The following is a 72,089-nucleotide window of genomic DNA, read 5'->3' as shown; positions in this document are numbered from 1 at the left end:
CAACGAGCGGCTCCGGCGGCGAGGTCGGGCGACACGGTGGCTCCTGCGGGGCGGCGGCAAGCGGCTCCGGCGGCGGCGCGGCGGCGCGTGGCGGCGGCGGCAGGATTGGGGCTAGGGTTTGGGATGGGGTGGGCTGGCGGGGCCTCGGCTTATAAGGGCCGCCCGGGCGCAGTGTCCAGGTCAGACACGGCCCGGTAAGTCAGTTGACATTATTTTTAAATAATTCCGTGCAGAAAAACAAAGAAAAGAAATACTAAACGGACTCGAAAAATCCTGAAATAATTTTTCCCCGTCCTCTAAAAATTTAACGGACAGGGTGAACATTTATTTGGGCCTCTAATGCAATTTTGAGAAATGCATTTTCTTTCCTAATTCAAATAAAATAGCGATAAAAACTCCGAATAAAGTCTTATTTGATTTTAATATTAAATCTCCAATATTTCTTTATTTTGGGGAAGGCATTTTATACCCTCTCTTTTATTTTCATAAAAGAAATATTCGAAGAGAAAATAATTAAAGTCAAATGATCCTCTTTTCAAAATTTGAGAAAACTCAAATATGAAAATAAAGAAATCCCCAACTCTCTCCGTGGGTCCTTGAGTCACGTAGAATTTCTAGGATCAAACCAAAATGCAATAAAATATTATATGCAATGATGATCTAATTTATAACATTCCAAATTGAAAATTTGGGATGTTACAGGGCCGTTGGTGTCTTTGGTAGACACGGGGCCACCCAGGACTAGCCCAGTGGGGAGTGAGTCGGAGTGGCCGGGAGAGTGTCATGGCAGTAGATCGGTTTTGTCGGAACGCCATTAGTCCACCCGAATGGGAGTGCGAGGCCATGGGTTCCGTGGTGTGGGTAAAGTGCGCTACCTCTGCAGAGTGTGTTTGTTTAAACTATCGATAGCCGCGTCCTCGGTCATGGGCATGGGTTCGTACTAGGTCACACCGTTCGATCAACACTCACATGATGGAATGACTTATAGGTGATTTATATGTTGATATTTTGAGCTGTACAGATTGGCAGGATGTTGATGATGATGTTGGAGACCAAGTGTTGGTCATGGTAGTGATCGCCGGAAAGATCACTGTTTGAGACCAAGTGATGGTCATGGTAGTGATCGCCGGAAAGATCACCGTCTGGGACCAAGTGTTGGTCATGGTTGTGATCGCCGAAAAGATCGCCGTTTGGTTTTGATCACGAGGTGATCGAGATGGTATATTGCTTGCCCAGTTAGCCAAGGGAGATATGGTTATGGAGATCTGAGGTGGTGATTTATTAGTATTGTGTTAGTTTCATACCATGCTTAGTAGTTGTTTCATCATGGTAGTTGTTAATTAATTAACCAGTTAATGCTATGTTATTGTCTTGCCTTGATGTTTATGGTTGTTGTGAGATTGCAAGTACATTCAATGTACTGACCTGGCGTGTCATGCCAGATTGCAGGTGATGCCATGATTGCTTGCTTGCTTGTCGAGGTTGCTGTGCGTGCGCGCTAGTTTGTGTCCCAGCCAGAGTCCCTGCGGAGTGGAGTTCACCACCTTCGTCATTGTTCCGCTGCTAGAAGTATTCCGCTGCTAGCATAGAGCAAGTGTAGTATCGCAGGCATAGTGTCGCTGTGCTTATGTGCTTCTTTGTAACATCAGACCCTTATATTACTATTCTGGTAACAAGAGCTGATTTGTTCTATGTCAAGCAGTTCTGTATTCCAAAGACTTTTCCTTGATCTCTTGGCTGGAATACGGGGCATTCCGGTTTCTCTGAGCCGGGGTGCTACATCGTAGACTTGGGACCCACTAGTGAGTGAGTCAATGGTCATGCACGTGTTGACGAGCCACTGCCTCTACTCTACTCTACTCAACGTAATATTGTATAAAATCAAGTTATGGGACAAAGCCAACGACCATAGTTGTTTCAGGCTATCGACTTATGCTTTGTAGTCCATGTTGCAAGTTCGAATCTAGTCTTTCAGATTTGTTAGTTTTAGGTCCAAATTTGATCAATGACAAGTGGGACCCCCGTGTGTTGTTCCGATATTTCAGTGTAGGATGGTTTTTTTGAACAAACATATTGCGCGGTTAAACAAGTAATGGCACGAGTTACACGTATTTTGCAACTTTACTAACAAAAATGACAGCGGCATAGAATATCACATCCACCCCGCAGCTTAGATGCTATGGTGATACGAGTTTTTACATCGTTGGAACTGAGATCCAATGGCTTGGGAGTAGTCTTTGTAATTATGCGCAATTTCCAAACTCTCCAAGGGTTTTTTGCAAATAAAACATTCAGGCCTTGTGTGTGCCACTTCATCTTGGATCCAACGGCTCCCCATTGTTCATATTAGGTGCTCCCCGTAGCTTAATTAGCCGATACGGTGATACGAGCATCTAGGTCGTATGATCGGTGATCAGATGCCACATGCATAAGACTTGTACTTTCTGCGCAATTCCCAAACTCTCTCGGGCGTATATTGCAAAAACATTCAAACCCCCTACTGTGAGCTGTTAGATCTCCGTGAAATCGTACCACCATAGAATCTATGGTGCAGGGGCACCTCATATTCTCCCGTGCGAGAAAACATCAGGTGCTCTCACATCTTGGACGCTACGGTGATACGGGCTTCGAGGTCGTTTGATCTGAGATCCAATGACATCTGAACAGTCTTTATGCTTGTAAGAGTGGCCAAACTCTTTGGGGGCTTTTCTATAATAAAACATTCGAACCACCGAGGAGTTGTTGGGTCACAAATCCAATGGCTCTGAAGAGCTTGTATCACCAAAGCATCTAAGGTGTGGTAGCACATGATATTCTTACATACAGGAGAACATGATGTCCTCCTTCATCTTAGATGCTACGGTGATACGAGCTTCGAGGTCGTTCGATATGGGATCCAAGGGCATCTAAGTAGTTTTTGTACAAATTGTGTGCAATTCTCAAACTCATCAATGTTTCCTGTAAAAATATTAAAATATCCTATGAGCTGCTATATCTCAGATCTACAAGCTCCAAGGAACTTGTATCAATATATAGCATCTAAGGTGTGGGGGCACATGATATTCTCCCAGGGAGGAGGGGGCTGCAGAACCGATCGGTGTTTCGGAGGGTGGGGACAAATATAATCTAAACAATCCTAAACATAGCTTCACAATTTTATATAAGGTCGAGGGGTTAACCCCCGACAATCAACATAGCTCCACCTAAACACAACATTTGCATGTACTGTAGCACTAGACTTAATATTGAATTGAGGACCATGCATGTCGTACATTTTACTCCCTTCGTTCCTAAATATTAGTCTTTTTAGAGATTTCAAATGGACTACCACATACGGATGTATATAGACATATTTTAGAGTGTAGATTCACTCATTTTGCTCCGTATGTAGTCACTTGTTGAAATCTCTAAAAGACTAGTATTTAGGAACAGAAGAAGTACTTTTGAATTCGTGTCATACATGCATGGTTTGGAAAAATAGATGCATTATACTTATTGGATTGTTGTTGTGCTCGTGTGTGTGTGTGCATGTGTGGTCATATGCTTGATACATACAAAGTTTTCTCACCACCATACCATTCATCTTTTAAATTTGAATTTGCAATGAAAAACTTACTAGAGATACCATGAAATGTCAAATCCACGTTGAGATCACTATATCACAAACTCACTCTAATTCAAGAACTCGTCATAAATCAATTACCACATTGAGATTACTATTTGCAAGGAAAATTCGGGCGTTGTAATACACATAGATTCGTTCGACAATTTAAAAGATTCATTTCGTATACTCGAACGGTAGGACCCAACGGCGTACCAGCCAGACCTTGGCTCGTGTTGATCCTAAAAAAACGGGCTCATGTTGATCCTCAAAAAACCGGGCTCGTGTCCTTCTGGTGGTGTGCGTGGTACGCACATTAGCCAACCCCAACCATTCGAGCCTCCGCGTTTCGAGTCGAAATATCTGGTGGCCAGAATTCCACCCTAGGAAATTCCCCTCATGTCCCCAGTCCATTGTGACTACCGATGAAGAATGGAGGGATGCTTTAGTAACTAGACAACGTTACGTACCGTGCAGAGCATGGTTCAATTCCCTCGGTCGCCGGTACCCAAGGTCACTCATCAACTGCATTGCCTAGTACTAATAGGAGTACTACACTAGGATGAGTACAGAATTTAGCCCGTTTGTTCGTGCCTAGTACTTGACTTAATATATCAGGCAATGCACCGTTACGGAGGGATTATCCTTTTACTCTCCATATATAACTTGTCTGAAGTCTAACTAAGCAAAATGTTTGACCAAATCCTTTCTTGAGAAATACAACAAGAAAGATGTATCGCTTGAAAATTTATTGCATGATGCAGGTTATGATATTGTTTCGAATCCTGGATTTTAAATTTCAGAAAATCCAAAAGTGACCATAAATTCATGAAATTGAGCATGGCCACGTGATATGGCACAAATATTCTTACATAATTTTTTTCTTCAATTTGAGACAGGCTTCTTATGTGAAGTTGAACAAATGAAGAGCCAAGGTATTTTGGAACAAAGACCTGTCACGTTAAGGCCAACGCTTTCACTATTGAATCCATGGGCGTTTACGTGCCACCATGAGTCCCGCTTCTCATCGGCAGGTGTCATACGAGCAAGCGTGTGAGTCGACGGGAGGCGTGCGAGCAGACCACTGCGCCGGCTGACAGGAGGCGTGCGAGCAGACTGTTGCTCAGGCTCACCAGGAGGCAAGCCCTTTGACCAGGCTCTGCCGCCCACCTTCGTCCCAACTGCTCCCACTTTTAATGTTGCCAGCGCCGCAGTTTAAAATCAACCCCGCACTGCATGGCATTGCTACAATCTTCTCTCTTCCTCTCCAATTCTCCTATCATCTACCTCCAACCATCCTGACCTAACCGTACGCCATGTCGCATCACGATGGTCTACCCCTTAGTCTTCCAGTTTACTAAGGAAGATACCTAGCCGGAGTCTCAAGAACATAAGGCGCTTTGGGATGAGCTTGAACTGGTCTTGCGGGAAGACATCATGTCTGTCCCCGCTCCCGTTCCGGCTCCCGTTGCCTCAACTGCACCAGCGCCCATCCCCGTGGCATTGATGGGCTGGGAGCCGCACATTGTCGCCGAGCTTGATGCCACGGCGTTCCACGAGGTCCCCGCCGACTTTCACACGCCCGTGCACCTGCCAGTGCATGCGTGTGCACTGACGTGCGCGCCCGTGTCAGTGCCCGTGCACACGAATGTCTCCACCGCGCCATTGCCAAAGCATGTCCCCACGTGGGTACCAGTGCCCCCCTCAGCGGCATGGAAGGCCGCCGTCGACTGCTTCCTTGCACCAACACCAGTCGCCTCCTCCCGCCAGTTGACTCGCTCCTGGAGACCGAAGTCCAGAACATTGTGGCCTTCCTTGATGCTACGGCCAACGTGCAGGAGTATGCCAACAACGGCGCAAGACTCCGCTGTCACCATCGGTCAGTGGCCCGACGACACACAGAGCACGGCAGAGGAGCCGCTTCCCACCGCAAGACGCCACCGCCGCCGCGTAATCTAAATTTGCCTTGAAAAACATTCGGATTGCCATGCTTAAAATCCGAACGTTTATCATTTCCATTTATTTTAGATCGATCATCGTATGAATGTAAAGTCAGAGTCAGCCTAAATTAAATCTATGTTTAGATCGAATGAACGTTCTTCTAGAGCCGTATGAAATTAAATGTAAAACGTCATCAAGCCACATGTATTCCTTCTCATCCAACGACCTAGACTACTTCAATGTCGAGCGCTCAACACGTTTAGCATGTAGTTAATTTCATGCCAAAAATAGTGCTAATCACATAATAACACGCAAATAATATCCTACTTAATATTCGCATGCACATAATATACTTCCAAATTAACGTGCATTGCACATACACATTGACTAGTACTACTAGTACATGAAACTGGTGTCGTAACTTGTGAACGCGTCCAGATATGGTTAACGGCAACATCGCCCGCTAGTTCTTTGTGTTTACCCGTGCGTCTAAACGCAAAAGGGGAGGAGAGAGAGAGCACAGATGGAACCCACCAGTAAGTGAAGGCAAATACTACTACGTGCTAACGAGCCGGTCCCACCAATGTACTAAAAATAATATTACATGGTATCAATTAAATGGGATGTGTTAATATAAAAACATTATAGGAACAAAGGGGGGTACAACAAACATTGTTGTTCTACGTATGTTGCCTATTGACGTGCGGCTTGATGGCCCTGGTCGCATGTTCGATCCTCGTCCTTTATTTTTTAATTTGTATATGGGTCCAAATTTGTTTCATGACAGGTGGGCCCCTCGGTTTGTAGTTTGTAGCACTTTAATTTGTGGGTCGAAATTTGTTCCATTCCAGGTGGACTATCGGTGTGTAGTTTTGTAGCTTATTTGTAATAATTAAAGTGAACAACATAGTTTTTTTGCAATAATACCATGGTGCGACGTTGAAGGAAAGAAAGGACGTGCGAGAGAGTGATGACCGAGCCAGAGGGAAATCAATTGGGGGAGGTGCGGGGTTTGCAACGGTGTTCGGAGTAGTTGTGGGCAGAATGCTATGAAAATATAATCTAAACCCACCGGAATAAATGCTTACACAAATTAATCCAAGGTTGGAGTCCCCTCGCAATGTAAATAGCTCCGGCTTTGCGAGGGATCAAGAGGTAGCTTCAATATGTGGAAGATACGGCGTGAGAAAGAGAGGTCAACCGAGAGACATATAGATAGACAGACAAAGTGAGTGTGCTCCGGCATTCATTGAAAAGATATATATGCTCTGGAGAGATATTGTCGGATTGAGCTTTTGCGAAGGATGAGGGTTGTAAAATAGATCTTGAGAGATGATCCAACCACAGACATGTAGATATATTTTGTGCGTTGGAGGAAGCAAGGTCAATCGATTACATATATAAAGGGAGAGAGATTGAGCGAGTGTGGGTCCTCGTGCGATCGAAAGAATGAGACGGATTGGAGAGAGTGACCTAGATAGACAATGTGCATGAGAGACTATACAATATGAATATGTCGATTTGGGCTCAAACATGGAGATATATCGTTTGTGTCCGAGAAAGAGCCGGGTCAATCGAGACATACAAACAGAGAGAGAGAGAGAGACAAACAGAGAGAGAGATAGAGATTGAGTGAGCGTAGCCTGCCATGAGGTCGAAAGAGTGGGGTGGCTTGGATGGACTGACGTAGATAGACAATCTACATGAGAGAGTATAGAGTGTGTCAATCGAGGCCTGAACAGGGAAACATATCATTTGTGTGTGAAAGAAAACGAGGTTAATCGAGACTCGGATAAAGAGAGTGAGATTGAGCGAGTGTGGCCCGCCGTGCGGAAGAAAGAGTGAGACAGTCTCGAGGTAGTGACCTAGATAGACAACATGTGTGTGTGCGCACGAGAGGTTGGGGGGCTAGATAGGCAATGCATGTATCTAGCGAGAGAGGGTGGGAGGGAGAGATAGAGAGGGAGAGCTCGGCATGGTGTGCAATGGCGGGTGTGTGAGGTAAATACATTTGGTAACAGAGTGGAAAAAAGGGTGTTGCATAGTTGAGAGAGTTAGAGATCGAAACTTGGAGAGAAAGAATGAACGTGTGTCAAAAACCGATAGCTTCCTAAGGTGGTTTGCAGAGGAAGATTGACCGATACAGGAAGTATGTAGCATGTGTGCCGAGGGGGGCTAAAAACAACATTTGAATGTAGATAGTAGGAGACTAAATATCGATGTTTCAATCCTGTGTACATTGTAAGATTTGAACTGAGGACCATGCATATGAGTAATTATTTCGAATTCATTCAATATTAAGTTTTGAAAACTTGACATTGACTCTATTGTTGTGCTATTTTGTAGGTCATATGTTTGAATCCATCCAAAGTTTTCTCACTACCATGGTGCTCATCATATACATATGAATTTGTATTTAAAAAGTAGCATGGATATCGTGACATGCGAAATCCATGTTAGAATTGGAGATTGCTATGTGACACACACTCTAATTCAAATAACTAAGCATGTGACACACACTCTAATCCACGTTAGCATGGATACCGTGGATACCGTTTCGAATTTTTTTCAAATAACTCCTCATTAATTAACTTATAGTATCTTGTTTCGAATGACTAATTATTTGAAAGGAAAACACAGGCATGGTAATACATACAGATTCTTTACAAATGAAAGAAGATTCGTTTGCATTCTCAAATGTAGGCGCACCAGGCAGACCAGGGTCATGTCGTGGTGGTCGCGTGTGTCGTACAGACGCTTAGCACCCAGCCACCAACCCCCCCCCCCCCATCCCTCCCTCCCCACTCCCCCAAAAGAACGACGACAAAATAAGTTCGCACTTCCATGTTTCGAATTGAAATATCTGGTGGCCCCAATTCCAGCCATGCAAAATCTCCCTTCTCCACCGTCCCCTTCCGCGCCCTGATTGCTCAAATCCCTAATTCGCCGCCAACCCAAGCAAAGTTCAAATCGCCCCTCGCCTCGTCTCTTTCCCCACCTCTGTGTCGGACGATGATGACGAAGACGACGGTCGCGCTTCACCACCGCACCGGAGCTACCTCATCTATGCCCTCGTCCACCACACCGGGTGGTCCACCGACAACGTCGGCCGCCGCAACCCACTAACACCAACTTCCACCACATCAGGTGCGCTTCACCGACGCCATCTCCCACCTCACCGAGGCTACTTCATCGAGCACATCGTCGCACCTCCGTTCCCCAAGGCCGTTGGGGCTTCACCAACGGTCTCATCCACCGCATCGTAGTGCTCCGTTGCCACTCAAGATCTGCATCCGTGCGTGGCCAGCCAGCGCATCACCCTCAATGGCTCTGAAGTGACCCGCACTCTAGCTAGGCGAGCATGCCCAAACGCCGGCCTGAACTAGGTATCCACACATCACTCCCTTGTGCATTGTCCGGACGATGTTTGGATATCCTTTCACTGCTCTCTTAGCTTACACACCTATGCAACTATGTCTTTAACTCTTGTTTCTTCTAGAGATATCATCTGAAACAAGCAAAACCATTTTTTAGCTAAGCATTACGGTGCTACGGGATCTGGTACACATCCTTCACACCTGTATAACCTTGTAAGTATTTGTCCTCTGGTACAATAGCAAGGTCGATTCCTCTTATTTGATCAACCATTCGCCTAGTCAAAAATGTAGAGGGGGGTGCAAGCAGCACAAGGCCTGCACATCCAAGCAAGTGGTAACATGGACTTGTACATGGAACATCCCAAGCGCAAGCAGAGCTGCAGTGAGCATGTACAATGAGCTAGCGTAAGTCCCTCCATTTCATTTAATTCGTACTGGCCTGCATGTATAATTTTTGTGCAGTGGCGGATCCACGAATTCAAGTTACCAAGGGCGAACATTTAACTTAAAAAATACGAAGGCACTTGCACTCCGGAAATCAACATAACTTGAGAAATGTGAAGCTACATGCACTTTGAAAACTAGCTAATGATCCAAAGTAGTTCAGATATAAAACACTAAATGATGCAAGCACCAAAAAACACAAAAATGCAACATGGTGTACAAGGACTACTAACATGGTCTGTACCTGCTTGAATTGTTCGTTCTCTGGCTGAAAATATCAAAGTGTAATTGCACCTATAACCAGTGCGCAAACTGCATATCAATATATCTATCCTGCACAAGTATGTCAATAGTTTCAAACAACATATTAGAAAAGTATTTACGCTATGTTGTCATGATACGGGGACTTTCTGGTAGATGACCTTGACGTTTCCTGAAGCCATGAAAATGTACTATAATTTGCTTGTCATCAATGCCTGCAAATCTCTATGTCTCTCTCAACATAGTAGATCATCATTAGACACTAAATCCTTCAATGGGAGCTTGAAAAATGCTTGCATTAGATCCCTCGTTAGACACTATATGTTCATCATCAGGAGCATGTAAAATGTTTGCATCAAATCCTTCATTAGCAGTCTGTTCATTAGACACTTCAAGCTCAAGAACAACATGAGCTTGCATGTTTGCACCGGAAACTTGATTAGATACATCAGATTCAGTCAGTTTAGTATTGACTAGGGGAGTTATAAAATAAGCAGAAATTGGTTTCATTTTCTCATAGATTCCCTACATACAAGCAGTTTCACAACACCGTCAGTTTTAACTATTTGCCAAAAATTGAATAGTTGAATTAGATATAATCAGGGATGTGATGTACCTGCTCATTGTGCATGCTTCTCTTGCAAGCTGCGCCTGCCCGTTTGCGCAAGCTCGATGCCATGTCCGTGTTGCCGCCGTTGCCTCCCACACAGGCTACACCCAGGGCTGGATCTTCATCTTCTTGTCCTTACATTCGCTTGAAGCTCGGCGACCGCCCTCCAACGAGGGCGCGAGGAAGTACTGTGTTGGTCTGTCCAGCGGCGGCAAGGTTAGGAGCGAAACAGACTGGAGGCTGGAGGGAACGAATTGGGATTTTTCCTACTACCGATCGATATGGGAGGCGCTCATTTGGGCCGTGAGCCTGCTATAGGGCCTGCCTTTCACTTACGTTATTGGCCCATCCAAATTGAAATGTTTTTCTTCATTTTTTACATTGTCTGCTCGTGTGTTGGGACGAACATAACTAGCCTGGGCCAACCTAGACGACTCAAACTAGGTGCACAGTTTCCAGCCACCCGAGGCGGCCGCCCATACCAGCCCCTATGGTGGCGTCGCCCCTTTTGCGTGTATGATTGGGGTAGTGAAAAATATTCTAGTGGCGCTTTTGATTTACCCACAGAATGGTTGAATTGCTTGTTTCTATGAACTGAGTTCGCCAATAATGTGAAGGATGACAGTCTTTTCATCCTATTGTAGATTGCTTAGATCTCAATATGCCAAATGTAATTGCATGAAATATACAATAAAAGCCAATGTGATGTGTGTGGCTATAACTAGTCCGATTACACGTCCTCATATAACATATCAAGGACGCACCATCTTACCGGATTAACCATTCGACTTACCAATGCAATGTGGAAACAAAGAAGTATTGGGACTGCGTATCCAAGCAATTGATGCCATAGACTCCTTCGTAGAACCTTGTAAGCGAAAAAGAAGTTGAAGTGTGCCTGTACAAAGAGCTAGCGTAAGTTCAGTTACCTGCTTCTCGGAATTTTAGTTAGCCACTTATTGCAAAATTGTTCAATTACGTTGCTTGGCTTAATTTAGTTTGCTACTAATTACATAATGCCATAGCCTGTTAATCCTATTATAGACTGCGCCTATCTATGTGTTTGATACTTACTATTAAGAATTACCTGTTTGCCTAAACTTAAATAGCTACTTAAGCACGTAGATAGCTAGTCATATGTACTTCTAAGGTGTAGTAGAATTCACGTGTAATTTATGTTCTGATACCATGTTTGTTTAAATGGTTTTTTGTTATCACTTGTAGCACTAGTAATGTTTGCATGTTCATAGATAGACAACTGTCAGGTTTATATGAGGGACACCGTCTTTTTAACTTATCTATGTGTTGGAATCATTTTGCTTCCACAAACAAATTTACAGATGTCTGTGCTGCTGATAAACGGTAATGACTTGTTACTTTAATATGTTGCCAAGAACATGTTAGTTTTACTAGTTCATGTGTAATTAAATACATTGCCAAAACTGGTTAGTTTTACTAGTTTGATGTTAGTTTCTTATGCCTCTTGCAGAACTTTATTTATTGATTGCTAACATTCAAGTTTGTAGGATCCAACTAAAACTCCATTGGCACAACATGTATGTTTTTAGAAACTTCCTTGTTTACCTGGTTTACTGTTGTAACTTGTTGCTGTAATCATCTTACCAACTTCAAGTTTTCAGGATCCAATTGGAAGTCCAATTGCATAGCAGGTACATTTTCAAAAATATATTTGTGTAACAGGTTTGCTGTTGTAACTTGTTGCTCTAATCAAGTTACTGACTACTCAACTTTTCAGGATCCAAGAGAAACTCCAATGCCACAATAGGTTCCTTTTGCAAAACTTGTTTGTTTAATTGCTTTGCTACTTCAGCCGGTTGCTCTAATCATGTTACTGGCTACTCAACTTTTGAGGATCTAAGAGAAACTCCAATGCCACAACAAGTACCTTTTGCAAAACTTGTTTGTTTAACTGCTTTGCTACTGCAACAACCGGTTACAATGATGTTAATAACTACTTTTCAGCATCCAATTGAAACTCTTTATTTCCTTGTTTGTTTAACTGGTTTGCTGTTATAACTCCCAGTTGAGATGTTTTGCTAACTTCAACTTTTTTCCAATCGGAACTTTAATGGCAAAACAAGTTAGCCCAAGATCAAAGAGCGAGGTCCCCATGGACGTTGTATCATCCTACAGCAGTGGCACCAGCCCAATCATGCATCATGAATTGCCAACTTCTGATGCTCTAGAGACTAAACTAGTGGTAGAAAGAGATTCTGCTTCTGCACTTAGAGATGAAGTTGACATGTTGAGGAAGCAAACAGCACCATCACAAGTAGTACTCAAGACAACCATTAAATATTTGGTGGATCTCAAAATGAAGCAAGCTGAGACTGACCGCATTGTTAAGGTCCTGAAGGAAAAAAGGAAATTAAATTCCCACTTGGTAAACCATATGTGAAATGTTCTTTCCATTGTTGAATAACCTTTGTGTTGTTTGTTCATGTAATCGATCAAACCATTTGTTTTAGAGATCATGTGATAATTGTTTTTTGTATTTTGGTTTGTAATTTTATTTGAGCACAAGTCTGTATTAATTGATAAGACTCGGAGACATTTCATTTTCATTGTTGTGCCAGACCTACAAATATGCCAATCGGGCTGAATGTGCATTCAGCAATAATAGTAGGATAGATGGACCATAAGTGGCATGCATCGGAAAGGGCCAACATGTTGTACTAGCTTCGCTAAAAAAGGATGCTCTTCTAGCAAAAAAAAGTACAACGGCCTGGGTTATGTATGTTAGTTTATATTATTGATCCATATACTCTATAAGTGTTTATATGTATGTTAGTTTTGTACATTATTGGTTGATTGACTCGGTATTTGAATCTTGATACATCGCTTGTGTACATATCTAAATGGGAGTACACATTATGTTGCGTGTGACATTTGAGTTGGACATAAAGTGTTCCAAATATTTGAATTCACCTTAAACTGGATTCTAGCTTCTGAATTCGAGTATCGGCATTTGTAAATCATATTCATATATGACAGTGGAATATCTTTGTCGTTCTTTTGAAGATATATAAAAACACATAGAATGATTTATAAAGATTCGTATAGGAATACAAAATGGATTCAAATTTAGTTGCCAGGGTAAACGTGGATGCTTATTGTCCCAAAATTCGAAAGAAGCGGTAAAATGTCCACTCCCACGTCAGCTGCCAGAAGCGAGTGTTTGGGAGATGGAAATTACTATCTACCCCTTACAAAGATAATCGATCGGCCCGATTTCCACTGCTCTCAATAGGGGTAGGTTAGTAACTTCAATTAGGCATGACACAACTGCCTCTGAGCCCATTCCGACACGGTGGGCGCCAAACATGGGCGGCAAAACACATTTTATTCAAGCTCGTCCGAAAGACCTCTGTTTCTCCCTCCATTTCCCCATTCATACACGGTGGGCGGCAAGACAAACTCGACTCGGGCGAAATCGATGTAGGCAAATATTTTCAATAGGGGCAGGTTTGTAACTTCACTCAGACGTGACACAACCGCCCTACCTGTCAGCCCCACTCATACACCATGGGCGCCAACCATGGGGGCCAAAACACCCTCTCCTCGCCCGAAATCGCTCTGGGAAAATATTTTTGAGATGCGAGATTATCGTCCTATCCCCAACCGACGAGACGTCCAAATTTTAAACGGGGGCTAAGTTCGTAACTTTCCCATATTTCAGACAGCCGCATCCCAAAAACATGGTTCCCCGTACCTCTCCCTCCATTTTCCCATTCATACACCGTCCGTGCTAGAACTCCATCCCCACACCATCCTCCTCCGTCTGCCACCCCATCCATCGTCGGTGTCCTCCACCCCATCCATCGCTGCTGTCCTCCACCCCATCCATCGCCACCGTCCTCTACCATGCCGGAGCGCCTACCAAGACCGCGTCGTCCACTACTAGAGATGGACGTTTCTCATCCACTGCGACGGACCAAGAACCTTGCATCGCGTCCTCTCGCTTCATCGGCACCATCGTCCTGTTTGCCGGGGCCGCTCTCACGACCTTCTCTTCCACTGCAACGCGACTTATCCCCCGATGCGTCTACCGTCGCAGATCTGCTTCAACACCATCGACAGCCATCGCACCCCCGATGCCTACACGGCTCCGCAAGAGAGGTGGTACTTCATATCTCCACAACTTTTTGATCTCAACCAGAAAATAGATCGTAACTTGGTTACTGTACTTTCTTTTCAGCTCTTAGAATTTAGTTCTTAGTTAGAAGCAAATAATGGGTGCTAAATAGTATTTCCCCGGTTTGCAGCTTTAAATCTGCCATGGCATAGTCATAATAGGGTTTAATTGATCATGCTTAGGGTTTAATTGATCATGTTGGTTCCATGGTGGTTTCTTTAATAGAAATCGGAGGGGAAACCCTCTTTTTCTCAAAAAAAAATGCTTAGGGTTTCCCCCTTTATGATCACTATATGATCAGCATATGTGCTTCGTGTCATAATAGCACTGCTCCACCCATCAAGCTAAACAAGCTTAGTTGTTCAAATACGAATATGATATTATTAAAACATAGTTGTTTAATTGGTCAGCTAAATGTTCCTAATTTAGTTTCGAAAATGCATGTTCGCCGCTCGGGTGTGCATCTCTACAGGGTGCCCATGGTGGGCCGCGGCCCACCTTGGGATATTGGGTCGGCTCAGGCCACGATTCCCCTCTATTCCGCTGCGCGCTTCCGATCTCTACTCGCCCCCGGCCGCCTGCCTCGCTGACGACTTGTTGTCCCCGGACGGCATGACTCTCGGAGGAGACGCTGGACTAACAGGAGGTCAGGAGCCGCTCGCCCAATAGCGTCACCGCTCCCCGGGCACGCCGCCATGCCTACCTTCCTAGTCCGTTCAGGGCTCAGGCGTGCAGCACCCACTAAGCCAACTCGATTTATCCAGAGATACGTCCTCAACACTCAGCAGCCACTCCTAATCAACCATTTTCTAATTGATTCATTAATCATTAGGCAGGACTGTCATTATGGTTTCTTCTGTGATGAGTGCTACCCACACTTAATTGTTCATATGTATTTCAATAATCTTTAGTACATGTAAAGTTCACATGGTTTCAAAATTCCAGCCCTAGGAACAGACACTGGTCATTTTGGATTGTTGGTCATAGTGACATTGACCCAGATTACTACTGCAGGCCAGGTTTGTTGACTATTTTACTTGTCTTTCTTACTCATTCGATATGATATCCAATTATTCACGTCAATTAGTGGCAAATAATAAGTGCTAGACAAACTTCTTGATTCAGATTTTAGACGGTCTCTTACTGCAGTTACAATTCTGCCTACCTGTCCTAGTAAGTTCACAAGTAAATCATTGATTCACTACATCTATGCTTGCCTTGTCATATTTGTTCTCGATATTCTTTTAGGGTGGACCACCCTGTTTCGAAATACTGGAACCGTAGACATGAGTGAATAGTATTTCTCTATGTGATCTCTTCCATCATGTGTGGGAAACGATCACTGCATTGTATAGAAAGAAAGTGTCATTTCTATGTTTTACATAGACTACGATCTTTTACGTGGAATACTGCCAGCATCCTGGGAACGGGGGTACCCAGACCTGCCTGCCTGCAGCCCAGGGCGTGGCTCCACCAACGGCCTGGTACGGCCCATCTTCATCAGCAACCACTCAAGACCCTTGCGAGGGGCCATGCCTCGTGAGGCGGACAACACCAAGACCTCCCCAGGGGCGGCATCGCTAGGCTGTCTCCTGAGGAGTGGAGATATCTATGCAAGGGGCACCTCGCGAGGTCCGCATGACGTGAGCCATGACGACCTAAGCCAGGCAGGCGCCAGCAGACACAGAGTGCCCGTTTCCTCTTTGGTGCTAAGGATGCAGGCGCAGGCGAGGACTCCCGAGGCGTCAAGCAAATGTTTCCATATCGGTGTAACAAGACCAAGACCAGTAGGACGGCAGAGCGGAGCTCACCATGCAGCTCACGACGGCGTCACCATCAGAACCTTTGGTAGGCGAAGACCACCGTTTGTTAGGATAACTTGTACTAGTTGTCCCCCTTTAAAACTGGCCATTGTGGGATCCCTTCCTTCCTAAACATTTGGGAAGAGGACCAGGGCCTCTATAAATAGGACTAGCCACCACTGTAGCAAGGGGACGGATCACTCAGACCATCCTCAGACACACCATCTCATCGAACTCAAGAACACCTCTCCTCAGGAGGCTATTCATCCATTGTACTAGTTCATCTGTAGCCCACGAGGCAATCCACCACACCACACTGGAGTAGGGTATTACACCACAACGGTGGCCCAAACTAGTATAAACTCTCGTGTCACTTGTTCCTTGGGTTCGGCAAGCTAGGCCTTGATATCGTTGCGAGGGCGAGCTAGGGAGAGAGAGATCTTCGTGCGCACCCTAGAGTTCGAACCTCAAGTCTTTGCCGCATCCCGTAATCCGACATTTGGGACACCAGGCAGGGGTGCGCTGAAGCCTTTCTTCCGTTGATCCATGCCCCACTGCTCCACCGCATCCTTGGATGACGCTCGCCGAGCCCGTGCTGAGTGTCGGCCGCCCTCACCGCCCGCATCACTCAGACGATGCTCGTTGGTGGACCTTCGCGCCGTTCTCCATCACCCGCTACCAACGCCGCTACCGGCCCGGCAGCAAACGAGCAGCAAGCTTCATCGCTGCACCCCTCCGTGCGGCGCGACAGACGTACCGCCACCCTCGTCGCTGACTCCGGCCGGCTCGTCGTCCCACACTTGTCACGCAACCACGGACGCGCAGGCCGCGCTGCTCATGGCGCGCGAGCTCCGGCGTTACCACCCGGTCGATGACCTCTACAACGACTGGCTGGACCGCATCGCCGAGCTCATCAACGCTGCCGGGGGCTCTCCCGCACTGTCCCTCTCGTTGCCTTGCCCACCGCCAGCTGCGGGCGACGTAGCTCACGGAGCACCTCCGCCGCCCCCGCATCAAGACGGCGCCCTCGCACCAAGATCCGTGGTCCCGCGGCGTGACCCGCCACGCCGAGCTGCCACACACGAAGAGAGAAGCTGCCAAGAAGTCCCGAGGTTGCAAGCAAACGCTCCTGCGCTCCCAGCACCACTGCGTCGAGACCGTGTGCCGTTTGTGATGGTGGCGCATGGATATCATGATCAGGATCCGCCTCCGCGACGGGCTCCGGTGACCACAGCAGGCTGCCGCGCCTTCACTCCTGAGCTGCGCAGCGTCGTCTGGCCAGGCAAGTTCAAGCAAGACATGCCTCCGCACTACGATGGCACTCCCGACCCCTTAGAGTTCTTGCAGCTCTACGAGCTGAGCATCAAGGCAGCCAACGGAGACGAGAAGTCATGGCAAACTGGTTTCCCATGGCCCTCAAGGATGGCGCGCACTCGTGGCTCCTAAACTTGCTCGGGGGATCGATCTCCTCCTAGGGCGAGATGTGCGAGCGCTTCGTCGCCAAATTCCATGGCACTCGTGACCGCCCGCAGGCGACCTGCGGCGCATCAAGAAGCAACCAGGGGAAACCCTATAGAAGTACATCCAGCGCTTCAACAGTGTTCGCCTCAAGATCCCCAAGGTGACGGACGAGGCCATCATCTCCGCGTTCTCCGATGGCATCCGTGATGTCAACATGAAGGAGGAGCTCGCCATCAACGAGGAGCTATGCACGGCCCTGGAGATGTTCAATATGGCGACCAAGTCCGCAAGGGTAGAGGAAGGGCGCCTTTCCCTCCTCGAGCTCCTAGCTGCGGACCAAGAGGACAAGAAGGCAAAGATCAAGGACGTGAAGCGCAAGGGGGCTGCTGTGCTCGTGGCGGAGCCAGAGGTGAAGTGCGGCCATGACCACCCCCAATCATCCAAGGCCAACCGTCCATTCTGCGCCTTCCACAATGTTCACAGCCACAACACCAACGAGTGTCAGGAGCTCAGGGCCATCCAAGATGGGCGCTTCAGTCGACGCCCCAAACGCAGCTACCGAGGCTATGGCAGAAGAGGAGGACGAAGTGGAGGACGCTGGGATGACCGCGTCCCCCGCCAAGAGTGGCGTGACCGGCCTCGTGAGGACCGCTGGCAGGACCAGCCTCGCGAGGGCGCCTGAAGGGACCAGCCTCGCGAGGGTGCCTGAAGGGACCAGCCTCGTGAGGACCGCCCTCAGGGCAACGCCGGCCTCACTGCATTGTCGCCCCATCAAGTAGGAACGACGACCACCATCAAGATGAGGGGGCTAGGGGCTTCCAAGAGCCACGCGCCATCGCATGTATCTTGGGTGGTGCTCAAGCCCCAGCCTCTCAGCGTGTGTTCAAGTAGTTTGCTCACGAGGTGAACGCGGCCCGTCCCAGGCTCAAGGCCATGCGGCCGCTCAGGTGGTCCAAGTGCGCCATCACCTTCAGCTCGTCAGACCAGCTCAAGTGTGGGGCGACCATCGGCGCCCTCCTGATGCTCTGCTCACCTGTCATCAGCAACGTTCAAGTCACCAAGACCCTCATCAACGGTGGCGCAGGACTCAACGTCCTATCCGTCAAGACATTCGACAGCTGCCAGGTGCCATACGATCAGTTGCAGCCTACCAAGCCTTTCTTAGGAGTGACCGATGGCTCCACCACCCCGATAGGGCAGGTCCACCTCCCTATCACCTTCGGCCAGCGCGACAACTACCGCACCGAGCTCATCGACTACGACGTCGCCCATATCTGCCTGCCGTACAATGCCATCCTTGGGTATCCAGCATTGGCCAAGTTTATCGCAGTGACCCACCACGGCTACAACGTCCTCAAGATGCCAGGGAGCGGCAGCACCATCACAGTCCCCTTTGAAGAAAGAGATGCGGTGTGCTCCCTCGAGCACGCTTACCAAGCTGCAGCGACCGAGGACGCTGACAATGAAGGCAACCCATACCCTCCTAAGGCCAACCCCAAGAAGAAGAAGCAGGTACTCCGCCAAGGACCTTGGGAGGGCGGGGTCTCCAGTGGCACCACCTCAGGAACTGCGCCCCGCAGATGGGGCGCCTCCTTCCCTCGCATAGGAAGGCGCGCCCGACGCCCTCCTCAGGCTGGGCTCGGGGGTTCTCTTCTGGAGGGCCTCAGACCTAGCCATTGTCACGAGGGAGGCGCTTGGGAACCATGTGGAAGTGTGGTTCGCCGCATGTTTCCCTCAGGAGGGCATGAGGCGTGGAGCGCCTAGTGCTCAGGAGTTCATCATCAAGGCGATCCAGGAGCTTCAAGAGGCAAGGACCATGCGCGGCGACCGCCGCCCACCACTTGGCGCAGCTCCCCATCCTGGCAAGGACAGCAGGCAATGCATCTGTGTCGACATTCCAGGGCTCAACAGGGCCGCATCTCAGGGACGTTTCTGGGCTTCGCGCATTGGACAATGCGAGGGTCCCCCTCACAGCTACGTTCGCATGCCTCTCGGCCTTCCGAACGTGGTTGTCACCTTCCAACGCCACCTGCGGAGCATTCTGGCGACTCAGGAGGCCAGGCATCATGTTGTCCTGGCAGAGATCGCAACAGTTCTTTAGGAGCCACCTGGTCCTGCGGAGCCTCCAGAGGCTCAGGACCCTGGCGGCTCGTGAGGAGCAACTTCTCCGGCGCGCATTCTTCAGCTACCCCAACACCACTCGAGCTACGGTATCAGGTGACCCTTTCCAGTTCATTCAGTTAGGGGCGCCCTTTGGGCAGCATTAGCCCCAAGTTGCATGGGCTTGTCCCTACGACATGTATCCCTTTTGCATATTTAGCTTACTTTGTTGGGAGCGCCTCATGGGCTGCATCATCCCCAAGCCGCTCGGGTCCGTCCCAGTGGCATGTATCGTTCTGGCATCTATCTGAACCAGCTTACCCTCTTGCATGAATTGCCTTATGATTATCACCTGCATGTTCGGTACCTCGATACGATGAAGGTTGCACGCCCTTGCAAGCCTGCCCACGACCGCTCCATGATTTAGGACTGGCATGGCATCTGTGCTCGGGTCCGTCCCTGCAGCGTCGCCAAACCCAACAGGATGAGCTCTGGCTCACGGGCCCACTCCCGTGTACGTCACCTCCCATGGCCCTTGGTGCCTTGTTCTCGCATGGGCTAATCGTGGACGGACAAGCCAGGCCCCGCGACCCGGTGCCTCGCCACCACGGGAGTCGTGCGCCGGCCGTCTTTCTTTAGGATTTTCGAATGAGAAGATTAGGCATGGCGTTTGTGCTCGGGTCCGTCCCTGCAGCGTCGATAAACCCAACGACTGACCTCTGTCTGGCGGGCCGGCCCCGTTCACGTCGCCTCCTAGGGTCATTGGTGTTTGGCCTTCTCATGTGACCGCCTTAGGAGATTCGTCCGGCGCAGGTTGCCTAACCATCTCGCAGGGCCACCGCAGCCATCAAGAATCAAGACCAAGTGCAACCCGCCTTGAGGTAGGGCCTCGTGAGTCCCGCGCTGGCTCACGAGTGCCCAGACACACCTCGTCCAACCCTGCCATGCAAGCCACGTGTCAGGGTGGGGCTATACACACCCAGGGGGCTCCACTCAGAGGGAGCCCTCACCCACGCAGCAGTGGAAGCACCATGCTCTGTGCTGGCAGTCGCCATGGTCAAGGAGCGGGTATGCCCATGCAAGTGCGGAAGCGCTATGCTCCGCGCTGGTGATAAACAACTGAGGGCGGCCCCGTGGACACATCAACCTTAGGGAGCCAGCCGGCTCAGTGTCCAGCCTCACCGCAACGCTTTCCCCTCGGGAGGGTCACACGAGGGGGCTGGGCACGGGGGCTACGCTCTGGTCACGCCTAGCGTACGCTGCCCTGCAAGGTCCCTCGGACCTGGTCGTCGCGCGCCCCTCCCGAGCGGGACCTCGGCGAGTACAGGTATGAAGGGTTGTTTGCGCGTCAAGGGGGACTCCTGGGAATCGTGACTCAGGAGCCTAACTGGCCACGTAGCCCCTCACCCCTTGGTCCCGTCCTAGTGATCCATACAGTCCAACGGCGGCTGAGGTATGCGCGGGGTCGGGCTCTGCCGATGTAGAACACTAAGACCTACTTTCACATCTCCTACTCGCAGGCTGTTTGTGCGTCAATGGGGACTCCTGAGTATCGCGACTCGAGAGCCTAACTGGTCACGTAGACCCTCACCCCTTGGTCCCGTCCTAGTGATCCGAACGGTCCAACGGCGGCTGAGCTATGCGCGGGGTCTGGCCCTGCCGACGTAGAACATAAGCAAACGGGAAGGAGGTCGCGGAATCTTAACAAGATATTACTAAACATGTTGTTCCTTAAACACTGAACAAGAGTTTGAATGCCTCCACGAGGCACGTCGCATGTTGCAGGAAAGTTCGCAGGAAAGTAAAAGTATGAAGGAGCACCAGCGAGCCTCCTCTTCAACCATGGGAGCCGTCGTCCGGAAGCGCCCGCTCGTCGGCAGCGAGGACATCACACGGGTCGTCGGCCTTGGTCGAGGGATCAGCGGCACCATCAGATGGAGGTGCGGGGTCGATGGCAAGGAACTTGTTCAGCAAGGCCTCCACCTGGCCCTTGATGGCCTTTGCAACGGCTTCGCAGCGCCCCTCATCCACAGGCTCGAGCAGGACACCAAGGTCGGTGTTGGGGTCGTGAAGGAGAAGGTGGCTGAGGACGCGCGTCAGGGCCGATGAGGAAAGCGCGCACGCTTCCCCCTCCACCATGGGGCCGATTCCGTCAACAACATCCTTGAGCCTTGTGACGAGCTGAGGAAGCAGTTGGGCGGGGCCGTCGTCATCAGTCACCAAAGGCTTCTCCAAACCCTTCTCGTAGAGCCCCTGCAGCGCCTTGCGGGACCTCTCCTCAAGAGACTTGAAGGCCTCGCGATCCTCGGCAAGAACCTTTGCCTTAATTTCCAGTTGGGCCCTCTCCACTTCCACCTCCTTCTCCAGCTTCTTCAGGCATTCGCGTTTCGCGGCTTGCGCCTATGCCAGCTGCTCTAGCTCAGTGTCATGATCGGCCATCGCTTCTTCTTGAGCCTTCAACTTCTCCTCTCGCGTCTCGAGCTGGTGAGCCGCGGCAACTCGTTCCTTGCGCAGGTTCTCCAGCTCAACCTCCGCTGCCGAGTAGCGCTCCTTGGCGGCCTCGGCATCCTTCAGCGCCACCTCGCGGGCGGCCGTGGCCTGGTTTGCGGCCCTCTTGTCCTCCTCGGAAGCTGCCACGACCTGGCCCAGTGCCTCCCTGACAGACTCGTCAGAGCGAAGCCAACCTGACATCAGCTCCAGGCGCCCCGCCACTAGGCGACATTCAGCGCCCTGAAGGTCATCCCGGAGTCGTGTCAACGCAGAAAGAGCCCCCTCCAGGGCGTCGGGCGAAGCAGAAGAATCGTGAGCCGGCGGTGCGGCAGGATGAGGAGACAGCATCGTCACCAAGATCTGCGAGTTGATGGCACCAGAAGAAGAGGCCAGGAACCCATGGGCATGTGGGACCTCAGCCAGCAAGTTGAAAGCGGGAGCCTCCGCAGCTGGCTTGGCTATGGAGCTCGCCTTCTCCTGGGGCTGGTCCTCTGGGCCTCGCGAGGATGACCGGGCCGGAGAAGCGCGGGGGCCGTTGCCGCCCTTCTGCGCCGAAGGAGGCGCGGCCAGACCAGGCTGTTGGGTCCTCGAAGGAGCGGCCGCTCCCTCCCTCTTCTTCTTTGCCGCCAGCGTCGGCCTAGCGGTGCAAGAGGAGAACATCAGGAAGTAGCAACAGGAGCAGGGGCAAGGACAAGATCAGGATGTGGTGCTTACTGGTCCACGGCGGCGTAGTCCCGCGGCCTCTTCAAAAGCATGGAGCCCGGAGACCTCGCGGCCTGGGGCACCGACCGGCGAGTCCTAGGAGCGGACGAGGTCGCGGCAGCCGGCCTTGCGGCAGCACCGATCGGCATCAGGACAGGGGTGCCACCTCGGGAGACCAGCGTTGACCTGCTCTTCGTCGGGACCCCAGCCGACGGCTTCTTTCGGGGGATCCCCCTGGACCTCGTAGTGACTCCATCGGGGGCCCGGGACTCCCTCACCGGATGGTCGCTGGCCTCGTCATAGTCGGGGAGGGCGCGGAGGAGGTCCGACGCAAGGGGAGAAGTCTCCCCTTCCCCCTCCAGAGTCTCCTCTGAGTCAGGCCTCTCCTCCTCGCCGGAATCATCAGAAGACACCAGTACTGGGGTCGCCTCCTCCGTGGCCTTAGAAGGCACTGGCGGCACGAGCCCGCGCCCATCAAAGACAGTCATGGCGGCAGCTACCTTCGCCACATCTGGGCGACGGTACAGAAGAATATGGGAGTCTAGTAGGCAGCCCAGATCATCCCCGACAAAGAGACGGATGGCCGCTCCCAGCTCCTCTTTAGACAAGGCATCCGAGCGCAGACGGAGGTCGTCCCCCTCATCCCCAAGCTTCCACACGGGGCGTAAGCACGCCTGGAGCGGGGCAATGCGCTACGCTAGGAACTCCTTCACGAGCATGGCCCCCATCAGCTTCTCTGCCCTCGGGTCGTCAGGCTTCAGGTCGGCGGTCATCTTCTCCAGCACCTGCTTCGCTCGAGGGTCGGTGAGCGTTGCGCGGAGCCAACTGTCGTGAGGTGAGGGCATCTCCATCGACAGCACCAACCGCGGGTGGACGCACATGGCGTCCATCATTACCCACTTGCTCCTGAATCCCTCGGCCTTCTTCCCAGCCTTTGAGATTGCGTTGGTCCCGTTGGCCGCAACGAAGTTGGCGCACCCTAAGCAATGGCCCTCCTTGAGACTGGGGTAGAAGAAGTGGAGAAGCAATGCAACAGATGGCATCACCCCGACAAATGCCTCACAATAAAAGGAGAAAATCGATAGAAGGAGAACGGAGTTGAGATGGAGATGAAGGGCGTGCAGCTTGTAGTTGCTGTGGACGGCGTAGAAGAAGTCGAAGAAAGGGGGGACCAGTCCCGCGATGACGCTATTCATGAAGAAGGTGTAGAAGGTACTGCCCAAGGGCTCCGCCTCGTCGGAGCTAGCCCGAAGCATGGTCTTTCCCCCCTAATTGGTGTTGTCCGCCATCATCAGGAGCGTGGTGACGAGGTTCTTCTCCGAGACGCTAGGCGCGCTCAAGGCCGGCTCATACCAGGAAGGCGAGGTCACGGCCTTCGCCTTGTCAGACGCCATTGACTGCAGGCTCGAAGAGGGGTTCACATGGATCTGGAGTCTCTCGGGGCGAGAAAGAGAAAGGGGATCTGGAACGAGGCAAAGGAAGGCAATGAAAGCCCTGCGGCGCGCGCCAACCTTTTGTCAGCCGAGGACAGTTGCCGAGGCAGCGTGGGGAAGCAGAGATGCCCACGACCTATCAATCACCACGCGTCAATCAAGGCCGCATGCGGTTGGGGCCTGCAGTGCTCCGCACTTGCCCTTTGGCTTTGCCTTGAGGCCAAGTCTGAGCACGCCTTGGGCTAGGGGTTATTGTTGGAGTCCTGGGAACAGGGGTACCCAGACCTGCCTGCCTGCGGCCCAGGGCATGGCTCCACCAACGGCCTGGTACAACCCATCTTCATCAACAACCACTCAAGACCCTCGCGAGGGGCCATGCCTCGCGAGGTGGATGACACCAAGACCTCCCCAGGGTCGGCCTCGCTAGGCTGACTCCAGAGGAGCGGATATATCTATGTAAGGGGTACCTCGCGAGGTCCGCATGATGTGAGCCATGACGACCGAAGCCAGGCGGGCGCCAGTGGGCGCAGAGTGCCAGTTTCCACTTTGGTGCTAAGGAAGCAGGTGCAGGAGAGGAGTCCCGAGGCGTCAAGCAAAGGTTTCCATATCGGTGCAACAAGACCAAGACCAGTAGGACGGCAGGACGGAAGTCACCACGGATTCCACGGTGGTGTCACCACCAGAACCTTTGGCAGGCGAAGACCACTTTTTGTCGGGATAACATGTACTAGTTGTCCCCCTCCAAAACTGGCCATTGTGGGATCCCTTCCCGCCTAAACATTTGGGAAGAGGACCAGGGCCTCTATAAATAGGACTAGCCACCACCGTAGCAAGGGGACGGATCATTCAGACCATCCTCAGACACACCAGCTCATCGAGCTCATGAACACCTCTCCTCAGGAGGCTATTCATCCATTGTACTAGTTCATCCATAGCCCACGAGGCAATCCACCACACCACACTGGGGTAGGGTATTACACCACAATGGTGGCCCGAACCAGTATAAACTCTCATGTCACTTGTTCCTTGGGTTCGGCGAGTTAGACCTTGAGATCGTTGCGAGGGCGAGCTAGGGAGAGAGAGATCTTCGTGTGCACCCCAGAGTTTGAACCTCAAGGGTTTGCCGGAAACCGTAATCCGACAAATACAATATGCCTACTTGCTTTGTGTCGCACTACTAGCACTCCACCCTTCAAGCTAAACATTATGCCACTGATAATTCCTTAGTTTATTTGTTCAAATACGAATTTCATATGATTCTAATGTTCCTACTTTAATTTTGAAATGTGTGTCTGCCTGTTATAGAGACATAAGAGCTTTGTATTTCTGTGTGTGGTCTGGTCAGCATGGTTGGGGGTGAACTTTCCATATGCAGGGGTTTATAGGGAGACACTCTTCGAGTTGAATCCGCAATGCATTCCATAGATAATCTGACTACTTTTTATGTTTTCATGAATCTCAGATTCTGAACAGCATCATAATGATTATGAGCTTGCGCGCATGAAAAGAATAAAGCAGAACAATGCCATGGTTGTCAAACTTGGCATTAAGGGACTGAAATCAAGTCTAGATGCAATGCAATGCAAATGCTCTCCACCAACAGATTCATGCTCAGAATATGATCCTAACAGTGATTCTGAGCTAGAGGGAGACCTAAGTCAATGTAGCTCCATAGTGGAGGAGTCAGAGGCAAATGCCCTATCTTATTCACCCATCAAGGTGCTTGCTCTAACTTTCCATGGTTATATTGGTCGCACATATCTTACAACGAATGCTTTGCATTGCTTCTACTTTGTTGCACTGCCATTAGCTTAGTTTACACATCGTGTATGTGAATACGCCCTGCCTATCCATTTTCAGTACATATTCCATCTGTCATCATACCATATTTATCCATTCAAATGTTGTTCTTGTGTATCAGACGTTCAAAAGGAATAGGGCGATTGCTGATCGCGAAGGAGCCGAGGAGCATGAGCAAAGTATTTCGAAAAGGTAGTGACACCTGATAAATCAAATAGCCCATTAGGTGTAGTTGCAATATCACCTGACCCACAAAACACCCCAACTCTAGCAGACTCTAGCCCTACTGCACTGGTCATTTATGATGCCCCAACTCAGCAGACCCCAACTGCAGCAAACAGTATGATGATGCCAGTTGACATAGCACCAGCTCTACGATGCAAAACCCCCCATTCCAGCAAAGAGTACATGAAATCTAGTTGCCAAATCCCTTTTCGAACCAGAGAGAGCCCCAACTGCAGAAAATAGGACCCCTGTTCCATTTGTTCCCAGTTTAGAAGATGAAGCTTATATTGTTGTCTGGAACTTTGTGCGCATATTTCCTTCATGGAAAGATTATACCGCAGACATAGAACAATTTCCAGTCTTCCTTCGCAACTTACACGTAAGTAATGTACTAATGTTATTCATGGTAATTACTTCATATGTTTCTACTGACAGAAGACACAAGATTTCATTCTTTTAAATAGGCAAGGGTCAAACTGGATTGTCACGACGAGCAAGGGTTGGTTGCGCTTTTCAAGCACTCATTTATGAAGTACCGTTCCTACCTGAGGCAAGCGCACTTCGATGGCAAGCCTCTAAACGAAATTTCTGTAAAGTCTCTGGTGCTACATTTATCAAACAGTGACTGGAATAATCTTGTTACACATTGGTCCCGTGTGCAGCATAAGGTACTGACTATGATATCACATCACAATTTGAACTACATTTCTGCATTTGCCTTAACGTCTCACTTGTATGAAAACTGTTAGCAGAAGAACATTCATTCTCAAGGGACCATGGAATCTTGCAACTATACTGCACACTGCATTGCTCTGGTGAGTACCTCTTGCCCTGTATGACCATACTTACTTTCATAGCTGTTTGATTATGTAGCATCACTGCACATGTTAGCCTTGGTATCGTCCATTTGGTGGATATTATAAAATTTGTATGGACTCTTACATAAATTTAGAATCAACCCAATGCTTTTGAAGAGATTTAGCTCTGCATTCCTCTTGTAAGGACTAAACGTCGTCTATCACTGTACTTACATTAACAGCTACTCCCTCTGTCCCATAATATAAGAATGTTTTGTCCAGTACACCTATGTTCAAAACACTCTTGTATTATGGGCAGAGGGATTGGTTCATTGTGTAGCATTCTACATCTTATCTCCCTCGCCCACCATTTACTAAAAAATATTAGATCTATATTTAATCTTACCAAAAAGTTGAATACACAGACAATGCTAGTGCAGAAGTGTAGCCCATTGCTCTTGTCAGTACATTTTGTCCTGTAACGCTTGTACTTCCAGGGATTGGTAGTTGATTATGTAGCGTCAATCTGCATCTTATCTTCATTATCCTCTATCCCTTCCAGTATTATCATATCTATAATTACTCTCTACAAAATGTCGAGTACATGCAATGCTTATGAAGAAGATTATGTGCTGAATTTCTTAAGTTATCCTTCCCTTGACATGGAGAAGGGCATTATAAAGCCAGTGTTAACTGTTAATGTAAGTCAGTCCTTCTAAAGCCTTTATCCTCAACTGCTGTTTAATTTGCTCATACTCCCTATCGTTTACTACTGTTTAGTTTGCTGTTTCTATCAAAATGCATGTTCGCAACAACCGTAAGTTCCATGTTTTACTTATAAAACCTTAATTCCTTATTCATACCATGCACATTACTCAGTACTCCCTATATGTATGCTTTTTTGTGGATCTATAATCCGGTGTGTGGTGAAGCAGCCCACGTTTGCACCTTGTCATCTCCTGTTTTATCTTACTGATATGGCTGATGATATGAACAACATGCCATGCACATTAACCAAAATAGATACAATGATTGTCTTTGCCCTTCATCTATGCTTGTTATGTTCACATGGTAATCCAGTAGTGTGGTGAAGCTCCCCGCATTATGAAGAATGCCAAATTATGCTATTGATATTTTGATCTTACTCTTTATTTTCTAATTTGAAATTGAATGGAATTGACAGCACAGTTATCATCTTTGTTTATACACGTGCAAAACTTGTCATCTCTCTACTTGTTTCAGGGTGATATGCCTGATGGCATGCACAAGTCTGCTGAAGGCTACGACACAAACCCAACATATATTGTAACAAAGAAGGCAAAACATCTTGAAGATAGCGAGATGATACGTCTCCAACATATCTATAATTTTTTATTGTTCCATGTTGTCTTATTATCAATCTTGCATGTTTTATAATCATTTTATATCATTTTTTGGTACTAACCTATCGACATAGTGCCAAGTGCCAGTTGCTGTTTTTTCCATGTTTTTTAGATCACCGAAAATCAATATCAAATGGAGTCCAAATGCCACGAAAGTTTACGGAGATTTTTTATGGACCAGAAGGAAGATGTTGGGCCCTGGTTGCACCTAGGGGGAGTCCCGAGGACGCGACAACCCACCAGGGCGCACCAGGAGGCCCAGGCGCGCCCTGGTGGGTTGTGCCCACCTCGGGTGCCCCCCGGACCGCCTCTTTGCTCTATAAATACCCCCAAATATCCCAGAACCCTAGGGGAATCGATGGAATACTCATCTCGCCGCCGCAGAGTCCAGAACCGCTAGATCCAATCTAGACACCATCACGAAGGGGTTCACCACTTCCATTGGTGCCTCTCCAATGATGCGTGTGTAGTTCTTTTTAGACCTTCGGGTCCGTAGTTAGTATCTAGATGGCTTCATCTCTCTCTCTCTCTTGATTCTCAAGACAATGGTCTCTTGGAGATCCATATGATGTAACTCTTTTGTGGTGTGTTTGGTGGGGTCGATGAACTTTGAGTTTATGATCAGATCTATCTTTTTATATCCATGAAAGTATTTGAGTTTCTTTGATCTCTTTTATGCATGATCTCTTATAGCCTCATATTTCTTCTCCAATATTTGGGTTTTGTCTGGCTAACTTTATCTATTTATCTTACAATGGGAAGAGGTGCCCGGTAGTGGGTTCGATCTTATAGTGCTTGATCCCAGTGACATAAAGGGAACCGACACGTATGTATCGTTGCTACCAAGGATAAAAATATGGGATCTATATCTACCGCCATAGATAAACGGACCTCGTCTACATCATGTCATCGTTCTTATTGCATTACTCCGTTTTCCCATGAACTTAATACACTAGTTGCATGCTGGATAGCAGTCAATGTGTGGAGTAATAGTAGTAGATACAGGTAGGAGTCGGTCTACTAATCTTGGACGTGATGCCTATGCAATGATCATTGCCTGGATATCATCATAATTATTTGAGGTTCTATCAATTGCCCAACAGTAATTTGTTTACCCACCTTTGCTATTTTTCTCGAGAGAAGCCACTAGTGAAACCTACGGCCCTCGGGTCTTCTTTCTGATATATTTGCCTTTGCAATCTATTTTTTTGCTTTTATTTTCAGATCTATTAATATAAAAACCCAAAAATACCTTGCTGCAATTTATTTTATTTGGCGTTCGATCTATCAATATTTACAACTTTCTCCCGTCCATGCACCATTTGAGGCGCCGTTACCCAAAAGGGATTGACAACCCCTTTAACACATCAGGTTGTGAGTGGTTGTTATTTGTGTGCAGGGGTTGTTTATGTTGTGTTGCTTGGTTCTCCTACTGGTTTGATAACCTTGGTTTCATATCTGAGGGAAATACCTACCGCCGTTGTGCTGCATCATCCCTTCCTCTTTGGGGAAATACCGACGTAGCTTCAAGCGACATCAAAAGGAATTTTTGGCGCCGTTGCCAGGGAGGATCTTCATCATTACCAGGTTCCTAATCACAAATCTCATCTCCTCGCAATTTACATTATTTGCCATTTGCCTCTCGTTTTCCTCTCCCCCACTTCACGAAAAATTGCCGTTTTATTCGCCTCTCTTTCTTGTTCGCCGTTTTCTTGCTAGATCTGTTTTTGAGTGCAATCTTGTTTTCATAGTCATGATGCCTCAAAGAAAATATTATGATGTTCCTTACCCAAATATTTTTCTTGAAATTAAGAAAAGTACTAAGGAATATATGACTACACCATTTGAGCATAATAAGTATTTCACCAAAGAACTTAAGGAACACTCTGTTGTGCTCGATGCTATCACAAATTGATGATATTAGTAGAGAAGTTTGGAACCTCCAACCTAAGTATTCTTTTGCTGAAAGTTTGCTAGGAAAAATATCTGATGCACAAGCTACTTTAGAAGACAAAAGTGATGAAGATCTTAAAATGATTGGTGTTTCTTCTATTGATTCCTTGTTTAGTAAAGTTAATATTGATGAAAAAGGGACTGGATAAGAGTCAACTTTAGGTAGAAGGTGTCCCAATATTTCGGAGGGTGAAAATCTTGTTGAAAAAATTGATGAAAGTGGGTTTAAAGAAGTCAAAACTTTAGCTAATGATGTACCCACTCTTTTGGATTACAAAGACATTAATTATGATAGTTCCTCTTTGATTGATTGTATTTCTTTGTTGAAATCCATGATAAATTCACCCAATTCTTATGAACAAAATAAATCTTTTACTAAACATATTGTTGATGCTATGATCGAAGCTTTGGAAGAAAAATTGGAATTGGAAGTATCGATTCCTAGAAAATTGCATGATGAATGGGAACCTACTATCAAAGTCAAGATTAAAAATTATGAGTGTTTTGCTTTGTGTGACTTAGTTGCTAGTGTTTCTAAAATTCCAAAATCTTTATGTGATGTGCTTGGTCTTACCGATCTTGAATCGTGTTCTTTGAATTTGCACTTGGTGGATTCTATTATTAAAAAGCCTATGGGAAGAATTAATGATGTTATTATTCTTGCAAATAGGAATTATGTTCCCATAGATTTTATTGTTCTTGATATTGATTGCAATCTGTCTTGTCCAATTATTCTTGGTAGACCGTTTTTACGCACTATCGGTGCCGTGATTGATATGAAAGAAGGCAACATTAAGTTCCAATTTCCTTTGAGGAAGGGTATGGAACACTTTTCTAGAACAATAATTATGCCACCTTATGAATCAATTATGAGGGCATCTTATGGATCTTGAACCAAAGATGACAAAACTTACATCCTTGCCTTATGCCTAGCTAAGGGCGTAAAACTATAGCGCTTGTTGGGAGGCAACCCAATGAATAAAAATTATTTTTGTTTTTTGCTTCCTGTTCTTGATTGTTAACGCAATTATGCTACTTTTATGATTGTGTTTTTCATGTTTTAATTAGTGTTTGTGCCAAGTAAAGCCTTTAGGATCTTCTTGGTGATAGTTGTTTGATCTTGCTGAAAAAACATAAACTTTTATGCTCACAAAATTAATTTTCAGTTTTTACCAGAGAGCGATAAAATACCCATTCCACTTGTGGTAGATCAATATACAAATTTCTCAGGCCGTCCTAATTTTTCAGAGTTTTTTGAGTTGCATAAGTATTCGAAATAGTCAGATTGCTACAGACTGTTCTGTTTTGACAGATTCTGTTTTCTTTGTGTTGTGTGCTTATTTTGATGGCTCTATGGTTTTCTTAGATGATTTTTTGCCATAGAAAAGTTGGAATGCAGTATATATAATACAAGAACAAAATATGAATTGGTTTTATATAGCACTTATAGTAGTGGTTAATTATTCTTATACTAACGGATCTCACGAAGGCTTTGTTGAGTTTTGTGTGATTGAAGTTTTCAAGTTTTGGGTTATCTTATGATGGATGAAGGAAGGATGTAAGAGCCTAAGCTTGGGGATGCCCCGGCATCCCAAGCTATTATCCAAGAATGAGCAACCAACTAAGCTTGGGGATGCCCCTGAGTGGCATCCCCGCTTTCTTCCAACAACTATCGGTATTTTACTCGAGACTATGTTTTTATTCGTCACATGATATGTGTTTTTTCTTGGAGCGTCTTGTATGATATGTGTCTTTGCTTGTTTTATTTTTTATTTTAAGTCATCAATCCTTGCTAGACACACCTATTTGAGGGAGCCAAAATTATATCTTGACTTGTTAGAGTTGCTCTCTATGCTTCACTTAAATTTTTTATAAGCAATGGACTTGCTCTAGTGCTTCATTTATATCTTTTTGAGCACGATGTGCTTTGTTATTTTTGAAGAAATTCTCTCTTGCTTCACTTAGATTTATTTGAGAGTTAGTAAAATTTTGAAGAAATTCTCTCTGGCTTTACTTAAATTATTTTGAGGGAAAGAAAATTTGTTATGCTCATGATCTTCACTTATATTTGTTTAAGCTTATGAAAAGCAACGCATGAAAATTAGTCCCAAAGTGATAGATATCCAAGAAGGATAAAGAAAAAAAGGAAAAAGAAAAATTTCATGAAGATCATTGGACAAAATAAAGTTGATTCTTTGTAATAGTTTTGAGATATGATGATGTGATATGTGAGTCATCTTGATGAGTAATTATGCTTTAGGAAGAATATTGGTGTTAAGGTTTGTGATTCCCTATGCATGCATGAAATTCAATAATCATGCAATGAAATTATATCCTACTTGTGGTGCATTATTCGGTGTTAATTATACTTAATGCTTGCTTATGAGATTATTCGTTTCTTGGTTGGCCACTTCCCAATCTTTTGCTAGCCTTCATTTTGCACTAAGTATGATCACTACTTATGCATCCAACATCCTTTAAACCAGTTTTGCCACATGAGTCCACTATATCTACCTATGTGCGGTGCTCTTTTGCTGTTCTAAGCAAATTTTCATGTGCCATCTATAATTTTCAAAATAAACTTCTCTTTTGTGTGTTTGTTTCGCTCGCGGAGTGGTGAGGGGTGGCTAATATTTTCCATGCTAGATGTGTTATTCTCAAGATGAGTGTTTATTCACTTGTCATTGCACGAGAGTAGGGCAAGGGTATTAGGGATGCCCAGTCCCGAAATGCAAAAACAAATGAATTTACTTTATGTTGTCAAATAATAAATTCCTTGGAAAGTGTTGGTATGGAGGGCAACCGTGGATATGGCTAGCCATGGAAAGTGAAAGTTATGGTGGAAAAAGGAATGAGCTTTATTTTCTGTTTGGGAACCGCCTACGATATAAATATGCATGGAAATTATTGGGAGCTCTAAGTCATTTTCGTTGGTGGGATCGATACACCTCCCAAAATGTTTTTATCTCAAAAAATCGCTTTGAGCTCTGGCACCTCTACAAATCCCTACTTCCCTCTACGAAGGGCCTATCTTTTACTTTATGCAGTTTTTATTTTGAGTCTCCATTTTCTCTTATAAAAGCACCAACTAGGAGGCAATATGATCGTACTTAAGTATTGGGTGTAGTTAATATTCGAGTGTGTTTCATGAAGGGATCAATATTTGAGCATGATGGGCTAGGGATAGCTTATTTTAGCGTTGATATTTTGAAAGACATGGTTGCTTGTTGATATGCGTGAGTATCTAAATTATTATGTCAAAACTAGACTATTGCTTTGAATCACATAAAAGTCCAAATGTCCATGCTATAAAGAAAAGATTATGATATGACATGATGAACAACACTCCACATCAAAAATTCTGTTTTTATCACTTACCTACTCGAGGACGAGTAGGAGTTAAGCTTGGGGATGCTGATACGTCTCCAACGTATCTATAATTTTTGATTGTTCTATGCTGTTTTATTATCAATCTTGGATGTTTTATAATCATTTTATAGTCATTTTATATCATTTTTGGTACTAACCTATTGACATAGTGCCAAGTGCCAGTTGCTATTTTTTTCCATGTTTTTTACATCGCAGAAAATCAATATCAAACGGAGTCCAAATGCCACGAAACCTTACAGAGATATTTTATGGACCAGAAGGAAGATGTTGGGCCTGGTTGCACCTAGGGGAGTCCCGAGGAGGGGACAACCCACCAGGGTGCGCCAGGAGGCCTAGGCGCGCCCTGGTGGGTAGTGTCCACCTCGGGTGCCCCCCGGACCACCTCTTTGTTCTATAAATACCCCAAAAATCCCAGAACCCTAGTGGAGTCGACGAAATATTGATCCAGCCGCCGCAGAGTCCAAAACCACCATATCCAATCTAGACACCATCATAGAGGGGTTCGCCACTTCCATTGGTGCCTCTCTGATGATGCATGAGTAGTTCTTTGTAGACCTTCGGGTCCGTAGTTAGTAGCTATATGGCTTCATCTCTCTCTCTTGATTCTCAATACAATGGTCTCTTGGAGATCCATATGATGTAGCTCTTTTGCGATGTGTTTGTTGGGATCGATGAACTTTGAGTTTATGATCAGATCTATCTTTTTATATCCATGAAAGTATTTGAGTTTCTTTGAACTCTTTTATGAATGATCTCTTTTAGCCTTGTATTTCTTCTCTGATATTTGGGTTTTTTGTACAACTTGATCTATTTATCTTGCAATGGGAAGTGGTGCCCAGTAGTGGGTTCGATCTTACGGTGCTTAATCCCAGTGACAGAAAGGGAACCGACACGTATGTATCATTGCTACTAAGGATAAAAAATGTGATCTATATCTACTGCCATAGATAAACAGATCTCGTCTACATCATATCATCGTTCTTATTGCATTAATCCTTTTTCCATGAAATTAATACACTAGATGCATGCTGGATAGCGGTTGATTTGTGGATTAATAGTAGTAGATACAGGCAGGAGTCAGTCTACTAATCTTGGATGTGATGCATATGTAATGATCATTGCCTGGATATCGTCATAATTATTTGAGGTTCTATCAGTTGCCCAACAATAATTTGTTTACCCACCGTCTGCTATTTTTCTCGAGAGAAGTCACTAGTGAAACCTACGGCCCCCCGGGTCTTCTTTCTCATATATTTGCCTTTGTGATCTATTTTTATTAGCTTTTATTTCCAGATCTATTGATCTAAAAAGCCAAAAATACCTTGCTGCAATTTATATTATTTGGCATTCGATCTATAAATATTTACAACTTTCTCCCGTCCATGCACCGTTTGAGGCGTCGTTACCCGAAAGGGATTGACAACCCCTTTAACACGCCGGGTTGCGAGTGGTTGTTATTTGTGTGCATGGGCTATTTACGTTGTGTTGCTTGGTTCTCCTACTAGTTCGATAACCTTGGTTTCATATCTAAGGGAAATACCTACCTCCGTTGTGCTGCATCATCCCTTCCTCTTTGGGTAAATACCGACGTAGGTTCAAGCGACATCACGAGACAACCCCAAAGTCTTGTCTTGATGCAGTGTTCAAGTTACTTGAGACTAGCAGTCAGACAAGCTCACAGAATTCGCTGTCTAAATCAGTTCGACTTCTTCAGTCCCAAGTTCTAGCAGAAAGGCATTCTGCAACTCAACTTCAACTTGAAGTCCTATCTCTAAGAATGATTGCGGAGAACACTAATGAGAACCTCACTGCTAAACAGCTACACCAGGAAGCTATGACCGACATGCTAGGCCGGTCTCACAGCCTTGCTCAGTAGCTTGCGCAGCAGTTCCCATGCAAGGCTAACCTTTCTTGAACTGTCTTGGAAGTGGTCTAGGTTCAGTATTATTTTGTTACGCTGCAATGGTGCCCAGTTTTTGTAATGTGCTTCTTCGTTGCGCTTTATGATCACTGGTGGCGAACTTTGATGCCCAGTGGATGTAATATATCATAAATCCTTTATCGTATAGTGTAGGTTTATTCTAAGTTACTATGCCGTAATTTCTTTATTGTATAGAGTAGGTTTGTTCTTAATTCCTACTAGTTACTGCCATCATTCGCTATCTGAAGAAAAAAATCTGATCTAGTCGACTAGGCCAAAACATTCGCCTCTAACGGGCCTAGTTTTTAGCGGGCCACAATTGGGCCGGTCTGCATCTTTCTTGGGCCCGAATGGCCATTGGGGCCTTCACACTTTGCGCCGGGCCCACAACTTACTCTGACCAATAATCGGCCCAAATTTTAGTTGGGCATTTTGTGGACCCAGCGCTTAGTTTGGCCCATGTAGCGTTGGGCCATTAACGGCTACTCCCTCCGTCCCATAATATAAGAATGTTTTGTACAGTACACCTATGTTCAAAACACTCTTGTATTATGGGAAGAGGGATTGGTTCATTGTGTAGCATTCTACATCTTATGTCCCTCGCCCACCATTTACTAAAAAATATCAGATCTATATTTAATCTTACCAAAAAGTTGAATACACAGACAATGCTAGTGCAGAAGTGTAGCCCATTGCTCTTGTCAGTACATTTTGTCCTGTAACGCTTGTACTTCCTGGGATTGGTAGTTGATTATGCAGCGTCAATCTGCATCTTATCTTCATTATCCTCTATCCCTTCTAGTATTATCATATCTATAATTACTCTCTACAAAATGTAGAGTACATGCAATGCTTATGAAGAAGATTATGTGCTGAATTTCTTAAGTTATCCTTCCCTTGACATGGAGAAGGGCATTATAAAGCCAGTACTAACTGTTAATGTAAGTCAGTCCTTCTAAAGCCTTTATCCTCAACTGCTGTTTAATTTGCTCATACTCCCTATCGTTTACTACTGTTTAGTTTGCTGTTTCTATCAAAATGCATGTTCGCAACAACCGTAAGTTCCATGTTTTACTTGTAAAACCTTAATTCCTTATTCATACCATGCACATTACTCAGTACTCCCTATATGTATGCTTTTTTGTGGATCTATAATCCAGTGTGTGGTGAAGCAGCCCACGTTTGCACCTTGTCATCTCCTGTTTTATCTTACTGATGTGGCTGATGATATGAACAACATGCCATGCACATTAACCAAAATAGATACAATGATTGTCTTTGCCCTTAATCTATGCTTGTTATGTTGACATGGTAATCCAGTAGTGTGGTGAAGCTCCCCGCATTATGAAGAATGCCAAATTATGCTATTGATATTTTGAACTTACTCTTTATTTTCTAATTTGAAATTGAATGGAATTGACAGCACAGTTATCATCTTTGTTTATACACGTGCAAAAATTGTCATCTCTCTACTTGTTTCAGGGTGATATGCCTGATGGCATGCACAAGTCTGTTGAAGGCTGTGACACAAACCCAACATATATTGTAACAAAGAAGGCAAAACATCTTGAAGATAGCGAGATGATACGTCTCCAACATATCTATAATTTTTTATTGTTCCATGTTGTCTTATTATCAATCTTGCATGTTTTATAATCATTTTATATCATTTTTTGGTACTAACCTATCCACATAGTGCCAAGTGCCAGTTGCTGTTTTTTTCCATGTTTTTTAGATCACCGAAAATCAATATCAAACGGAGTCCAAATGCCACGAAAGTTTATGGAGATTTTTTATGGACCAGAAGGAAGATATTGGGCCCTGGTTGCACCTAGGGGGAGTCCCGAGGACGTGACAACCCACCAGGGCGCCCCAGGAGGCCCAGGCGCGCCCTGGTGGGTTGTGCCCACCTCGGGTGCCCCCCGGACCGCCTCTTTGCTCTATAAATACCCCCAAATATCCCAGAACCCTAGGGGAATCGATGGAATATTCATCTAGCCGCCGCAGAGTCCAGAACCGCTAGATCCAATCTAGACACCATCACGAAGGGGTTCACCACTTCCATTGGTGCCTCTCCAATGATGCGTGTGTAGTTCTTTGTAGACCTTCGGGTCCGTAGTTAGTATCTAGATGGCTTCATCTCTCTCTCTCTTGATTCTCAATACAATGGTCTCTTGGAGATCCATATGATGTAACTCTTTTGTGGTGTGTTTGGTGGGGTCGATGAACTTTGAGTTTATGATCAGATCTATCTTTTTATATCCGTGAAAGTATTTGAGTTTCTTTGATCTCTTTTATGCATGATCTCTTATAGCCTCATATTTCTTCTCCAATATTTGGGTTTTGTCTGGCTAACTTTATCTATTTATCTTACAATGGGAAGAGGTGCCCGGTAGTGGGTTCGATCTTATAGTGCTTGATCCCAGTGACAGAAAGGGAACCGACAAGTATGTATCATTGCTACCAAGGATAAAAAGATGGGATCTATATCTACCGCCATAGATAAACGGACCTCGTCTACATCATGTCATCGTTCTTATTGCATTACTCCGTTTTCCCATGAACTTAATACACTAGTTGCATGCTGGATAGCGGTCGATGTGTGGAGTAATAGTAGTAGATGCAGGCAGGAGTTGGTCTACTAATCTTGGACGTGATGCCTATGCAATGATCATTGCCAGGATATCATCATAATTATTTGAGATTCTACCAATTGCCCAACAGTAATTTTTTTACCCACCGTTTGCTATTTTTCTCGAGAGAAGCCACTAGTGAAACCTACGGCCCTCGGGTCTTCTTTCTGATATATTTGCCTTTGCGATCTATTTTTATTTTCTTTTATTTTCAGATCTATTAATATAAAAACCCAAAAATACCTTGCTGCAATTTATTTTATTTGGCGTTCGATCTATCAATATCTACAACTTTCTCCCGTCCATGCACCGTTTGAGGCGCCGTTACCCGAAAGGGATTGACAACCCCTTTAACACATCAGGTTGTGAGTGGTTGTTATTTGTGTGTAGGGGTTGTTTATGTTGTGTTGCTTGGTTCTCCTCCTGGTTTGATAACCTTGGTTTCATATCTGAGGGAAATACCTACCGCCGTTGTGCTGCATCATCCCTTCATCTTTGGGGAAATACCGACGTAGCTTCAAGCCACATCAAAAGGAATTTTTGGCGCCGTTGCCAGGGAGGATATTCGTCATTACCAGGTTCCTAATCACAAATATCATCTCCTCGCAATTTACATTATTTGCCATTTGCCTCTCGTTTTCCTCTCCCCCACTTCACAAAAAATTGCCGTTTTATTCGCCTCTCTTTCTTGTTCGCCGTTTTCTTGCTAGATCTATTTTTGAGTGCAATCTTGTTTTCATAGTCATGATGCCTCAAAGAAAATATTATGATGTTTCTTACCCAAATATTTTTCTTGAAATTAAGAAAAGTACTAAGGAATATATGACTACACCATTTGAGCATAATAAGTATTTCACCAAAGAACTTAAGGAACACTCTGTTGTGCTCGATGCTATCACAAAACAACTTGATGATATTAGTAGAGAAGTTTGGAATCTCCAACCTAAGTATTCTTTTGCTGAAAGTTTGCTAGGAAAAATATCTGATGCACAAGCTACTTTAGTAAATCAAATGGCCGCCAAACCAATATCATTAGAAGACAAAAGTGATGAAGATCTTAAAATGATTGGTGTTTCTTCTAATGATTCCTTGTTTAGTAAAGTTAATATTGATCAAAAAGGGACTGGAGAAGAGTCAACTTTAGGTAGAAGGTGTCCCAATATTTCGGAGGGTGAAAATCTTGTTGAAAAAATTGATGAAAGTGGGTTTAAAGAAGTCAAAACTTTAGCTAGTGATGTACCCACTCTTTTGGATTACAAAGACTTTAATTATGATAGTTCCTCTTTGATTGATTGTATTTCTTTGTTGCAATCCATGATAAATTCACCCAATTCTTATGAACGAAATAAATCTTTTACTAAACATATTGTTGATGCTATGATCGAAGCTTTGGAAGAAAAATTGGAATTGGAAGTATCAATTCCTAGAAAATTGCATGATGAATGGGAACCTACTATAAAAGTCAAGATTAAAAATTATGAGTGTTTTGCTTTGTGTGACTTAGGTGCTAGTGTTTCTAAAATTCCAAAATCTTTATGTGATGTGCTTGGTCTTACCGATCTTGAATCATGTTCTTCGAATTTGCACTTGGTGGATTCTATTATTAAAAAGCCTATGGGAAGAATTAATGATGTTCTTATTCTTGCAAATAGGAATTATGTTCCCATAGATTTTATTTTTCTTGATATTGATTGCAATCCGTCTTGTCCAATTATTCTTGGTAGACCGTTTTTACGCACTATCGGTGCCGCGATTGATATGAAAGAAGGTAACATTAAGTTCCAATTTCCTTTGAGGAAGGGTATGGAACACTTTTCTAGAACAAGAATTATGCCACCTTATGAATCAATTATGAGGGCATCTTATGGATCTCGAACCAAAGATGACAAAACTTAGATCCTTGCCTTATGCCTAGCTAAGGGCGTAAAACTATAGCGCTTGTTGGGAGGCAACCCAATGAATAAAAATTATTTTTGATTTTTGCTTCCTGTACTTGATTGTTAACACAATTATTCTACTTTTATGATTGTTTTTCATGTTTTAATTAGTGTTTATGCCAAGTAAAGCCTTTAGGATCTTCTTGGGTGATAGTTGTTTGATCTTGCTGAAAAAACATAAACTTTTATGCTCACAAAATTAATTTTCAGTTTTTACCAGAGAGCGATAAAATACCCATTCCACTTGCGGTAGATCAATATACAAATTTCTCAGGCCGTCCTAATTTTTCAGAGTTTTTTGAGTTACATAAGTATTCGAAATAGTCAGATTGCTACAGACTGTTCTGTTTTGACAGATTCTGTTTTCTTTGTGTTGTGTGCTTATTTTGATGGCTCTATGGTTTTCTTAGATGATTTTTTGCCATAGAAAAGTTGGAATGCAGTATATATAATACAAGAACAAAATATGAATTGGTTTTATACAGCACTTATAGTAGTGGGTAATTATTCTTATACTAACGGATCTCACGAAGGCTTTGTTGAGTTTTGTGTGATTGAAGTTTTCAAGTTTTGGGTTATCTTATGATGGATGAAGGAAGGATGCAAGAGCCTAAGCTTGGGGATGCCCCGGCATCCCAAGCTATTATCCAAGAATGAGCAACCAACTAAGCTTGGGGATGCCCCCGAGTGGCATCCCCGCTTTCTTCCAACAACTATCGGTATTTTACTCGAGACTATGTTTTTATTCGTCACATGATATGTGTTTTTTCTTGGAGCGTCTTGTATGATATGTGTCTTTGCTTGTTTTATTTTTTTATTTTAAGTCATCAATCCTTGCTAGACACACCTATTTGAGGGAGCCAAAATTATATCTTGACTTGTTAGAATTGCTCTCTATGCTTCACTTAAATTTTTTATGAGCAATGGACTTGCTCGAGTGCTTCATTTATATCTTTTTGAGCACGATGTGCTTTGTTATTTTTGAAGAAATTCTCTCTTGCTTCACTTAGATTTATTTGAGAGTTAGTAAAAATTTGAAGAAATTCTCTCTGGCTTTACTTAAATTATTTTGAGAGAAAGAAAATTTGTTATGCTCATGATCTTCACTTATATTTGTTTAAGCTTATGAAAAGCAACACATGTAAATTAGTCCCAAAGTGATAGATATCCAAGAAGGATAAAGAAAAAAAGGAAAAAGAAAAATTTAATGAAGATCATTGGACAAAATAAAGTTGATTCTTTGTAATAGTTTTGAGATATGATGATGTGATATGTGAGTCATCTTGATGAGTAATTATGCTTTAGGAAGAATATTGGTGTTAAGGTTTGTGATTCCCTATGCATGCACGAAATTCAATAATCATGCAATGAAATTATATCCTACTTGTGGTGCATTATTCGGTGTTAATTATACTTAATGCTTGCTTATGAGATTATTCGTTTCTTGGCTGGCCACTTCCCAATCTTTTGCTAGCCTTCATTTTGCACTAAGTATGATCACTACTTATGCATCCAACATCCTTTAAACCAGTTTTGCCACATGAGTCCACTATATCTACCTATATGCGGTGTTCTTTTGCTGTTCTAAGCAAATTTTCATGTGCCATCTATAATTTTCAAAATAAACTTCTCTTTTGTGTGTTTGTTTCGCTCGCGGAGTGGTGAGGGGTGGCTAATATTTTCCATGCTAGATGTGTTATTCTCAAGATGAGTGTTTATTCACTTGTCATTGCACGAGAGTAGGGCAAGGGTATTAGGGATGCCTAGTCCCGAAATGCAAAAACAAATGAATTTACTTTATGTTGTCAAATAATAAATTCCTAGGAAAGTGTTGGTATGGAGGGCAACCGTGGATATGGCTAGCCATGGAAAGTGAAAGTTATGGTGGAAAAAGGAATGAGCTTTATTTTCTGTTTGGGAACCGCCTATGATATAACTATGCATGGAAATTATTGGGAGCTCTAAGTCATTTTCGTTGGTGGGATCGATACTCCTCCCAAAATGTTTTTATCTCAAAAAATCGCTTTGAGCTCTAGCACCTCTACAAATCCCTACTTCCCTCTGCGAAGGGCCTATCTTTTACTTTATGTAGTTTTTATTTTGAGTCTCCATTTTCTCTTATAAAAGCACCAACTAGGAGGCAATATGATCGTACTTAAGTATTGGGTGTAGTTAATATTCGAGTGTGTTTCATGAATGGATCAATGTTTGAGCATGATGGGCTAGGGATAGCTTATTTTAGCGTTGATATTTTGAAAGACATGGTTTCTTGTTGATATGCGTGAGTATCTAAATTATTATATCAAAACTAGACTATTGCTTTGAATCACATAAAAGTCCAAATGTCCATGCTATAAATAAAAGATTATGATATGACATGATGAACAACACTCCACATCAAAAATTCTATTTTTATCACTTACCTACTCGAGGACGAGTAGGAGTTAAGCTTGGGGATGCTGATACGTCTCCAACGTATCTATAATTTTTGATTGTTCTATGCTGTTTTATTATCAATCTTGGATGTTTTATAATCATTTTATAGTCATTTTATATCATTTTTTGGTACTAACCTATTGACATAGTGCCAAGTGCCAGTTGCTGTTTTTTCCATGTTTTTTAGATCACCGAAAATCAATATCAAACGGAGTCCAAATGCCACGAAAGTTTACGGAGATTTTTTATGGACCAGAAGGAAGATGTTGGGCCCTGGTTGCACCTAGGGGGAGTCCCGAGGACGTGACAACCCACCAGGGCGCACCAGGAGGCCCAGGCGCGCCCTGGTGGGTTGTGCCCACCTCGGGTGCCCCCCGAACCGCCTCTTTGCTCTATAAATACTCCCAAATATCACAGAACCCTAGGGGAATCGATGGAATATTCATCTAGCCGCCGCAGAGTCCAGAAGCGCTAGATCCAATCTAGACACCATCACGAAGGGGTTCACCACTTCCATTGGTGCCTCTCCAATGATGCGTGTGTAGTTCTTTTTAGACCTTCGGGTCCGTAGTTAGTAGCTAGATGGCTTCATCTCTCTCTCTTGATTCTCAATACAATGGTCTCTTGGAGATCCATATGATGTAACTCTTTTGTGGTGTGTTTGGTGGGGTCGATGAACTTTGAGTTTATGATCAGATCTATCTTTTTATATCCATGAAAGTATTTGAGTTTCTTTGATCTCTTTTATGAATGATATCTTTTAGCCTCATATTTCTTCTCTGATATTTGGGTTTTTTGGCCAACTTGATCTATTTATCTTGCAATGGGAAGTGGTGCCCAGTAGTGGGTTCGATCTTACGGTGCTTAATCCCAGTGACAGAAAGGGAACCGACACGTATGTATCATTGCTACTAAGGATAAAAAATGTGATCTATATCTACTGCCATAGATAAACGGATCTCGTCTACATCATGTCATCGTTCTTATTGCATTAATCCTTTTTCCATGAGCTTAATACACTAGATGCATGCTGGATAGCGGTTGATTTGTGGATTAATAGTAGTAGATGCAGGCAGGAGTCAGTCTACTAATCTTGGATGTGATGCCTATGTAATGATCATTGCCTGGATATCGTCATAATTATTTGAGGTTCTATCAGTTGCCCAACAATAATTTGTTTACCCACCATCTGCTATTTTTCTCGAGAGAAGTCACTAGTGAAACCTACGGGCCCCCGGGTCTTCTTTCTCATATATTTGCCTTTGTGATATATTTTTATTAGCTTTTATTTTCAGATCTATTAATCTAAAAATCCAAAAGTACCTTGCTGCAATTTATATTATTTGGCATCCAATCTATCAATATTTACAACTTTCTCCCGTCCATGCACCGTTTGAGGCGCCGTTACCCGAAAGGGATTGACAACCCCTTTTAACACGCCGGGTTGCGAGTGGTTGTTATTTGTGTGCATGGGCTATTTACGTTGTGTTGCTTGGTTCTCCTACTAGTTCGATAACCTTGGTTTCATATCTGAGGGAAATACCTACCTCCGTTGTGCTGCATCATCCCTTCCTCTTTGGGTAAATACCGACGTAGCTTCAAGCGACATCACGAGACAACCCCAAAGTCTTGTCTTGATGCAGTGTTCAAGTTACTTGAGACTAGCAGTCAGACAAGCTCATAGAATTCGCTGTCTGAATCAGTTCGACTTCTTCAGTCCCAAGTTCTAGCAGAAAGGCATTCTGCAACTCAACTTCAACTTGAAGTCCTATCTCTAAGAATGATTGCGGAGAACACCAATGAGAACCTCATTGCTAAACAGCTACACCTGGAAGCTATGACCGACATGCTAGGCCGGTCTCACAGCCTTGCTCAGTAGCTTGCGCAGCAGTTCCCACGCAAGGCTAACCTTTCTTGAACTGTCTTGGAAGTGGTCTAGGTTCAGTATTATTTTGTTACGCTGCAATGGTGCCCAGTTTTTGTAATGTGCTTCTTCGTTGCGCTTTATGATCACTGGTGGCGAACTTTGATGCCCAGTGGATGTAATATACCATAAATCCTTTATCGTATAGTGTAGGTTTATTCTAAGTTACTATGCCGTAATTTCTTTATTGTATAGAGTAGGTTTGTTCTTAATTCCTACTAGTTACTTCCATCATTCGCTATCTGAAGAAAAAAATCTGATGTAGTCGACCGGGCCAAAACATTCGCCTCTAACGGGCCTAGTTTTTAGCGAGCCACAATTGGGCCGGTCTGCATCTTTCTTGGGCCCGAATGGCCATTGGGGCCTTCACATTTTGCACCGGGCCCACAACTTACTCTGACCAATAATCGGCCCAAATTTTAGTTGGGCCTTTTGTGGACCCAGCGCTTAGTTTGGCCCATGTAGCATTGGGCCATTAACGGGCTGAATATTTTGGTGGCCTATTGCGGCCCAGAAGAAACCATGGGCCTTTAGCAGGCTGAAATTCATGTTGGGCCTCAATTTTCACTAGTCGTCGACGGGCCTTCAGCAGGCTGAAAGGTAGACCGAGCCTTTTTTGGCCCCGTTATATGACGGGCCGTTACCAGGCTGAAACATATTTCGGGCCTTAGTTGGCCCACTGATATCATGGGCCTTTAAGAGGCCGAAAGCTTAGTACAGGCATCAATGGCCCGAATTATACGACAAGCCTTTAATAGGCCCAAAGTCACGTTGGGTTGAACTGTTGCCACCTTTGTCACGGGCCATTCCCAGGCCGAAAGACACATCGGGCCTCTAACAGGCCAAAAGTCACTGGGCCGTAATTGGGCCCAAATGTTCGGCGAACAATTAATGGGCCAGATCTGGCTTCGGGCCATAAATGGGCCTTATTAAACAGGCCGTTATTGGGCTAGCCCACTAGTACCTAAGTAAGTACTACGGGCCTTTGACTGGGCCAGCCTTTTTAACCTATATGGGCCTTTGTTGGGCCGTGCCACGTGTCGACGTATCATAGGCGGCTCCTGTCCAATGAATGGATGACATCTGTCCCAACAGTGAGCCAACACGTGTTTCCTCCGACCAATGACAATTTTACATGTTGAAAATCCTCATTGATCCGGGCTGTTAACGGGTTATCGGATCCAAAACCGGACCTGGTAGCTTAACGGTGACCCGTTACGATGGATGCCACATGTCGGTCACCCTTGACAAAAGCACTTCTATGACGCGCGATTTATCGTCATGGAAGTGGACACTTCCGTGATGATAATTTTGGTAATGTCATGGAACACTTCTACGATAGCACAGGTATGACTATCTTGATTCTGTCATAAAATCGTCATGGATTTACATGCATGACACAAAATGTGACCTACTATGACAAGCATGTATCATCACGGAAGTGTCTTTTTTGTAGTGAACCTAGTTGGATCATGTGATTATCCCTCAAAGTGTAATAAAGAATCACTCCCGAGTTCCTATTAGCGGAGAACAAGAGATAGAAATTTTTTGTAGGGTACGAAGCCACCTCAAAGCTATTCTTTCCGTTCGATCTATTCAAGAGTTCGTACTAAAATAACACAAAGCTATTGTTTTCATTCGATCTATCCTAGAGTTCATACTAGAATAACACCAAAACAAATTCATATTCATAATACTCAATCCACACAAAGAACTACAAGGGACCCCAAAGTTTCTATCGGAGAAAAGAGAATAAAAACATGCATCAACCCCTATGCAAAGATTACCCCAATATCACCGCGGGAATCCGCAAGTTGAGTGCCATAACATATATCAAGTGAATCAATAAGATAGCCCATTGTCACCTCAAGTATTCATACCACAAGACATACATCATTTGTTCCAAATCTGAACATTCAATCTGAGATGAGAAAACTTCAAAGGGTGAAGATTCAATTCATCACAACAAGAGTATAGAGGGGAGAAACATCATATGATCCGACTATATTAACAAAGCCCATGATATAGATCACGAGAGAGAGAGAGAGAGAATAATCACATAGCTATTGGTACAAACCCTCAGCCCCGAGGGTGGACTACTCCCTCCTCATCGTGGTGGTCGCCCGGATGATGAAGATGGCCACCGGAGATGATTCCCCCCACCGACAAGGTGCCGGAATGGGAATAGATTGGTTTTCGGTGGCTATGGAGCCCTGCGGCGGCGGAACTTCTGATCTAGGTTAACCCCGAAGGCTTTCGGAATATTTGGGAATTTATAGTGCAAAGAAGGGTGCGTGAGGCAACCGAGGTGGGCACAACCCACCTGGGCGCGCCATTGGGTTCCTTCTGGTCCATTAAAAATCCACAAAAAGTTCCATGGTGTTTGGACTGTTGGGGAACGCGGTAATTTCAAAAAAATTCCTACGCACACGCAAGATCATGGTGATGCATAGCAACGAGAGGGGAAGAGTGTTGTCCATGTACCCTCGTAGACTGTAAGAGGAAGCGTTATGACAACGCGGTTGATGTAGTCGTACGTCTTCACGATCGACCGATCCTAGTACCGAAAGTACGGCATCTCCACGATCTGCACACGTTCGTCTCGGTGATGTCCCACGAACTCATGGTCCAGCAGAGTGTCGAGGGAGAGCTTCGTCAGCACGACGGCGTGATGACGGTGATGATGATGCTACCATCGTAGGGTTTCGCCTAAGCACTACGATGATATGAACGAGGTGGATTATGGTGGAGGGGCGCACCGCACAAGGCTAAGGGATCAATGATCAACTTATGTGTCTATGGGGTGCCCTCTGGCCACGTATATAAAGAATGGAGGGAGGAGGCCGGCCCTCATAGGGCGCGCCCAAAGTGTGGAGTCCTACTAGGACTCCCTAGTCCTAGTAGGATTCCACCTCCCACATGGAATAGGAAAAAGGGAAGGGAGAAGGAGAAGGAAGGAAGGGGGCGCCCCCTTTCCCTAGTCCAATTCAGACCAGTCCATGGGGAAGGGGCGCAGCCACCCTTGAGGCCTTTCTCTCCTTTCCCGTATGGCCCATTAAGGCCCAATACGAATTCCCAACTCTCCGGTACTCTGAAAAATACCCGAATCACTCGGAACCTTTTCGATGTCCGAATATAGTCTTCCAATATATCGATCTTTACGTCTTGACCATTTCAAGACTCCTCGTCATGTCCCCGATCTCATCCGGGACTCGGAACAAACTTTGGTCACCAATCACATAACTCATAATACAAATCGTCACAAAACGTAAAGCGTGCGAACCCTACGGGTTCGAGAACTATGTAGACATGACCGAGACTCATCTCCAGTCAATAACCAATAGCAGAACCTAGAAGCTCATATTGGTTCCTATATATTCTACAAAGATCTTTATTGGTCAAATCGCATAACAACATAAGTTGTTCCCTTTGTCATCGGTATGTTACTTGCCCGAAATTCGATCGTCGGTATCTCAATACCTAGTTCAGTCTCGTTACCGGCAAGTCTCTTTACTCGTTCCGTAATGCATCATCCCGCAACTAACTCATTAGTCACAATGCTTGCAAGTCTTATAGTGATGTGCATTACCGAGAGGGCCCAGAGATACCTCTCCGACAATGGGAGTGACAGATCCTAATCTCGATCTATGCCAACTCAACAAACACCATTGGAGACACCTATAGAGCATCTTTATAATCACCCAGTTATGTTGTGACGTTTGATAGCACACAAGGTGTTCCTCTGGTATTCGGGAGTTGCATAATCTCATAGTCAGAGGAACATGTATAAGTCATGATGAAAGCAATAGAAATAAAATTAAATGATCATTTATGCTAAGCTAACGGATGGGTCTTGTCCATCACATCATTCTCTAATGATGTGATCCCGTTCATCAAATGACAACACATGTCTATGGTCAGGAAACTTAACCATCCACTACAAAAAAATGCACTTCCGTGATGATACGTGTTTGTCACAGTAGATCACTTTTTTTTCATGCATGTACATCCATGAAAAATTTATGACAGAATCAAGATAGTCATACATGTGCTGTCGTAGAAGTGTTCCATGACATTACCAAAATTATCATCACGGAAGTGTCCACTTCCATCACGATAAATTGCATGTCACAGAAGTGCTTTCGTCAAGGGTGACCGACACGTGGCATCCACCGTAATAGAACGCTGTTAAGCTATCGGGTCGGGTTTTGGATCCGATAACCTGTTAACAGCCCCGACCAATGGGGATTTTCCACCTGTAAAATCATCATTGGCTAGAGGAAACACGTGTCGGCTCATCATCGGGACAGATGTCAACCACTCATTGGACAGAATGCGCCTATGATATGTCGACACGTGGCACGGCCTAACAAGTTTAAATGGGCCGGTCCAACTAAAGGCCCACACGATTTTGCAGACCATAATGGGCTGGCCCAGCTAAAGGCCCACGAGATTTTGCGGACCATAATGGGCTGGCCCAGCTAAAGGCCCACAAGATTTCGCGGGCCATAATGGGCTGGCCCAGGTAAAGGCCCACAAGATTTTCGTGTGCCATAATAGGCCGGCCCAGGTAAAGGCCCACAAAATTCTTGCAAATCATAATGGGCCGGCCCAGCTAAAGGCCCACGAGATTTCGCCGACATTAATGGGCTGGCCCAGCTATAGGCCCACAAGATTTTGAGGACCCTAGTAGGCCAGCCCATTAACTGGCTGCCATGTTTTGGGCCAAATGCCGGCCAATATTCGATCAGGTGTATTAATGGCCTGCCACGCTCCGGGCCTAATAGTGGCCCATCTGAGATCCGCCCCATTAAAAGCCTACCACGTTCTGGGCCAAATTACGGCCCAGATCAGGTCCGGCCCTTTAAGAGGTTTTGGGCCTAATTATGGCCCATATCAGATTCGGCCCGTCAACTGGACACTATGCTTTTGGGCCCACTTTCTAAAGGCCCACTTAGTAATTCGGCCTGATATTAGTTTTGGCCTATTAAGGGCCTGTTTAACATTTCGGCCCTGTATTAATTTCAGCTTGTTAAAAGCCCGTCATATAGTTGGGCCTAACTACGACCCGGTTTGCATCCGGCCTGCTCGAAGCCGATATCTGATTGGGCCAAACAAGGACCGAGACAATTTTTCGGCCTGTTAAAAGCCCATGATTTGATTCGCACAATCATGGGTTGGGGTTCATTTCGGGCTGCTGCCTGCCCGTGAGCTGATCGACACGTTTCAGGCCCAACCTACATCGTGATTGCATGACGGCCCGATTATGTACCGTAATTTTACGGTTTGGCCGATTTACTGCGAAGACAGGATATATATACAGTAAAATAACTGCAGCATCGTGAATAAGAAAAAACCTATACTATAAAATAAAGAAATTACGGCATATTACATCCACTGGGCATCAAAGTTCGCCACTATGATAATAAAGCACATGCAGACAGCAGATTACATACACTAGGCATCAAAGATCGCCACCAGTGCAAATAAACACGCCGACAAAATAATATACAAAACCAATAGCACTTCAATAGAGTTCAATAAAGGTTAGCCCTGCTGGGGAGCTACAACGCAAGTAGCTGAGCAAGATGATGAGACTGCGCTTGCTCAACACTTATATCGTCTTCAATGTGAAAGATAAACAAGCAGACAGATGACAGGTTTTGCACATAAAAGTATCAATGTTGACAATTCATCACATTTCTTGCTGACGAATAAAGTGACACAGTTTAAATTTGCATTAACACAATATGGTATTGTTCAGGTCAAGATATGGCAGGAAATGACATTGTGAAGGAGTTGGCAGCTTCACGAGACGACTAGATTACAGATCAAGAACTCATAAGTATCAATGGTTAGTGTGCTGTCAACTTATACCATTTCAGATTGGCAAATAAAGAGACGGTTTAAATAATAGTAGAATGATATGACATTGTTCATAGTTAAGACATTGCAGAATATGACATTGTGCTATAGTGGGTAGGTTCACCACACCACTGGATTACGGATGAAGAACAGAAGCATACATGCAGTGCAAAAGAAGATCACTTGCTCTATATAGTTTAATTTACATGGTATGAAGAAGGAAGTTGGTTGTACAACTGAAAACTTAAATTGAGAAAGGACAAACTTTTTTTTATGAACTACATAATAAACTTTAAACAAGCAATTTGATGCAAACACCAAAAATAAACAGCTATTGCAGTCATGCCTAACCAAATATATACAACAAAGTTTGAAGGCTTGAGATGGACATACTTACATTATTGGTGAAGACATGCTCTATAAAGGCCTTGTCCATGCTGATGGGGGGGGGGTAATTCAAGAAGTTTACCACATAATCTTCTTCATAAGCATTTCCTTTATTCTACATTTTGTTAAGAGTAAATATAGATGTGATAATATACGAAAAAATGAAGAATATTTAAGATAAGATGAAGAGTGTTGCTACATAACCAAGTAGCTATAAATGTAAGTGCAGCGATACGGGCAAAAGGTACAGCCAAGAGCAATGCACAGCTAAACTTCTTCAGTACCAACCTTATGGTAAGAGTAAATATAGATATGATGTGTAGAAAATGGAGGGCAAAGGAAAATAAGTTGCGGAGTGATGGTACATGAACAACTACCTGTCATTATAAGTACATTGATAAAGGACAGCATGTACTTACAAGAACAATGCAGAGCTAAAAAACATTGGCATTGGATATATTCTACACTAATGTAACCATTCATACAGATCAGATAATTTGGAGCGAACAATTGATAAGCAAGCTATCATACATACTGCTGTCACATAATGAACCAGCTATGTATGCAAGTACAGTGATACAGGACAACAGGTACTAACAAGAGCAAAGCAGCGGGCAGCATATTTGCGATATCCTGTCATTCTTGTCAAACCGGAATTCTTCTTCGAGCAGATTTCCTGCAAAAAAGATCCGTAAGCCACATGCGTAAAAGTAGAAGTTCAAATTGTCCTATGATTTCATAGACAGTACCTCATCCTAGGAATGAGACCAATGCATAAAAAGGTTTTTCCATTCAATGTCTTCTAAATTTAGCACAGGAGACTTCACCGGAAATTTGTTTATAGACTTGCCATCAAAGTGTGATTTCCTCAGGTAACACCGATACTGCTGCAATGCTTCCTTGAAAAGCACAAGCAAGCTTTGCTCGTCATGACTATCCAGATTGACCCTCGCCTAGTTACAACAATGTAATGTAAATCATTCATGTGTTCAATCAGCAGAAAACAGGAAAATAATAACCATGAATAATAGCACTTACACATAAGTTGGACAGGAAGATGTGAAAATGGTGTTTGTCTTCGCAATAATCTTCCCATGATGGGAATATATGCACGTAGTCCCTAACAACATTGAAAGCATTGTCTTTTAAACTGGGAATAAATGGAATGGGGTTCCAATCTGTAGGAATTGGCCATCTCTGCAGTTGGGATAGGTCTTCGACCAGTGGACTTGTTGTACTTTTTGCTGGAGTGGGATTTTTCTATAGTACAGTTAGTGCTATGGCAAATGAAATCGGTATAACTTTTTCTGGAGTGCAGGTCCTGTGTGGTGGGGCAAGTGGTGTGGCCAGTGAAGTATGGGTACAGTCTGTTGGAGTCGGTCCTACATTTTGTGTCATTGGTTGTACAGCCAATATAAGTGGGGTGCTGTCTGATTTCTCTGGCACCACCACGTTTTTCAAGGACTTTGCTGGTGCTCCTTCAGGTTCGGCAATCACCCTCTTCCTTTTTGATGTCCGATGCACAAGAACAGCATTTGAGTGAAAAAACATGGTATGATGACAGATGGAATATGTATTGATAATGGATGGGCATGGCATCTCGACATATATGATGAGTAAACTAAGCAGATGGTGGTGCAACAAAGTAGAAGAAATGCAAGACAACATATGCAAGATACCCGCAATCAATAAAACATTGCCAAATTAGAACATGCACCTTGATGGGTGAATAGGACAGGCCATCTTCCTTTGACTCCTCGAGGTTAGAATAGTCATTAGGATCATATTCTGAACAAGAATCAACAGGTGGGGAGCGTATGAGTTTCATTGCATCCAGAATGGCACTCAATGCCTTGGTGCCAATTTTGTAAGTCATTGAAGTGTTTAGCTTCAAGAGTGGACTGCTGCTAGTGCGACACAAAGCAGCTACACAGATCATAGTGTAGATATAACGGGAAAACCTTAAGCATCATAGTAAAATCAGCAAAGTGGAACTTGCTGGAATATGTGTGCTAGTATTGCCAGTACGGCTAGAAAGGCTTCGGATACCAGCTCTCTTCAAGTGAAGGTGCAGTACTGTTAATATCAATGTAACTTTCAAAGGCGACACAGCTCCCCGCATTTCCTTGCTATTCTTATAGGATTCAAGTGGGCAGGTCACTATAAATCCTATTCCTATGTTTACAAGATCCTACGAATCAAAGAGGCTCAAAGTGTCCATCACAACCGACCGTATAGACTTCTACACTGCAAATGTCCCTGCTCATCTTCAGTACAAGGAACATACTGTACTACTATCATACTCCCTCCGTTCCAAAATATAAGTCTTGGTAGAGATTTCCACTATGGATCACATACAGATGTATCCAGGTACATTTTAGAGTGTAGATTCACTCATTTTGCTCCATATGTAGTCCATGGTGGAATCTATACGAAGACTTGTATTTAGGAACGGAGAGAGTACATATTAAAGAAGAACGGAAGAGGAACATGGTAAAGAAGAGCAAGCAGATTTTGGATAATAAAATGTTGGTTGCGCAGTGCCCACACATGATGAACCAGAGCGCATTAAGAATGCAACTCCTAGCTGTCTCTCGACCATTTCAGATGGTTGGATGAAGATCCTATGTCTCCTAACCCTTCTTCTTCCCCGTCTCTGATTCTTCCCATACAGAACACCGCACGGGCCGCCGGCCGGACCACCGGCCCCCACCGCCTATGTTCCTCCTCCACCCCCACCCCCCACCCCAATCCCCATCCGCATCGAGTTTTCTTCGTTCGGCAAGGCCCCACAAGCACCCGAGCCCCTTCGATCGCACCGGCGAACTCCGGCGAGCTCTGAAAAACCGACTGACCCAATTTTGAAATTTAGTCTACTGTGATTTAACTAGTGTGGAATATAAATGGGGAAAACCATAAGCATTGTGAGTATGGTGTTGAGCATGCCATGGCGGATCTGAAGGTGCAAACCAGACAAAGGCAACTTCACAACCAAGACAAGAAATCAGAGTAAAGCAGTGGCGATCTATTTTCTTGCTACGATAAATAAGTTGAGCAGATACGAAAGAGTACCGCCTCTGGTGTGGCGCCGTGTACGCATCTACTGAGAATTTGACGGTGCTGCGATAGCGATGGCTGTCGGCAGCGTGGAAAAAGATCTAGGAGGGTAGACGGTGGCAGCGGGGCGCGGTGGACAAGACGGTCGTAGGAGCGGCGCCGGCAAGGTGGACGACGGCGGGGATGAAGCGAGAGGACGGGATGTAAGGATCCCGGTCCGAAGCCGTGGATGAGAGAGGTCGATCTCTTGTAATGGACGGCGGCGTCGGGGTATCAGCTCCGGCGTGGTGGAGGAGGACGGCGGTGGATGGGGTGGCGGACGGTGGCAGACGGAGGAGGGTGGGGTGGAGAGGGTGTTTTGGCGCCCACGGAGTACGAATGGGGAAAAGGGAGGTAGAGAGGAAGGGGGGAACCATGTATTCTGGGCGCGCTTATCTCAAATGCGAGGAGATTTACAAACTTAGCCCCCGTTTCAAATTTCTACTACATCACAGCAACACTAGTCGGTTGGGGATAGGACGGTAATCTCACATACACCGAATATTTGCCGACGAGAGTTTGTTTTCGGCGCCCACCGTGTATGAATATGAATCGGGGAGGGAGTCGATTTCGGCCGAGGACACACTATGTTTTGGCGCCCACCATGTATGAATCCGGGTGAGAGGCTGTTACGTCATGTTTGGGTGAAATTACAAACCTACCCCTATCGAAACCTATAGAAATCCAGCATATAGGCTTTGCGTGGCAGGGATAAGCAGCAGTGATTTCCATCTCGCAGATTTTGGTTTCGGATGGTTACTGCGACTTTCCCCGCTTCGTTCAAATTTTGCAGAGTGCACGTTTACCGTGCCAACTCAATTCGAATCCCGTTTGTATTCTATTTTTTTCGGGCGGGATCCATTTTCAATTGGAATTACATTCGATATACATCATTTTTTATATATACTTTCAAAAGCACAACACCATTTATACATAAATATGGTTTACAAATGGCATGATCTCAGATTCATAAGGTTGTATCCATTAATTTGGATTTTCAAATATTTGAAACCACTTTATGTTGAAATCCAATGTATGCATTCCTCGCTAACTATCTCCAATTAATGTGTGTTTCATGCTGGTTTTTTTACTTCTCAAACATGTATAATGTGTTTCACACACGCAACATATAGTGTAATCTCGTTTAGGCATTAATTGCATATAAACCATGCATTGTTTGTAATTGAAGAATCTATGGATCACCAATATTGATAAACTATATAACATTACATGTGTGCCCAAATTCAATTGAATATGCATGTTTGATACACCAATTTGCATTATGATATTATCGATGTCGTGATATCCAGTTTAAATATTTGAATCCCCTTTAATCTAGATATTCGTCTCATATAGCTATCACTCATGCTTATATAGGACTATCTCTCTGGACCTATACGCGTTCATCGTCTCTCAGGTATCTCTCGTGCTACCTGTATGTCGACAATGATCTTTTATCTTCATAACACACTGACGGTACTCTCTCCCTCGACCTTCATCACTCTATCTCTCTCTAAGTATATCTCGCTCCCTGCTATGTGTCTCTAACTATGATTCTCCATGTGGAATCTCTTTCTCTCACACAAACACAAAACTTTGTCTCCCGGGGTCTCATTTCTCTCTACTATTCCCATGTGTGCCACTCGCACACCCCTCATACAGAGATGTCTTTCGCTCCTTAGATATGAGAACCTATGACTCTTCCTCTTCAATATCTCTTTCTCACACACAAACACAAACTCTGTCTCCTAGGGTCTCATATTTCTCCATTGTTCTCTTGTATGTCGCTCACACACGCCCTCTCTCCCTAGAGATATCTTGCATTCCCTCGTATGTCTCTCTAGCTATCACTCTCGTTGTCAAATATCTTTCTCTCTCGCAGACACAAAACTCCGTCTCTCTGGATCTCATTTCTCTCTGATATCTGTTTGTATGTGACTCATCCGCACCATCTCTCTATCTCTCTCACACCCACACACATAACCAAGCCTTCTGATCCACTCGACTCCTATCTCTAACGCACACTAGCTAGCATCTTTATCTTTCTATTTATCTATTTCTCCATCAACCTTCTTTCTCGCCCTCACTCTTGATTCCTATCACGCACACTACATATGTTTCTCTCTACATGTAGTCAAGTGCCCTCTCACACACATATATAACTTCACCCTTTGAACCACCCGACGGTCATCTCCAACACCCAAACTAGCGGATGTCCCTCTAGCTAGCATCTCCATCTCTGTATCTATCTGTAGTTTCTCCGTCAACATTTCTTTCTCGCACGGAGTCTTGCTTCCTATCACCCACACTATATATGTCTCTCCATACATATGCATTTATAGGTTGGTCTCTTTTGCACAATCGTTGCGCCTCACTCCCTCTGCTCGCCATAGATGCATGCTCCAGCCCACACCACTATGTCTTAAAGACAAAAACACATGCTCAATTGTCGGGACTTCTTCCATGCATTCTCACATGCATTCGTATTGTCATACCGATCTGTCTCTCCCATGTCTTTGATCTTATGACTTATGTCTTCTTTCTTTTATCTCGATCATGCGCGCGCGCACACACACACACATCCCATGTATACATGTATACCTCTCACACATGCACGTTCAAGGTCTCTATGTCTCCATACGTAGTTAATTACCCTTAATCCTAACACCACATCGAATCGTTCTCCTCTTTTGTGCACATAACTTCCGCCTGGATGGGTAAAACACACACTCACACTTAACAATCTCCTTCTAGCTACCCCCCCCCCGCCTCTCACTCTTCCCCTATATCCCCGAAACCAACAAGACCATCCCTTAGTTTAATTCCCGCCTACATGCACCATCGATATATAGTAGTCTTCCTCGGTGTCTCTCGAACAAACACGTTCTCTCGAAGTCGACTCCTCTCATGCATATAGGTCCTAATGCGTTTTTCAAGGCTAACTTTGACCAAACGTTAGAGCAATAATATATGACATGCAACTTACACAAAGCATACCTTCAATTTTGTATGTCAAAGGAGCTTCCAATAATATAATTTGCATAGTATACATCTCATGTGCTATTAATCTTGTCAATAGTCATAGGCTGTCTTGAAAAACACATTAGGCCCTATATAGATGGAAGGAGGGAGTAGGTCCCATGCAAAAAATGAGAATAAAATTCAAACATCTAGGCATCGTGGCTCGGTCAAATAACATTGAGAAACTTGGTTTTAAAATCATGAAACTTGGCATGGTGTCATGTCATGGTAGTACCATGCCGTGGTAAAAAAATTGGCCGAATAGGAACAAATTTTTGTATAAGCTTCTTGCAAATCGAAGCTTCTCTCAAGAAGGCTCGTGGTTCTGGGAGGGAACGTGTCACCTTTGTGTGCATAATTCAAATTTGAAATACAAGCACATGTTCCAGTGCACCAAAGTTGGTTGAAAAATCACATGTGTGTCCTCTTGTAAATTTCTAGGTTCCATGCAAGAAATGGGAATGAAATTCAAAATTCTGGGCGTCGTGGCTGGGTTGGAAACATTGAGAAACTTAGTTTTTGAATTCCTGTAAATCCAAAACATGCATGAAAATAATGAAACTTGGCTTGGTGCCATGACATGGCACCAACATGCTGTGGTAAATTTGTAGTCCGATTTGCGAAGGCGCACACATTAGCAATCAACAAAGTCATTTTGGAAGAAGTGCTGTCATGTTACAATCGGAAACACAAGTATTATTGAAACCGTGGGCGTTCTACTTACTAGTACCATTTACGTGCCGCCATGCGTCACCTTTTTTATTAGCTAGGAGGAGACGTGCAGGGTAGCTATTTGAGTACGAGAGGCATGCGATCAGACCCCTGCGCGTGCTTATCGGGAGGAGAGCCCTTTGACCTCCATCTGCCGTCCACCTCTCTCCCAAGGTCTCCATTAATGGCGCCCGAGCCTCTGTTTAATGGCATGGCTATGTCTCACTCGACTGAGATTTAAGAGAGAAAAAAGAAAATCTGAAAGCACGGATCTTGATGTAAGATCCGACGGACCTATATAGCATCTACTGCGACTTATAGCAAGACTGATGAATATATAAGGACAATTAAATTTTTTTGATCAAAGAAGGGCTTGCCCCTTCCGATTTTCATTACTGAAAACCACCACAATTCACAAGAAATTCAGCACAACTCCAGCCTAACACGAAGGACTAAAAGCTACCAGATTGAAATCGCAACATCCCAAGAGGCCAACAAAGGCCAAACATCCGCGCTAGAACCCAACATTTGACAACCGACGACACAATCCACATCCTAAACCGATTATTACATCAAAAGAAACCAGGAAACTAGTCTCCGCCGCGAGCGGCAATGAGCTCTTTCGTGTCCTCAAGACGCTACTTGAGAACATCCACGAATTCCTCCACCATCCTTTGGCGCTCGTTGCGGAGCATGTCATTCTCGTCCATAAGTTTCTTCAACAAGGCACTAGTCTCCTCCTGTGGGTCTGCACTTTGGACGATCTTCTCCCTCGGCAAGTCGTGCTCGGCCCGGAGCCTCTCATTGCCCTCCCTTAGTTGCCGGATGACGCCGGTAGCCTGTTCAAACGAGGCTACCATGTCGTCCTGCAACCTCGCCGAGCGGGAGATCTGATCCGTCTGGCTATGGACGATCGCATGCATGTGCCTGTAACAGTCGTCGCATGCCCGCGAGAAATTTTCCCAGGCCGCCGCGGCGCGGCGGGACATCTCTGCTGCTTCCGCGGCGTAGCCGGACCAGTCTGCTGCATCGACGACGCGGCGGGACCTCCGTGCTGCTTCAGCGGCACGGCGGGACCCCTGTGCTGCTACTTCCGCGCGGCGGGACATGTCGGCTGCTCTCACAGCGAGGCGGGACATCTCTCGTGCTTCCGCTTCCATGCTCGCCTCTCCGTGGTGGCAATCTCTCGACCCAGAACTCACGCTGGCCATGGCAGACGCAAGGGAAGGATGCTGAATGACTTGTTTGTTTTTGTGGATGAGGAGTTGAGGAGGAATGTGCAGTCATCTTGGCATACTAGTATTTATAACCGGGTACTAATACGCTCCTAAGTGGGAAACCGTTTAGGTTGTGATCGGTGTGAACAGGTTTGCAATTCAATATAGCGTGGAGTAATTTGGAATGTGACGAGACGCAAGCTAAAAATTTATTGACGATTCTAGTTTCGAAGTGCGGCACTATTCCCGGATGGAGTACTTCTTTTTCTACTCCCTCCTTTCCGGTTTTATAGGGCTTATCTCAAAATTTTAGTTTTTCCATTTTATAAGGCTTAATTTGGTTGTCCCCAACACATGTTCAGATTCCAAGGTGCATTAAATCATTACATGCAAGTATTAAGAGAAAATTGACCAATGCATGTACTTTATGCATGCATTGCAATTAATGCATTAAACCTATCTCTCGGGACTTCTCGCACGCACCATCGTGCCACCCACAAAAACTTGTACTCTGAGTTTAGTAGTACGTTATACAGGAAGAGAAGAGGTGCACGCACGCACTCATCCTCTCACACACGCATCTATTTTTTCTCGAAAAGGAGGATGATGACCCTCGGCCTCTGCATCTGGGAGTCACACACGCAAATTATTGAAACATATTGAGTGTAGTGCTTTGATGTGTCGCGTCAACTCGTACATCAACGAGAAGTTTGATTATCATCTCCCTCGCGGACTTAACTACACATGCCTTTGGCCATATGAGAGGTTGGCCACACACCTGTAGGGCCCACCTGTCATACACGCAAAGGTAGGAGCGTCCCTCCCTCGCCCATGAGCGTTGTGGCTGGCAAGACTAGGAGAAGCTTTTGCTACACGCTCTCCCTCCCGCATGCGGTGGACATGCAGCAGTTCAATCGGTGTCAGATGGCCAGAAGCGTACTGTAGTACTCCTCCAGTGCAGTAGCATTCCATCATTGTTCGACTACCCGAAGAGGCGCAGAGCCAAGCGCAGCCCGGACGCTCGTGTGGCAGTTTCATGTGTATAGTAGTCTAGGATAGTGTGTACCGTGCCTGTAAGCTTGAAATCGTTGGGGTCGGCTCCATGCTATGTGGCCGTCTCGAAGTTTTTAAAAAAAATTAAAATAGTCTTCTGGCCCTACCCGAAAAGTGCCGCGCGTACTGCCCGGGAAAAGCCCCGCCCTCAACTTTTAACTACGCGAAAACAGTTCGAGCTTGTTTGTTCTATATAAATATAGTACTTACTGTATGTTTATTCACCTGTGGGGTTGTTCAATGAATGGAGGGGCGGGGAGCTCAAGTGAACAATACTGTAGTACTACTAGTAGTAAGTAGGAGTCGTACAGTAGTCACCTTAAATAGAGAGTTTCTTTTCTTTAATGCCACGTACACAAATTGAAACGCTTGTTGTGGAGAGAAAAAAGATAATCACTCCACTATATATGGACGCATGGGCCTGAGCGCTTGCTTTACTAGGGTTGCTCTCTTCATTCTCTCATCCTCTCCAGATATAAACAAGACAGCGGTAGCGACATTTTCTCTTTGCTCACCGCTGGTCACAGATCCGGTCGGATCCCTTCGGGCGGTGTGTGTAGAGGACTAAAAGGTGCATCGTTCACGCGGTCATCGCCGCCGAGGGAGGAAACCCATAGCTGCCGGAGGGGCCCGATCCTCTGCCCGTGCCGTTCTCTCCGACACATGGGCGGCTCGGGAGGTCCTCCGACCCTTCTTCCAACCTGTCGTATTGTCCGCAGATCCGACCTGCCGCCGCCGACATCCCGGCAACCCTCATGTATAAGTTCTTCGAAAGCGGCCTTGCTCTACTGCCCCAGCTCCCCACGTGTCTGCATGTGCATCTTTTTCTACTCCCATCAGCTCTTCCAAAGCCACCTAAATTTTTAGTATTATTAGAGGTAAAACTACTTCATGCATTCGAATCTAGGGCTTTGTTCAAACAATGAAGTAAGGGGGAAAGTTGTAGCATGAATCTACGACTTGATTCAAAGAGGAAATAATATGGTGAAAGTAGTAGAGACCGGATACCCAACCGGTCTCTTGGTTGAAAAGGGAAATAATGGGAAAACGCAGTACAAACTGGATAAGGAACAGATCTATTATTGGTTGAAAAAATCATAGAAAGTGGCGGCTGGTGGACAAGTCAACAGAGTATGTCCAGGATTAGATTTGCTGCCATCACATAGTAAAAGGTCTCCAGGATTAGATTAGCTGTCCTCACATAGTAAAAGGTCTCAGGATTAGATTTGCTGCCTTCACATAGTAAAAGGTCTCCAGGATTAGATTTGCTGCCCTCACATAGTAAAAGCTCTCCAGGATTAGATTTGCTGCCCTCACATAGTACAATGGCACTCCTGCTATTTTCCCCGGTATGATAAGTAAGTTGCTCCTTTACGCTGCTGAGTGTCCTGGTGTCCCCACGGTCCCATGCCCTTAAACCAACTCGTTAGCTGCTGTTGATTTACTGTGTCTAGTAAACAAGCAATGCCACCATTAAAGTAATCCCATATTTGAGGAATCTCATTGTTGATCGTAATGCTTCTGGTAACATGAAGCATCGCTGACGTTTTAAAATTTCTATTGTCCTTGCGTGATTGCCATGAACATAATTAAGCTTCTTCTTTTCATTTTGTATATGTTTCGTATATTCTTATTGACTAGCAACTGTTTACTTTCTATCCTTTTTTGCAGATAGGGATATCCATTTCACCTTGTTGCTATTGTGACCTTTTGGTGAACTACAGAAAACACTTTTTTTTGGAATGAGTGTCTTGTGCAGTTAAACTAAAATGTCACGTGGGCAACATCTCTCAATTTTGGTGGAACTGCACAAAATGGTGATTGGAGTTTCCAAAATCTCCGTCAAGTTCTGCTGGTAATCTCGTGCAACATTTTATTAGCCTTTGCAAGATGGAGCCGTCACTGTCACCACAATGGAACTTTATTTTAGTGGAACTGCACAAAAGGATAAGAAAATTATAGTTGCACCTTACATGAGCCGGATAGCCAACCTTAATGTTCCTCAATTTTAGTGCAACTACTAAAGAAGAACCTGCTAGCTCACAATAGCAAGTACTTCTTGCTAGCTGAATGATGCAATCTTTGCTTCATTTCAGGTGAACTGCAGAAAAAGGCGCATGAATTGAATCATGGAGCTCCAGGCAGACCTCATCCAAGTAGAGCTGGAGGTTGAGTACAACGAGGCCACTATTAAAGAGAAATCATGCTCTCATGTCTCCTTGTTTGTATTGTGCAAACATGCTGTGCAAACAGGAATACTCAACTACAGATGTTGTGACGGTCAAGAGCATTCGCCAAGTTCTTCGATTGTATGACATGGCTAGCCAAGATGGATTTAATCCCGATATTCACTTTATCAAAAGGCTCTAATGGGTTGGTTCTGAATCTTGCAAGCTGGGAATCAGTGAGATGTGTAGGCATCTTTGTTGTACTTATTATTTGGATCTTATTTGTTGGTTCTGAATCTTGCAAGCTGGGAATCAATGAGATGTGTAGGAATCTTTGTTGTACTTATTATTTGGATCTTATTTGTTGGTTCTGAATCTTGCAAGCTGGGAAACACGACATGATGATGCAGAGGACAACAACCATAACAAACAGTTCAAACTCGGTAGTATTATCTTTTGTGAAAGTGCGACAAATGTGATGATCGTGTGCGTCCTGAGAATAATAATTCTAATTGTTGTGCATGTTGATCCAGTGGCACTGATAGAACGAGCAAATGCATTGCTTGTTTTAAGTACAAATTTCTATTAAAGCTAATTAAATTTAAGTAAAGTGACCACTAACTCCTGTTATTACAGTACCAATACAGACCCGCTCATGAACCGACGTGTGGCCGAGGGTGCATCTTCTGCCAGGCGTGCAGCGGACGAGGGAGGGGTAGTAACTGTTGTCGCCTGTACACACTCAGCTTACTGTTGAATCCAGTTCCCCAAGAGCTGAAAAACGAGCTGCTGCCGCCGCCTACAGACTCGTTCACTCGAAGAGACTCCAATGGCAATCCGAGGGGTGAGCCTGCTGGATATGGACTTCAGCAAGGAGTTCCCCTTTGAGTTCGCCGTTCAGTCCTATGGCTGCACAAAGTTGAATGTGATGTACACCAACGATACGGACTCGGTGAAGCTCTGCCTCACCTCAGTCCTATGGCTACACCAGGTTCTGGAGCATTCGCCCGTTTCATCGGCAGCGCCGACTGCACCTTCGCTACTGTAACGCCCCAAGACCGGAGCTTCAGATGCCTTCCAGGGTTTTCGGGTTTCGTTGTGTGTTTTGTTTCATCTGTTGCATTCATCTTTGCATCGTGTGCATTGCATCATGTCATCATGCCATCATGTCATTTCTTTTTCTTAACTCAACTAAATAAATGGCATGGATCTTTGATCCATTTAAACCGAGGGAACTCACATGGTGGTTTCTCTTTATAACCTATCCTCCCGATAGTAGGGAGCTATATTCAATATTTCTTTAATTTGATATTCACCATAACACACCTGCAAAAATAATCCTCATGCCTATTTCCACTTCGAGTTTGACCTTCAAATCTTGTCCACAATTCTGTATCTCTTTTATCGAGGTTCCTCTAAAACCCGAACATTTTGGACCTTCCAAACCTCCACTTCCTATTCACCTTTAATTCAAATATGTTTGAATCTAAACCTTGCATCCATGCCCACACCTATTTTCTTGGATTAGACTCATTTTTATGAGTTTGAGAATATATTCTTTCTCCTACCATCTTCTTTTCTCTCTTTTGTTTCTTTCTTGCTTGTTTTTCTTCTCTATTTTTTTCTATTCTTTAGAGTGAGAGAGAGAGAGCCCAGCCCAGCTACAACCTATGCTAGGCCGGCCCTTTAGGCCCACCTAACCCTTGCATGCAGCTCACTAGTGCCGCAACCCTAGACCCAGGGAGCCTGACTCCCTTCTCCCTCGATACCTTCCCCTCGCGCCGCAATCTCCCTCTTGCCCGTTTCCTTTGATCCCATCTCCCTGGTCTCTCCCCCTCGCTTTCCCCTTGCGTCGCCAGGGAGGACCGAGCCCGATCCCATCTCTCCCCATCGACCCTTCCCCTCGCACGCAGGAGCCTTCGTCCTCCTCCTGCGCCGCCCTGCAATTAGAGAAGGAGGGAGAGTTCCACACGCATAGGGCTGCGCCCTCGATCCTCCATCTCTCCCTCGCTCTTCCTCCATCCTCTGCTACAGCCTCGCACGCCCAGGACCCCGAGTAGGAGCGCCGTCCTTGTCTCCTCGCTCGCGCCTCCTCCGTTCCCATGGCGATGCCGTACGGCCACAGCCACCTGCGCGCCCGACGCCGCCCCGCCTCCAAGTTCGCCTCCGCCTCGCTGTCGTCATGGCCCGAAGCCGCGCCTCGGTTGCTTCTTGTACCGCAACCGCCAGCCTCTCCTTCCTCCTGCCTGGTTCCCCCTGCCGCCTTGCCGCCGTTGAACTGCGCTGCAACGCCGACCTCGCTCTGCCCTTGCAGCTGCTGCTTCGTTGCTTTGCGCCCGCGCCTCTTCCTCCCTCCGTTCAGCCACAAGCGCACCGCCTCCTTCTTCGAGCAGCAGCAGTTTGTTTCGCTGCCTGCTGATGAGCACCCGCCCCGGCCATCTTCTCCTGCTGCCTTGAGCAGCCCCTTCATGACCGTAACCGAGACCGCTGTGTTGGAAATATGCCCTAGAGGCAATAATAAATTAGTTATTATTATATTTCCTTGTTCATGATAATTGTTTATTATCCATGCTATAATTTTATTGATAGGAAACTCAGATACATGTGTGGATACATAGACAACACCATGTCCCTAGTAAGCCTCTAGTTGACTAGCTCGTTGATCAATAGATGGCTACGGTTTCCTGACCATGGACATTGGATGTCATTGATAACGGGATCACATCATTAGGAGAATGATGTGATGGACAAGACCCAATCCTAAGCCTAGCACAAAGATCGTGTAGTTCGTATGCTAAAGCTTTTCTAATGTCAATTATCATTTCCTTAGACCATGAGATTGTGCAACTCCCGGATACCGTAGGAATGCTTTGGGTGTACCAAACGTCATAACGTAACTGGGTGACTATAAAGGTGCACTACAGGTATCTCCGAAAGTGTCTGTTGGGTTAGCACGAATCGAGACTGGGATTTGTCACTCCGTGTAAGCGGAGAGGTATCTCTAGGCCCACTCGGTAGGACATCATCATATGCGCAATGTGACCAAAGAGTTGATCATGGGATGATGTGTTACGGAACGAGTAAAGAGACTTGCCAGTAACGAGATTGAACTAGGTATTGGATTCCGACGATCGAATCTCGGGCAAGTACAATACCGCTCGACAAAGGGAATTGTATACGGGATTGATTAAGTCCTTGACATCGTGGTTCATCCGATCAGATCATCGTGGAACATGTGGGAGCCATCATGGGTATCCAGATCCCACTGTTGGTTATTGACCGGAGAACGTCTCGGTCATGTCTGCATGTCTCCCGAACCCGTAGGGTCTACACACTTAAGGTTCGATGATGCTAGGGTTATAAAGGAAGCTTGTATGTGGTTACCGAATGTTGTTCGGAGTCCCGGATGAGATCCCGGACGTCACGAGGAGTTCCAGAATGGTCCGGAGGTAAAGAATTATATATAGGAAGTCCTATTTCGGCTATCGGGACAAGTTTCGGGGTCATCGGTATTGTACCGGGACCATCGGAAGGGTCCCGGGGGCCCACCGGGTGGGGCCACCTATCCCGGAGGGTCCCATGGGCTGAAGTGGGAAGGGATCCAGCCCAAAGTGGGCTGGGGCGCCACTTCCCTTATGGCCCATGCGCCTAGGGTGAAGGGGGGACCCTAAGGAAGAATCCCAAGGAGGGAAGGCACCTCCTAGGTGCCTTGGGGGGGGAGGACTCCTCCCCTGGCCGCCACCCCCTTGGAGATTGGATCTCCTAGGGGCTGGCGCACCCCCCCTTGGGATCCCTATATATAGTGAGGGTAGGAGGGCCTCTCAAACACACCTTTTGGTTTTGGTGCAGCCCCTCCCTCTCTCCCAAGTTCTTCTCCTCTTCTGCGGTGCTTGGCGAAGCCCTGCAGGATTGCCACGCTCCTCCACCACCACCACGCCGTTGTGCTGCTGCTGGATGGAGTCTTCCTCAACCTCTCCCTCTCTCCTTGCTGGATCAAGGCATGGGAGACGTCACCAGGCTGTACGTGTGTTGAACGCGGAGGTGCTGTCCTTTCGGCACTAGGATCATCGGTGATTTGAATCACGACGAGTACGACTCCATCAACCCCGTTCACTTGAACGCTTCCGCTTACCGATCTACAAGGGTATGTAGATGCACTCTCCTTCCCTCGTTGCTGGTTTCTCCATAGATAGATCTTGGTGACACGTAGGAAAATTTTGAATTTCTGCTACGTTCCCCAACAGTGGCATCATGAGCTAGGTCTATTGCGTAGATTCTATGCACGAGTAGAACACAAAGTAGTTGTGGGCATTGATTTTGTTCAATATGTTTGCTGTTACTAGTCTTATCTTGATTCGGCGGTATTGTGGGATGAAGCGGCCCGGACCAACCTTATACGTATGCTTACGTGAGACCGGTTCCACCGACAAATATGCACTAGTTGCATAAGGTGGCTGGCGGGTGTCTGTCTCTCCCACTTTAGTCGGATCGGATTCGATGAACAGGGTCCTTATGAAGGGTAAATAGCAATTGGCATATCACGTTGTGGTTTTGCATAGGTAAGAAACGTTCTTGCTAGAAACCCATAGAAGCCACGTAAAACATGCAAACAACAATTAGAGGACGTCTAACTTGTTTTTGCAGGGTATGCTATGTGATGTGATATGGCCAAAAGGATGTGATGAATGATATATGTGATGTATGAGATTGATCATGTTCTTGTCAAGGGAATCACGACTTGCATGTCGATGACGAGACAACTTCAAGAAGACACGATGATGGAGATCATGATGATGGAGATCATGGTGTCATACCGGTGACAAGATGATCATGGAGCCCCAAGATGGAGATCAAAGGAGCTATGTGATATTGGCCATATCATGTCACTATTATTTGATTGCATATGATGTTTATCATATTTATATATCTTATTTTCTTAGAACGACGGTAGTAAATAAGATGATCCCTCATTAAAATTTCAAGAAGTGTTCTCCCCTAACTGTGCACCATTGCTACAGTTAGTCGTTTCTAAGCACGCCGTGATGATCGGGTGTGATGGATCCTTACGTTCACATACAACGGGTGTAAGACAGTTTTACACATGCAAAAACACTTAGGGTTAACTTGACGAGCCTAGCATGTACAGACATCGCCTCGGAACACAGAAGACCGAAAGGTCGAGCATGAGTCGTATAGTAGATACGATCAACATGAAGATGTTCACCGACGTTGACTAGTCCGTCTCACGTGATGATCGGACACGGCCTAGTTGACTCGGATCATGTAATCACTTAGATGACTAGAGGGATGTCTATCTGAGTGGGAGTTCATAAGATGAACTTAATTATCCTGAACATAGTCAAAAGATCTTTGCAAATTATGTCGTAGCTCACGCTTCAGTTCTACTGTTTAGTTATGTTCCTAGAGAAAAATTAGTTGAAAGTTGATAGTAGCAATTATGCGGACTAGGTCCGTAAACTGAGGATTGTCCTCATTGCTTCATAGAAGGCTTATGTCCTTAATGCACCGCTCAGTGTGCTGAACCTCGAACGTTGTCTGTGGATGTTGCGAACATCTGACATACACATTTTGATAACTACGTGATAGTTCAGTTAAACGGTTTAGAGTTGAGGCACCAAAGACGTTTTGAAACGTCGCGAAACATATGAGATGTTTCGAGGGCTGAAATTGGGATTTCAGGCTCATGCCCACGTCAAGAGGTATAAGACCTCTGACGATTTTCTTAGCCTGCAAACTAAGGGAGAAAAGCTCAATTTTTGAACTTGTGCTCAGATTGTCAGAGTACAACAATCGCTTGAATCGAGTGGGAGTTGATCTTCCAGATGAAATAGTGATGGTTCTCCGAAGTCATTACCACCAAGCTGCTAGAGCTTCGTGATGAACTATAATATATCAGGGACATATATGATGATCCTTGAGATATTCGCGATGTTTGACACCGCGAAAGTAGAAATCAAGAAGGAGCATCAATTGTTGATCGTTGGTGAAACCACTAGTTTCAAGAAGGGCAAGGGCAAGAAGGGATACTTCATGAAACGGCAATTCAGCTGCTGCTCTAGTGAAGAAACCCAAGGTTGAACCCAAACCCGAGACTAAGTGCTTCTGTAATAAGGGGAACAGCCACTGGAGCAGAATTACCCTAGATACTTGGTAGATTAGAAGGCTGGCAAGGTCGATAGAAGTATATTGGATATACATTATGTTAATGTGTACTTTACTAGTACTCCTAGTAGCACCAGGGTATTAGATACCGGTTCGGTTGCTAAGTGTTAGTAACTCGAAATAAAAGCTACGGAATAAACGGAGACTAGCTAAAGGTGAGGTGACGATATGTGTTGGAAATGTTTCCAATGTGGATATGATCAAATATCGTACGCTCCCTCTACCATCGAGATTGGTATTTGCGTTGAGCATAGACATGATTGAATTATGTCTATCACAATACGGTTATTCATTTAAGGAGAATAATGGTTACTTTGTTTATTTGAATAATACCTTCAATGGTCTTACACCTAAAATGAATTGTTTGTTGAATCTCGATCGTAGTGATACACATGTTCATGCCAAAAGATAGTAATGATAGTACCACCTACTTGTGGCACTGTCACTTAAGTCATATCGGTATAAAACGCATGAAGAAGCTCCATGTTGATAGATCTTTGGGCTCACTCATTTTTGAAAGGATTGAGACATGCGAACCGTTTGTTGGTAGATATGCATGAAGAAACTCCATGCAAATGGACCGTTTGACTCACTTGATTTTGAATCACTTGAGACATGCAAATCATACCACATGGGCAAGATGACTGAAAGCCTCAGTTTTAGTAAAATGGAACTAGAAAGCAACTAGTTGGAAGTAATACATTTTTGATGTGTGCAGTCCAATGAGTGCTGAGGCATGTAGTGGATATCGTTATGTTCTTACTTCACAGATGATTTGAGTAGATGTTGAGTACATTTACTTGATAAATCACGAGTCTGAATTATTGAAAGGTTCAAGTAATTTCAGGGTGAAGTTAAAAGATCGTCGTGACAAGAGGATAAAGTATCTATGATATGATCATAGAGATGAATATCTGAATTACGAGTTTGGCACAGAAATAAGACATTGTGGAAATTGTTTCACAACTGATACAGCCTGGAACACCATAGTGTGATGGTGTGTCTGAACATCATAACTGCACCCTATTGGATATGATGCATACCATGATGTCTCTTATCGAATTACCACAATAGTTTATGGGTTAGGCATTAGAGATAACCACATTCACTTTAAATAGGGCACCACGTAATTCCGGTGAGATGACACCGTATGAACTATGGTTTAGAGAAACCTAAGCTGTCATTTCTTAAAAGTTTGGGGCTGCAACGCTTATGTGAAAAAGTTTCAGGCTGATAAGCTCGAACCCAAAGCGGATAAATGCATCTTCATAGGACACCCAAAACAGTTGGGTATACCTCCCCTCTCAGATCCGAAAGCAATAAGGGATTGTTTCTAGAATCGGGTCCTTTCTCGAGGAAAGGTTTCTCTCGAAAGAATTGAGTGGGAGGATGGTGGAGACTTGATGAGGTTATTAAACCGTTACTTCAACTAGTGTATAGCAGGGCACAAAGAGTTGTTCATGTGGCACCTACACCAATTGAAGTGGAAGCTTATGATAGTGATCATGAAACTTCAGATCAAGTCACTACCAAACCTCGTGGGATGACAAGGATGCGTACTACTTCAGAGTGGTACGTAATCCTGTCTTGGAAGTCGTGTTGCTAGACAACAATAAACCTACGAGCTATGGAGAAGCGATGGTGGGCCCGGATTCCGATAAATGGCTCGAGGCCATATAATCCGAGAGAGGATCCATGTATGAAAACAAAGTGTAGACTTTGGAAGAACTACTTGATGGTCGTAAGGCTGTTGAGTACAGATGGATTTTAAAAGGAAGACGGACAATCATGGTAAATTTCACCATTAAGAAAGCTCGACTTGTCGTTAAGATGTTTTCCGACAAGTTCAAGGAGTTGACTACGATGAGACTTTCTCACTCGTAGCGGTGCTAAGAGTCTGTTGGAATTATATTAGCAATTACTACATTATTTATGAAATCTTGCAGATAGGATGTCAAAACATTGTTTCCTCGACGAAAGGTTGTATGTGATACAACCGGAAGGTTTTGTCAATCCTAAAAATGCTAATAAGTATGCAAAGCTCCAGCAATCCTTCTAAGGACTGGAGTAAGCATCTCGGAGTTGGAATGTATGCTTTGATGAGATGATCAAAGATTTTGGGTTTATACAAAGTTTATGAGAAACTTGTATTTCCCAAGAAGTGAGTGGGAGCACTATAGAATTTCTGATAAGTATATGTTGACATATTGTTGATCAGAAATGATGTAGAATTTCTAGAAACCATGTAGGGTTATTTGGAAAGTGTTTTTCAATGGAAAGCCTGGATTAAGCTACTTGAACATTGAGCATCAAGATCTATAAGGATAGATCAAAACGCTTAATGGTACTTTCAAATGAGCACATACCTTGACATGATCTTGAAGGTGTTCAAGATGGATCAGTCAAAGAAGGAGTTCTTGCCTGAGTTGTAAGGTATGAAGTTAAGACTTAAAGCTTGACCACGGCAGAATAGAGAGAAAGGACGAAGGTCGTCCCCTATGCTTAAGACATAGGCTCTACAGTATGCTATGCTGTGTGCCGCACCTGAAGTGTGCCTTGCCATGAGTCAGTCAAGGGGTACAAGAGTGTTCCAAGAATGGATCACAGTACAGCGGTCAAAGTTATCCTTAGTAACTAGTGGACTAAGGAATTTTCTCGGTTATGGAGGTGATGAAGAGCTCGACGTAAAGAGTTACGACGATGCAAGCTTAACACCTATCCGGATAGCTCTGAGTAGAGATACCGGATACGTATAATGGAGCAACAATTTAGAATAACTCCAAGTAGAACAGTTATTTGAAATGGCTCCAAATAGAGCGTGGTAGCTGCATCTAGAAGATGACATAGAGATTTGTAAAGCACACACGGATCTGAAAGGTTCAGACCCGTTGACTAAAACATCTCTCACAAGCAACATGATCAAACCCAGAACTCATTGAGTGTTGATCACATAGTGATGTGAACTAGATTATTGACTCTAGTAACCTCTTTGGATGTTGGTTACATGGCGATGTGACCTGTGAGTGTTAATCACATGGCGATGTGAACTAGATTATTGACTCTAGTGCAAGTGGGAGACTGTTGGAAATATGCCCTAGAGGCAATAATAAATTAGTTATTATTATATTTCCTTGTTCATGATAATCGTTTATTATCCATGCTATAATTGTATTGATAGGAAACTCAGATACATGTGTGGATACATAGACAACACCATGTCCCTAGTAAGCCTCTAGTTGACTAGCTCGTTGATCAATAGATGGTTACGGTTTCCTGACCATGGGCATTGGATGTCATTGATAACGGGATCACATCATTAGGAGAATGATGTGATGGACAAGACCCAATCCTAAGCCTAGCACAAAGATCGTGTAGTTCGTATGCTAAAGCTTTTCTAGTGTCAAGTATCATTTCCTTAGACCATGAGATTGTGCAACTCCCGGATACCATAGGAATGCTTTGGGTGTACCAAACGTCACAACGTAACTGGGTGACTATAAAGGTGCACTACAGGTATCTCCGAAAGTGTCTGTTGGGTTAGCACGAATCGAGACTGGGATTTGTCACTCCGTGTAAGCGGAGAGGTATCTCTGGGCCCACTCAGTAGGACAT

The sequence above is a fragment of the Triticum urartu genome, chromosome 4A (assembly GCF_056163025.1).
Source record: "Triticum urartu cultivar PI428250 chromosome 4A, HENAU_Tu73, whole genome shotgun sequence".
In the NCBI taxonomy this organism is placed as follows: domain Eukaryota; kingdom Viridiplantae; phylum Streptophyta; class Magnoliopsida; order Poales; family Poaceae; genus Triticum; species Triticum urartu.
Note: the sequence above shows the minus strand (reverse complement) of the source record.